The sequence below is a fragment of the Diprion similis genome, chromosome 10 (assembly GCF_021155765.1).
Source record: "Diprion similis isolate iyDipSimi1 chromosome 10, iyDipSimi1.1, whole genome shotgun sequence".
NCBI lineage: Eukaryota > Metazoa > Arthropoda > Insecta > Hymenoptera > Diprionidae > Diprion > Diprion similis.
In genome coordinates, this window is record NC_060114.1 from 6,694,729 (window position 1) to 6,764,625 (window position 69,897).

The 69,897-nt window shown below is 38.7% G+C and overlaps 2 protein-coding genes across 2 annotated transcripts; one reads left to right on the plus strand and one right to left on the minus strand.

Annotated features, from left to right (window-relative positions):
* The first annotated feature begins 12,915 nt into the window (after positions 1-12,915).
* LOC124411478 (pair-rule protein odd-paired-like) lies at positions 12,916-41,249 on the plus strand. Its single transcript, XM_046890591.1, has 3 exons — positions 12,916-13,853; positions 38,171-38,340; positions 40,694-41,249. The coding sequence occupies exons 1-3, from the start codon at positions 12,971-12,973 to the stop codon at positions 41,003-41,005; spliced, it is 1,365 nt and encodes a 454-aa protein (XP_046746547.1). The 5' UTR covers positions 12,916-12,970; the 3' UTR covers positions 41,006-41,249.
* Positions 41,250-44,809: 3,560 nt separating this feature from the next.
* LOC124411404 (glucose dehydrogenase [FAD, quinone]-like) lies at positions 44,810-46,946 on the minus strand. Its single transcript, XM_046890497.1, has 5 exons — positions 46,913-46,946; positions 46,615-46,739; positions 46,047-46,509; positions 45,219-45,589; positions 44,810-44,912 (listed from the first exon to the last, which is right to left on the minus strand). The coding sequence occupies exons 1-5, from the start codon at positions 46,944-46,946 to the stop codon at positions 44,832-44,834; spliced, it is 1,074 nt and encodes a 357-aa protein (XP_046746453.1). The 3' UTR covers positions 44,810-44,831.
* Positions 46,947-69,897: the final 22,951 nt, after the last annotated feature.

The following is a 69,897-nucleotide window of genomic DNA, read 5'->3' on the forward strand; positions in this document are numbered from 1 at the left end:
TCAACTCCCGTCGCGTTTTGCCATAAAATCTTGTCAAGGTTAATTATTTCACGGTGCCCAATTACGCGTGTGACTAACACAGAATGAACAGCGAATAGAAACTGGCAGAAACAAAAAATAATGACGAGCTAATTCGGAATATAAAAAAAAACAAAGTAAAGAAAATCGCAATTGATGAAATTTTTATGTGACATCGTTACAAAATGACCAAACAACTTAATATCTTATAAATAGAATAACTAAAAAAATACTATTTAAATAAATAATCCTGAATAATGGATATCAATTGAAAAATCTAGCAAGGTGAACAAATTTTTAGCTAATTTCTATGCGATTACGATTGAAACGGAAAATTCAATAATGTGAAAAAATCAACAAATTTTATAAAACATTGTACGTGAACAGAATATTTGCCTTGATTTCGATTTCCAAATTAGCATCTTGGATATTATAATACAAGCCCGCAACCCATTGACCTACCTATTATAATATAAAGATATGTAAATACGTCCACAAGTGAGAAGCGCGTGCGATTATAAACGTTTGTGGTGACAGGTAGGGGCGACAGAAGGCACGATCGGTATTCCGATTTGAATTTAGATCCCCAAGAGTGACTAATGCGTCGTAAAGCATCCGTGGAACACATATCTGTGACCACCGAACAGCATAGCCTTACAGCCTCGAAGCCTTTTTATAGCTGTAAAATCCGTCGTAAAAATTTCGCTGACCCGCAGGGTGCGCGAAACAATAAATATTAACGGTTTGAGAATACTAAAAAGAGGAAGGAAAGAAAAAACGTGAACTACAAAAAGGATAGAAGAGGAAAAAAAAAAAGAAAAAGAAAAACACTGCCGAGAGAAGAAAAAAATAAACAAGGAAACGCCGTTTCTCTACCAACTCGTAAATCACAACGTGACTCGGTCCTGCCGCAGTTTGGAAATATATATAATGCCAAGGGTATAAAGAGGCGAAGTGCGTATTGGCACTGCGGCCGCGCCTATTATTATACACAACCTGACGTGTCTTTTATATTCGGCCTCGAATTTCACCTCCGAGTTCAGAAGAGTGTGGAAAATAAACAAACAGACAACACAGCTGTGCAGAAAGAAAAAAGACATTGAAAGATTCCTTGAGAATTTGAATATAAAATATGTAATACTACCTAAGATCGGCGTAGATTTATCTCACCGATCACACTCCCAAAACGATCAGTGATTCCTTTTTGATATTAATATGGATAATACTGATCGTGAAAATTTTACAGAGGGCATAGAAATTTTATCCGACCAATATTCTTTCCGACCTTACCCGGACGAACCGCGAGTCTCGAAAAATGAAGAGGTTATGGTTGTGACTCACCTCACAAACGCGAAGAAACATGTCCGCTCGGCATTAATGACGTAATCTGCGACCTGCGAGCGACGCCGTCCAGTTGCGCTCGTCTTTGGCTGAAGAGATCATCGAACTCTAGGGGATTCTAATCACTTTTTAAAGCAATAAGCAAGCACAATAAACCGTTAAGCAGTGCAGACGATTTTGTTGACAACACTTAACACTTCTGCACAATCACTCGTTACACGCGGTGCCTTAACCTGTTTCCGACAGATCGCTCTGATAAGAACTGAACGATCTGCTTGAGAGTTCGATTCTCGATCTCGCCGTTCCGCTTCTAGCGCATGCGCAAACTCCGCAAATATTAATTCACCGTTCAATTCGGTTGCATAACTGCTACCGAGCTAACCTCAATCACAGCGTCGCACAGAGCGGATTTTTTTACAGAATACGAGTCTGTAGGTGTTTGAAAGAATGTGAGATGCTTTTTTGCACTTTTCAGCCGAACTTTCGCTATCAGTTTGTACCGTAACTGGGTAAACATCATGAGAAATATAGGGGAAAAGAATTAGAAGCGTAGATACACGTTAAAGAAAAAGTGGGTCGAAGTTCATGAAAAAAATCACTGCCGGCGTCGATTTTTCGTACCTTAACGATGTTTTCTCTAACTCTTTCAAATTTTAAAATGTTTACACGTAATTTTCTTCAAACTTGTTATTCGCAATATCTCGCAAGCTACGAAAAATAAAATATGAAAATTGTAGCTTGTTGGATTTGCCTTGCCCTTAGTTATGGGTTCAAAAATGAAAAAAATAGGTTAGATTATCAATAATATTGTGACACGGTGAAAATGTTGTAGGAGACCTCTTTCCGCGAACTTTTCTAGTTTCATAAGTATTCAGTTAACAGTTTTGTAAAAAACAACATAAATGACCATAAATGTAGTACCAACCTTATTCCTACATGTGTCTGTACGAAGAAAAATCACGCGTACATCTAAAACATACGAATCACACATCGTTTATAAGATTATACGCTTTTATACTATGTTATAAACTGCATATAATAGACAGTATAATTCTGACATTAGTAATTAAACAGGCACGTAACCTATAAGTCGCGTGATAGCTGACGATGTTTTACGCGATGGAGGTTAGGGGGGAAAATTTTGTCGGTCGTGGCGCAGGTCCGGCACAATAATAAAGTAAGATGCGTGTACGACGTGCATATACCTGTATACACAGTCTGCTACACGTGTATATATAATAATAAAGTATGCGGTGTACAAAACCATACACACACACACACACATACGCGCGGATAAACACAGAGATAGATTCATATACCCTAACCTAACGTTCGAGGCAATATGCTGAGGTGGGTTTCTAGGTGGCATAAATCAAGACGCGTAGCATATTTTCCTTGGCTAGCTGTATTTTTTATCCCTGTCCGTAGAACACGAGCTGTTCATATTTCATTGTCCCCGCGGGTTTTGGTGCCGGTGGAGGAGGCAGAACGAGGAGCGCGCCATCCAGGGTCCGGCAGGCGAAGCAGCTCGCTCCTTCGACTATTCAAATCGAATGACCGCTCCTCCGGAGCGCGGGGCCGAAAATTTTATTATCATATTCCGGGGATTTTTCATTCCATCCCGACTCGCTTCTACGGCCGCGTGCCTCCACTTTTCCTGGCTGAGGGGGCGCTGAAGGTCCATCGACGCGCGGCTTATACCTGCGTGTATTTTCACCCCTCACCCCTCACCGCTCCGGATGATGCATCTTCAACCCTCGACCCCCTCGGTCAACCCCCCTTGGTCACTGTGGTCGTATTTTGTCGGCGGCTTTCTTCAGCCTTCGATTATTATCTTATACAACTGATCTCTCGTGTACCGGCAATCTTATCTCTTAGGCCAACACCGCAGCTGGGCTCGATCGTCTCTCCATCCCCCAACCCTTCGCAATTGATCTCTTTCTCTCAGCCAATGCACAGAAAAATGGGGGAAAGAGAGGACAGACTCATTTTTTACACTCTTGATCAGTATACTTGACGTTACACCAAAAAGGATTTGTTTTTCTTACTGATTTTATTACCCTTTTTATACGGAAATCAATTTCGGTTTGCACGGTTCTTAGAAAGTCTTCATTTTCATTCTTGCTTCATTACGTATTTTTGTTTATCCCTTTTCACTTCCTAATTTATTAAAAACACACGAGTACTAAGCCTTGCCACAATATGCATCGTTTTTCTTACTGGTTTTTTGGTAGGGAAATCAACTTTCATTTATGCAATTTTTGTGAGGCTGAGCTTTACAAGAATTATCTCGTTTTCTTTCATGATTTAAAGTTTCCTTTTCGTTTCAATTTATACGAAACAGAAATTATGAACTTTGACTTGACCTTCGTTCATTTGTACCTGGTAGAATAAAAACTTTTTTTGAATTCATTTTCACACTAAGATTACTAATTTTGTAATTTTAACTTTAATTTACGGGTCCCTTCGTCCGATGAGAAATCTGAACTTCAAAATGTCATATCATTAGTTTAACTTTGCCAATAACGTTCGAGATTTTCGTTTTTCTTTTTGGATTCTTCTGACAATAAGCTCCGTTACATCTTGACCAACTCTATTGTTCTCTAATTAGTACAGAGAACAAAGAAGTAATAAAACCTGCGAAAATCTATTTTTTTTTTCATTTTTTTTTAAATGTACATTATACGACAGATACAGCAGAATTAAAGAAACACTTCAGAATATTGATTGTATCGGGGAATATAAATTAAAGATCCTCAAAGACAGTCCAATAATTGAATGAATGTAATAAAAGTCACAACGAAATCCCAACAACCAGTGAAAATTATTTGTCATCATCAAAATTTCAACTTTTTCTAATCGGCAACACGATCTTTCTACAGTAACGAATCGTTATACTTTCATTTCATTTTTCGCTATATAAAAATTTAGAAATAAGAAAAATCAATTCCAACCGATTATCTTCGCCGATATATATCTTACTTTCAAATATTAATTATTATTAACGTATAAGATTTTCTTCTTTCGAAAAAAGAGTCCTGTAATCAGTCCTGCCATCGATTTTCTCTGGATTCGCGGTTCGTATAAAATCGAACAACGACTTACAGAGCAAATGCGATAATCGAGGATGGTCGAAGACGTCTTTGGGGTCCGACGGCCTCCCGGGGCTTCCGGAGCCTCTGGAAAGATCGTCATTTCTCTAATGACTCTGGGAGACAAGATCTCGGTCGAGGCCGCGTGTTTATCGGTCCAAAATCTGAGAACAGATAGTTGAGGCTTCGGGCTTGCATAGCGAGAGATTTTCGCGGCGGTATCCTCTCGACCTTCTGTCGTTTCTTCATCTTCGCCTCCGCCGGATGACAAACGCATTTAGCGAGTCAGTTTCGGGTCGTATAACCGATTTTAGTGTGCCGCAGCCGAGGCCGCAACTTCTGCTTGCGGATCAGACGCGGTGAGGGGTCGTAAAGCCTCGAAACATTCGTAATTATGTCGGGTTTCGCGGTGATTATCAGTCCCAGAGATCCAGGGATCGGCCAGAGATCCCCAATCCTAGGATCGGCCAACTTCGTCCGCCGGTTTTTTGTTTCAGGCGTGTCGTCAACTTTGTTTTCGGACCCGGGGGGCCTCACCGATCCTCCTTCATCTCTCCGGCTCGCCACCTGGTCACTTCTGTCGCCAATATTTTTCTACTTCAATGTCAAAGCGACGCCGATTTCTCGCTGATTATTTCCGCGGATCCATTTTTTAGACCAAAGGAATTGAATTTTCACGAGATCAAAACGCGTTGGTATCATTTGTAATATTGTCACTTCAGAATCCACACGATACCTCTTTAACCAATTGTTATTGTTCAACTGGGTTTAAGAGTTTAAAATCGATTGGAGATCGACAAGTAGAATGACCACATTATGAAAGGATCGGCTAAAAATTTTATTCCTAGAAATTCGAAATCTAAATATGCAACATAAGTCTATCAGACTTAACCTTCTTTTATTTAGGTATTATTTATACTTTTTCCACTTCATAAGCTACATGGTGACAATTTTATTCCGACTTTCTATACTTTTGCATACGTTTCTACATTTTCATTTTTCTATATTTCACTTCTCTACATTTAAAAATCTGTGAAATGGATTTTCGAGTCTATAAAAATTTGATATTGTAACGATTCTATCACGCCCTTGAAGTCAATGATTTTAATGATTTTCTTCACGACGCAAGAATACAAAATACCAAAATCGTTAACAACAGCTTACAGATACTAATTCTTCGCTTCAAATCGCATAGATGGTGAAAAATATCCAGATAATTCGATTTACTAAATTTTCAACGATTAGAAATCGATCCGAAAAGCACAAAAATTAACCTTACAATTTTCGTTCTTTCAAAAAAAAAGTTCATCCGGATTCCAAAACTCTCCAAAACAAGTGCCAACAGTAGCCAACAGACAAACCTACTTCGAAATGTGAAGAACCAACGTCAGGATTCCGAAAAAAGTTGCATCGTGTGTAAAGTCGACATGAATTAATTACACGACGGGCCACCATCTTTTGTGACGAGGAAGAAACAAAAGGGAAAAGAAAAATGATAATAATAAAAAGCATAGAGAAACGAAACGTTAGAATTAGCATAATATTTTGTCCCGGACATAAGAACCGGGTATACCTATAAATTAATGTAAGGCATTTAGTAGTGAATGCGATATGGCATTAAGGAGAATAACAAAGTGCATTGTCGTGACGAAAATGACAATCATTACCAATAATGGGCAAGGATATCACGTGTCTCACGTGGTTTCGGTGCAGAGTGTTTTCACTCAGCGTCTGCCTCATGGCGCTTGATCGCTGTGATCGACTGGACCACGTGTGCGTGTGTATTTTTTCATTCCAGCAACGATGACGATGATCAACGTCGGGACACACAGACGGATATTTATACGTCCATTTAATAACGTTTCGAGAACACAGAGTCGGTCATTGTCTCGGCTGGGTCATCGCTCAAACTCGATGCGCTTCAGTCAGTCCACTGTCTTCCATTTCGACCCACGTTCGGGTCATTATATTTAATTAATCATCCAGCGATGCTCGACCGTTCGATTTATAACCTCCCGGCCTGTGAACCTCGAGTCCAGCTGATGCACTGCTCGATGCTTTTTGCATTCGAAGAACAAAATTTCACTTTTTATACTTTTGTAGAGTAAACGTGAAAGTCGTTGAAAACGTGTTTAAGGGCATGTAACAATCCTACCTTTACCGACCGAGCAAACTCACACTTTTTGTTCCTGTATTGAATAAACAAACAAACGAAAAGGGTTCAAATTTCCACCAAGCGTTGCTTTTTTATATCGGAATTTAGGAAAGTTACTTGTAATCGGAAAATCGTTAAAAAAAAAATGTCGCTTTTCTGACGAAAAGTGCATAGATGGGATACTTTCCGCAATTCCGGAATGAACAAGGAGTAAGATGAGCCATCGTGAGACTGTTTTCATGCAATATTGAGGTCACTAGACGAAAACTAGGAATTAGAATAACTTGGTAAATAAAATATGCTTTTTGGTTGAGATTTAGAAAAATTGATTTTTAATCTTCACGTTACTCTTGAAGTTGTATTTTTTTGGAAGATTTTGAGCCCTAACTCGTCCCGAGATTCTTAAATTCGTCATCAGTTAGATATCATTCTGATGACTTTCAGTTGTTTGCTGTACGGATTTTGTGCTGGATAAATGTTCTGTACTTGAATATAATTTTAAACCACATTTGCGAAATAATATGCGGAGGGAAAATAATTCAAATGCAATTGAGTAAAATTTTTTTTTGATTTCGATCTAATTTCAATTGATTAATTCATTCGATTGTACAATATCATAATTGACGGTTATTAGTAAATATAATCTTGTCTTGTTAGAAACATGCCACAAAATTCAATAATTTCCGTTCATTCGACCCAATTCATGATTATTCAGGATTTTATTAGTATGCATTTATTTGAAAACGCGCATTTCACCAAGTTACTCACCCTAATACGCAGAATTGCAATTTTACGATCCAAAATGTCTGTTTAGCTTGTCCCAAAATGTCTGACAAAGCGAACGAAAGCATTTAATTTTGAGAGGGTCGAAATCGTTGCGGGTTCGTCTATTCACTTGGTCAATACAGGTGCATTTCTAGTAGGGAAATTCCCTGGACAGGTAAAAGGTGTCCAATATTCGCCAAACCTTCAGGTATAACGAATTGAAATTCCGTGACTCGCTTCAGCGGGTGCGATAATATTTGTAATTAGCCCAGAAATTAATAGCCGGCACGTCACCGTGTAAGCCTTTAAACTACAAGGAGAATCGGGTTTAACGTATTCATTACCACTGCATTATCTGAGCGTTAATCCCTCTCCGTTCACTGTCAAATCGACACCTCACGAACAGTCCAATCGGAGAGCAGCTGTTCACCAGGGTGACCAACTGTCTCTAACCTCAAAATCGTCGACAGTCGTTGGTCACAATTGTCAAAATTTTTGAGGTTACGGACAGTTGGTCACCATAGCAAACAGCGAAATTTAATTTAGCGAAGAACGGATTAAACAGTTGATAAAAATTCACTTCGTATATTTCTTGTACTTGATAGCCTCTTCGATTTGATAATTATTTCAGACGATTCTGTAGCGTTTTCTTTTTTCTTTTTTTCTTTTCCCCATTTTCCTACCCCTGATATGTTCGAGAATAACAACTTTTTTAACATCGTTGACTGTTTATGTTCTTCAAACTATTTTAAAACTATGAACAAGTTTGAACAATTTTTTGAAGTTACAAAATTCGTTTCAACAAATTATTTCTATCGGTTTACGAGAATAACGAGCAAAAAGTTAAGAGCATAAAATTTTCTCATGTCCTCGAATGAAATGATGAGTATGAATATTATGGAAAAAAAAAAAATTTTTAAGATGTAATTAGACAAAGTGGCAAGTATTTTCAGACTTAATTCTGCTTCTCGTTAACTGTTGTTATTATTTTGCATGCAAAAAATAAAATAACGGAAAAATCAAATGGACATTTATAATTCTGTTATACAGCTGTTTTTTGATCAAATAAATTAAATTTGTCTAAAAGCAATGTTTTTTTTTTTTTTTTTTTTTTTTTTTTTTTTTTTTTTTTTTTTTTTTTTTTTTTTTTTAATATAAAACATGCAAGACTGTAAGAGAATAAATAACTATTTTTTCATTTATTCAATTTTCTCTAACTTTGGTTCAAATTTTCTCGCAACGTGTAAATTTAGAGAAAAGAATTGCAAACGGAAAACTCTTTATTCTGAGTCTATAATAACGATTCTACGCGTAGCTCGAAGATAATGAGACCTACGGACAAGCCCTGAAATGTAAAACTGACCACACAAGGAAAAAGGTATAAGCATAAATCCCTGTTAATTCGATATTATTATCCGTGTGATACCCACAAACGCGTGTTCGAATACACCCGACAGGTATTTGGCAGTTCTTACCTGACCTTTAACCGTTATTATTATTATACCTGCCTACCTGCCTACGACGAATGCGAAAATTTCCTTTATACCTCTTTCCTATTGTTTTCTTATTGTCTTTCACCTGTTCGCAATAATCCGGTCCCAGAATTTATACGAACAAAATTTTTCCACTTTTATGCATAAATCTTTAGCTGTGACTGTGTGACGCATATTCACCGTGTATGGTAATTGCATACATTGTGAATCACGGGTTTATAGAGCAATTAACAAACCAAAAGATTATCCATTCGTACCTGTATTTATAATTGGTATATAAATATTTTAGTAGAACCGAAAACTCGATCCCGAAGTATAATTTGGATCATTAAATTTGAAATATTGTAGGTTTATTGTCTCTTTCGCACAATAAGGTGCTGATGTAGCTTCCGAAAATATTGTAAATTGCAAATTCTGTTCAATTATTCGTTAAGAAAATCCTTTCGAAATATCATTGCTTAAAACGATTTTGGCTTAACGAAAAGCTCAAAAGTTTAAATTCAAACATTCATGGAAAATAGAAAAACAATTACGAGAATAAAATATAGTGAAGTTTATTCAGATGATCTTTTTTCATTTTAGGTCAATAATTTGATAAACCATTTTTGATTTCTGTTTTCTTTCGGTATGTCGAGATGTGTATTCAGTATTAAATCTCCAGTAGACAGATAATAACATCACATATGTGTACATACATGTAATATATTATAGATCCAGTATGTACAACAAATAATTACTGATATCTAAGCGAGATAGGGATCCAGTGATCGTGAGTTTTGATTCGAATCCCGGGCGCCAAGCTGCTTCTTAGACTTTTCAAAGACTACGTTTATATATATATATATATTATACGTGTAATAATTAGATGTATAGAATATTTATGCATCAAGCCCGAGGCGAGGAGACTGCATATCCGGCAATTAACGAAGAGTATCTATCTACGGATGAAGTCGCCGGTGATCAGTGAAGTACTGAAGTGCCCTAAGTGAGTTGTTCCTTGATGACGAGGAGTAAACACGCGGCTAATCGTAAGACTCGGTGACTCTCGAGAGCTCATGGAGACTCGGCTAATTAGTCGCTCGCTTACCGAGCTTCAACAGTTCAAAGAAAAATTTTCTCTCTCTCTCTCTTTCATATGTATTGAATTTCCTTAGCTTCCATTAAGCACGAAGTAGTTTTATTACGTTATACTTTACTGCGTTTCAATATTCTGATTGGTTTGCTTTTATTACGATATTCTATTTTATTCTTCATAATTTTATTGCGATACGAATGACCCAACTAGTTGAATTACATTCGTTGTTTTTATTATTATTATTTGTTACACTATGGAAACGGAATTATTCGAATTTGAAGTATTATTTGTATAGATAAATGTTTATGTATAAAAAAATAAATTATAGAGAGACAGAGGGAGAGAGCAAGAGTACGAAAGCGAAGGAGAGAAAAATGAAGTTAGAAAGCGAGTGACATTTTTTTTCTCAAGAAATTCTTTCTGATGTTATGTTGCCATAAATTCGTATTCAAAAATAGAGAGAAAAATAATTTAGAAAATCATATCAATGATGAATACGAATCGGTTTGAAAATAGATCGACGATAATTGGCTGATTTTCTTTTTAAGACAAAATATTACAGCTATTTTCTTCTGATAATTAATTTCTCGAATATATCTTCATTTTTATTCATTTTATATTCATATAAATAACTTGACGACATCGTTAAGAATTTCTCTTAAGATCGGACTTTTACTCATATCTATACTCACACTTTCACAGCAAATTTTCTCAAGGAATCTCCTCAACTTCAAGAATCATTTTTCTAACAAATTATCAAGAGTTCGGAGTTCACATTAACTAGTAAAAACACTCTCGATTGAATTGCCAATAACACTAAATTCTCATATAGGTATCAACTAATTCTAGAATACTCTCGATCGAAATTTCAATACTGCCCCAAAATTATATCCTCTTATACTTCATCAACTGTTATCAACAAATTTTCATCAGTTCCAAGAATACTTTCATGAACATATATTCTAGCAGATAAATTTTCAACCGTTTCAAAAATGTCTTCGCACAATTAATTACTATTAATATTCACTTCAAGAATATTTCAATTATACTCAGCATTCGTACTCGCATATACTTGTAAAAAAATTTTCACCAATTTTTACTTATAAATAAATATACTATCAAATACAAAATCCTCGTTCAATTCTCACCAACATTAATGTCTATCGTAAAATTTATCAACTGTTATACAACGAACAGTGATGGAGAAATAATCCCTAACAACTAAAATGAAAACCATAAGATAAAACGTGGAAGCTGATCAATCCCGAAAATTTATTTTTGCCGAAAAGCATAAATTCATCTCTGTCATGAATTCTGAGAAAACCTATCAAATTCTACATATTCGACATCAACATCGTCAAATCAATACTCATCGTCCCAAAAATTGCGATACAAAAACCCTCACAATCCAAAACCAGACTCCAAAAAAAAACCAAAAACTTCCAAAACCCCATCACCCGTTCTTTCCAAAAACTGTAAATCCATTCAAGTTTCCTTATAAAAAAAATCGGATAAACTCATCCCCTAACCTCTCACGATCTTCATCTCTTCAGCAGCCTGCACAGTCTCCAAAATCTATCCATCAGCGAGCTGCGGAGTGATCCTAAAGGCGGTCCAGAAGGCGGCTCCGTGTCATGCGCGGAGCGTCCCAATTTCCATCTCGCTCCCGGATTGGCGGTCCCAATTCCACCGGCCCCCAATGGCGAGGCGTCTCTGGCCTCCAATGGGACTCTGGTATCCGGGGAAACCGGCCCGCCGTTGGAACTCTTCGTCCTCCGCGCATCAGGGCGAGGCGACGAGGGAAAACGGGCGTCTCCGAACCGCCCGCGGGACAGAAGCTTGAATTTGAACGGTCGCCCCGTCGGGAACGGCGACTCAGTCCCGCTGTGAACGCAGCAAGGAACGCACCAGACTCCTTCTGCCTTCCTCGTCCGCTTGGCCCGCTCGACCTCAGCAGGACCTGCCACCCCCGTTCGGTTATTTATTTTTGTTTATTTTATCCCAGTTGTTGTGCGCCTGTCGTCAGTGTCGTGAAGCCCCCTCTGTGATTGTGCGTAATTCGAACACCGCTGTTTTGGTTCCGAAGATTTTCAACCCCGAAGAACACTGTTTCCACTCAATTTCAGGGATAAAGTTAAATCTGTCAAAAATTTATGCAATATACCCTCGAGTGAATTGAACAACATAGTCGATAATCAGATCCGTAGTCTTTCGACGATGACTCGATCTTGAAGAACTCGGTGAATCGGTTTTAATCTCAGCTCGATCGCATAATACTGAGTAAATCTTCACCCTGAAGCTGAGCGACAGTGAACTGACATCGTGTTTGGCTATTGACACGTTTATTAGTGTCAGGTTGTTGGAATTCCGAGCTAATAAGTTTGTCCCGAAGAACAGTGACGGTAATTGCTGAAGAGGCTTTCGTAGCGTTATGTATTAGTGAATAAACATCGTGTTCGGTAATTGACACGACTTTCAGTGTCAGGGTGATCGAATACTGTTACAAGTCGACTTTTACCCTGAAGATCGGTATTGATAATTGCCGAAGAAGCTTCCGCAGCGCGATACAGTGAATAAACATATCGTGTTTGGTAATTCACAAGCCGATTTTTACTGTGAGGAATAGACGGTGATTCTCAAAGAGTTATAAAAACACCGTGTGGAGTATAATTTCGAGAAGATTCAGACCCCGAATAGGAAGCTGTGTGAGGAGTGAAGAGAAGTGAACAACCAGATGAAAGTGCGCTGTTGATGAAATACAGAGTAAATTCTAACCCCGAAGAAGATTGAGGACAACTCCTGGACAAACATCGTCTCCGAAAAAAAATCTGTAAACATTAAAGACAAGTGAATAGACAGTAGCAAAGTGCGGTATTAAAAATGTGCGTCTAACTAACTAACTAAATGCCGAGGAGTGAAATCCCACACCTCGAATAACAGGAACACATTCTCATTCGACAACGATGCTAATTACTCCGATAATTTAGTGTTCTCAAGGACCGAGCGAGGTTGAAAAAACCAAATCCCGAAGATGATGAACGCGTTCCTGGAGGGTGTGCCGTCGCACCCTCACCACCTCGCAAATCTCGGTATAAAACTCTCACCAGGTGGAACGTCGGATGGTTCGGGGGTCCAACCGGCGGCGGGTGAGGCCCCGCAGCAGCAGCACTTCCACCCCCAGAGCTACGGTCACCACGGTCACGGGGGGCCTGGTCACATGGGTCCGCACATGGGGCATCACATGGGTCATGCGGGGTACGCGGCTCGGGACTTCCTCCTGCGACGGGAGCACGACGCCTTCGGGGGTGCGACGAACCCAACGACGCCGGAAAGTGCGGGTTTGGGCCTCTTTCCGCCGCTGCATCACGACGCCGGGGCCCCAGCGATGCAGCAGTTCCCCCACCCTCACTCCCAGCACCCCTTGGCCGGTGGTCACTACGCCTCGCACTACCCCCAGGACTCGCGGCTGGCCCCGCACCACCAATATCTTGGTGGGCCTCACCTGCCCCCCGCGATCCACCACCAACAACATCCGGTCGCGCACGCCGTCCACCCCCACGGTGCCTTCCTGAGGTACATGCGTGGTGGCGCCGCCCAGCGGCAGGAGATGTCCTGCATGTGGGTAGACCAGGACGCTCCTGGGCCCCGGAAGCTTTGTGGCAAGCTCTTCAACTCCCTCCACGACATCGTCACTCACCTTACCGTCGAACACGTTGGAGGACCAGAGTGCACCACCCACGCCTGCTTCTGGCAGGGATGCTCCCGCAATGGAAGGGCCTTCAAGGCTAAGTACAAGCTCGTCAACCACATCAGGGTTCACACTGGAGAGAAACCGTTTTCTTGTCCTTTTCCTGGATGTGGGAAGGTATTCGCTAGGTCCGAGAATCTCAAGATTCACAAACGCACGCATACCGGTGAGTTGGCAACTCGGTTGCAGATTAAGTTTTTACGAAATGGCTATATCGTCGGGGTAAATTTTTCAACACTGTTTCAGAATCATTTCGATTTAGCTTCATAATTATACGTCTGTTTAACGCTGACATACGTTACGACCACCTGTATCTCGTAACCAAATTTCTTTGACTTGATCTATAAAGAAAGAAAATTTATCACAGTTTTTGTAGAGTAACGTGTTAGTCCAAAAGTTACTAGGTCGAAGATCGTGCAACGATCAGTTTTCAAGGATAACTTTCATCCATCGACGTTACGATGTACCTACTGGTCAAAGTCCAGTACACCGTTATCAAAATCGAAATTCGTTGAGTCACTCGAAGTTTTCATAGATGTTTCGTTACCTTACTGTTTATACTGACTTCAGTCTAGAGTTGAAAATTGATGTAACCAAACGGTGAGAAAATAAATCGCTATTTTTCAACTCGGTAATAACTTTGAAGAGCTGGGCAGAGTTTACGAAATGTGAATATGTGAGTGCTGTGTTTTGTGGGTTACTGAATAAACAAATGAGGTTAACAATTCTTGTGATCATACATCAAAATGTCTGGAGAATCATGAGGACAAAGTTTTGATTCGTTACCTTTGATGAAAAACTCTTGAGTCGTCTGCAGCTTTTGCTAAAACTTGAGTTTTTGATCAAGACTTTGGTTCATTAAAATTTGGCACGCCTTCAGCGCCTTCGGGATAATTTTGAACTTTCAGAAACTTCGCCAATGTTAACACGGGCACCTTAAAAATCGTTGTTTTTGTCCTTCTTCGGTTCGAAATTCAAACGATCCGCCGCCTTCGGGTCCGTCCAGCCCATTCTCGCTTTACGATGACAAGAATTTTTGGACGTTTTTTGATCGCGGCTAGCTTTTCGTTCGTCACGATGCTCGCCTCTTTTGGTCGGCAATTAAGAAATTACGTCGCCGTATATCCTCACGTTTTATGTCCTCCAAACTACTACAAACTACACGTCGCGTCTTCTTCTGGACATTGTATTTACATATTTAAGCCACGTCAAAGATACATACAACTTATCCAAGCTATTTCTTAGCTCTTTCTTAAATCAAAAATCGAAAAACTTCGATACTACGATACAATTTGATTATATAGTCCTTCGATTTTTATTTCAATTTTGCGCTCTCACATAAACGTTTGGTAAGTCTTAATCACTTTTGTTCGACCTCATGTGTGTTCGGTGTTGTGTAACAGATTATCATAAGTGAAGGCTCACTGAAAACATATCTATATACCTACATATAAACGATGAACGTGATATTCTGGTTCTTTTTATCAATAGCGAACCTTAAAAAAACGCGCAATATAATTATCAAACGCCATAAGTGATGTAGCATTCAATTTCTCAGCACGTGTCTGAAAATTCCAATGTTTATTAACGATCAAAAGTGATTGAAACAAAAAAGGCTGAAGAATTGATATTCATAATAGGTACCTAACCTATATGCGAAAGGCTTATGCAGTTGCTCACGTTGATCTGCGATTAATTAATATTCATATTTAATCATTAAATATCTCTCTCTCAAAAAAAAAAAAAAAGACAAAATGACAATCATAGTACTAATTTGTTTATCAATTAAAGAATGCTAAATATCAGCCAGTATTATGACAAAAAACATAATCTTTTATCGCTAGAATGAAACAGATGTTAATGTTTTAATCATGGAAAATGTGAACACCGATTTTAAACTACGTGAGTCACTACTTCAAGATAATTAATGTCGAAACAAAAATCACGGGGATCTTTATTTATTTTTCTAACCGAAAAACTAACGTCGTCATGCGTGGATATCTCGACTCTCCTTTTCTCGGTTCCGTCGGGTGACTAGCGACGTTGTTCAGGTAGCCGCTTCGCGGTGATACTTCACAATATTTTAGCATCAAGTTGCTCTTCATTGCAGTTGAACGTTTGTGTTGAAGAAATAAAATGATACAGGATATTTGAAATCATTCTTTATGTCTCTTTTCGAATTTTTCGTAAAGCCATCGAGTCCCAGGAAATGTTTTAAGACTAGTATAAAAAATTTGGTTAATATAATGTACAAAAATCTATAAAAAAATTTGCACAATGAAATTGTCTGGTTATAATTCAAACGAATGTTGATTTATATTTACCAATTCAAATTGTTTTTTTTTTTTTTTTTTTTTTTTTTTATCACTTCGATGCTGATTTACTTGATTAACATTTCCTTAAAATTAATTCCATTTTTCTTCACTTTCTCATATTGATTCTGATCGACTTGCGATTTGGATCGAATATTCTTGGCACTATTAGCTTAATATATCCACTGTTGACTGAAAGGTTGAACGCTTCAACAGACTTGTTGTTCAAAAGAAAACTGCCAGCATGACTATTGTATACATCAGTCGATGACCGCGTAATAATTCGAAAGTCAGTTTACAATGGTGATAAAAATCTGTACCGATTATTTATTGATGTGATTGTATTAATCATGCTGATCCGGATTTATATGGATGAGTAAACGCTGTGAGAAACATATTACGCGGAACTTTTTTCAGGTATTAACATTAGAGACTTTTCGGCGATTAACTCGACAGAGGAAATAATTAAAACTCGACAATTATAAGCTCTTGAATTCAAAATGCGAAGTATAATTAATCGTATGGCCTAGAATCAAAAACATTTTTTCCAAAAATGTTAGGTGTTGTTGTCTTTTTTCTCTAGAAGTTATTACAATATATATATATATATATTGAGCCGGATGTTTACAAAAATTTCAATACCGTCGCTCGTATATATTTATTTTGTAATTCAAATCTTGCTTCGAAGTCGACGAATTTCTCTCTAAAAATGATACCATTTGATATTGTATATTTTTTTTCTCGTCAGTTAGATTATGAATTTCGTTATTGGGTTATGTAACTCAATAGTTCATTTAAATTGTAGAATTAAAAAAAAAAAATACACACACATCGTTAGACAGCACATGATAATGGGTAAAATATTGTGAAAAAGAGATCGACCAAATCGATCCGAAACGATTTAGTTGGTTTAAAAAATTTGAAAACAATTCTTTGTTTACATATGCTAATCAAAGTTTGAAATCAAAAATTCCACTAATCGATTTGAAACATGCAGACGTTTGAGCCCTTAATATATCGTGATTTGTTTGAAAACACAAGAAGTATTTACATATCGTGTGTGTACAATTTCTACTCGCTTGAGTGATCGGCTGTCTACCTCGAAAATAAATAAACAAGAAAGTAGGCACAGCATACGCACACAAATAACGGGTTTTTGGGGAGTGGCTAATCGCCGAGCACAGAGTCTTGCAGCGCGGAACAAGGGGTGAATCGATTCGTGAGGATCGAGGGTTGTTTATGAATCTCAATTCGGGTGTACGTACATACATACATATACCTGCACATATTCATTTCCTTCGTTGTCCTGCGTGTTCTTCCTCCTCCTTTTTCACCGCCCCGTCGCATGATGTTGCGCAGCTTTCGATGATCCGTGCACCCCCTGCATAAATCCACCCCCTGAATTCTCGATCATGAAGCATCGAATAGGGTGAGGTTATAAACACCCGCCGAAGGTGTAGGTACTGTGCGTGACCCAGGAAAGGAAGATGCAGAGGCTCAGGAATAGTATATATATTGTGTAACAAGGAGACAAACTCGGTCTTTTCGAGCCGAGTGTTTGTTGCAATATGTATTCTGAGTCGTAGGTGAGCACGCATACGAGCCGAAGCCAAATAAAGTTAGGCGTTAGGCGTTTTTTTTTTACGAAGCACGAAATTGAGGTTAGGATCGCGTAATATCGGATTTGTTTGCACCGCGCATGCGCGCAGTACTGAAAAGGCCTCTTTTAACAAGCATGAGAGTGGAAAGTGGTATTTTCTCCACTCCGTGCATGCGCATTCACAGAATCACTCTACCGTCATAGAAACGGATACTTTGAGTACGAAAAACGCGTAAAACATGCCACGTTATATAAACAAAATTTTATCGACTATCTACGTGTATGGGCGATGCCTAATGGTTCATTATTGTAATTACACACCGATGTACCGTTAGACGCAATGTATTATTTATCTTTTTCTGTTTGTTTTTTTTCTTCTTTTTTCTTTTGCATAGCCCTATTTCCGCTTCTCATTTTTCTGTGACGGATGCGGTTGTGATTAAATATGATTAATTGTTATATTGTCAAGGCTTTCTTTCTTCTAGTGCTTTTTGTTAGTTGTTTGTTCTTATTTTTGAGGTTGAAGGAAAAGGCGGATGTGTTAAACTGGGTTTATTGTTTTATTTCCTCATTTTCTTCCTCTTCACCTTCTCGTCATTCTCTTCTGTACAATTGATCATTAGAAATTGTATACTGATTACAATCACCGCAATGCTCAATAAGACTTAATAATGTAATTCTGTATAAATTGAAGCGGCTTGAACAACCTTCTGCTTTTTCTATATACTGCATTGTCAAATTTGAATTTTCAAGACAGACCTTTATGCTATGTCAAAAAAATCGAAATTGCTATTTTCATTCAAATGGAAGGTGTTCTATGACGTTCCGGAACGTCTCGACAAATAAGATGAGTGAAAAAGTTATTTTGTAGATGTTTATTGCCAATTTTTAATCCAAGTCACATATACCGTCATTACAATTCGCTGCTTCTAACGCTTAGAGTAAAATAATGAAGATGAAACTAGCAGCCAGAGCTAGCAGCCAAACGTGTCAAACTGTTTGGAAATAGAAAAATGTAGTTCAGTTTTATTCTCGTAATTCTACAAAATTTTTCAAATTCAAGTAAGTGGGTTCAAAGTATGTCACAAAATTTTGATTTTCGGACTTGACTACGTCATTCGAATGAACATTAAAACGTTTGTTGCTAATTCTGGCTATTGGAGTCTCAGCCTTGTAATAAAATACTTGCAATTATCATTCATTTTATTAAATTCTTTTTTTATTCCCTATCCCATGCAACTATTCAAAATATCCATTTACTCTGCCTTCCGATAAAAAAGTTTACCACCATGCCTAAAATTCCGTGAACAATAAGAAGAAAGGAAAAATCTATCTCTTCGTCTCACTTTTTTTATTCAAAATGAATCCTCCCTCTCCCTCTCCAGTGTTTAGAAGGGCACAGAATTCTGGTGCTAGCGAAGCTGCACGCGCCCCTAAACGAATCTAATCCCCATAGATGGAGCAAGCGCGAGAACTAGCAACCCATTAAAGCAAAGTGATACTCGGGCTCTTACACACATGTGAGCACATAAATTCATAAACACACACACATGCGTACGAAAGAAACACAGGCGCAAATAAAAAAAGGCAACAAAAAACTACGAGGACGACGACATAGTTTCCTTCGCCCCATTTCGGCGCCGAATCGGGGGTTGGGTGCCGCCGCAACACGTCATCCGCTGCATATGTCGAACGAAGGGGGGAAAGGAGGGGTGGGATTGGTCGATTTGACAATGGGATTCACCCCAGCGTGTCTCCCATTGGTCCCAGGGATTCTTCGCTCGGGGTGCCGGAGCGAATACTGCGCTGGAGATGATCCTGATAGGGGATGAGCGGCCCCTTAGACCGGCCACCCTTACGACGGACCGACGGCCACGGGGGTGTGAGAATGAGCGTTAACCGGAGGCTCGGCTATACTGTTTTGCCCCGTCAACGGGCACGCCGATCCCGGATCATCCTTAAAGAGGGAGCCAAAGAGAGGGACGATTTTTATGCTTCATTCTACGTGCGGACACAGAGTGTTCCGTTTTCATTGAAATGGTGCGAGAGCGTTCATTGATTATATAGCATTGATATTCCGCGCATGTAGCGGTGTTGATGTATCAATTTTTGTCCTTCTTTTTTCTTGTAATATCAGCGGATTGCATAAATTGACGGAAAAAAGTTTCTTTATAATTGCCAAACGCTGAGTGTAAGAATATTTATCCAATTTTTCAACGCAAAGTTCTAATCTCACTGTGAAGTATGTCTAGCATGGCTGGTGTTCTTCGCGAATGAATCTATCCGAGGCTTTGTAACTGAGGAAAAAAAATTTTCCTTCACTTGAAACGAGAGTTCAAATGAAGTGTAAGTCGCATCCTTTATTTTAAGCTTTGTTCAAAGTCTCTAGCTCACGCCGTTCCCGAGTTACAGTCTATCAAAAAATGCTAGATATTTGAACCCGAAATATATTTCAAGCATCTCCTGATTGTTCGTAACTTACAATTTAGCGTAAAATGAATCCTTCATTCCGAGCATGGTTTTGAATCTCCAGCTCATTCCGTTCAGGAATTATGATCGATCAAAACATGCTAGTTAAATACATTTTCGCTGTAATTATCCAGCATTTTTTGTTGAACGATAACTCGTGAACGGAGTATGCTAGACACTCAAAACAAAGCGGAAAATGTAGCTTGAGATTCCCGCTACATTTTTTCCCCATAGCGAATACCTATAACCTTTAACCTGACCGAAGTGCCATTACCGTCGCGTACGTCGTAACCGGTACATATATGTATAGGTACAGTATGCACCTAAGATATTTGAACGCGCAATATCCTGAGGCTGAGTGGAGGCTTGTGTTCACCGCGGGGTGCCAAGTGCGCGGTTTTTACTCTCAAGACGGGTTTCAGGGGGTTGAGAAAAGGGAAAATATAACAATAACAACAGTGCTAATCACACACTTTACGCAGATTATAAAAAAATTCGTTCAAAAATTTCAGTGTCGAGCTAATCAATGAGTGCATATAGAATTCTGGATTCCATTTTTCTTTTTAACAACAAAGGATCGGAAAACTGGGAAACAGTTATTTTTATCCGATCATGCTAGCCGAGGATTCTCATTTTGGAATCTGTTGAATGAGAATTGAGGTTAAAATGCGCTTAATACTCCGAGTATCGAAGAGATGTGCAGGGTAGGCGGATATATAAAATACATGTAGGTGGAGCTACAATCGATGCGTACATTTTTATAACCACGTTATAGGTTTATAACCTCTTCGCGCTACCAGATCGTTTTCGCGCTGCATTTTTGCTCCGCTGCGCGCTCTGATGCACTTCCAGTAGGCATTAAAAATCGGCGTCGCACTGCCGTCGTAAATTATTTTTCATGTACAACCAACTCCTACGCAAATACTGCCAGCATATCCGTATTCGTGTGGCCGCAGTAAGAAGGATAAAAAATCAACTATTCGTTATAAAGTAGTGAAGTAAGAAAGAAAGAATAGATTCAAACTCCGTTAATGAGTGGGTCATTTTAATCTAAGTAGTTAGTAGTTTATTCTTATTCTTTATATTTCCGTTCGACATTCCATCGAGTATATTTTCAACTTTCGTATATACTTTGGAAATGAAATGAAAATAAAAATTCTAATAGGTACATATATTACGGAATCTTTCCTGCAGAATTATGTACATACAATATACATACATCTACATATGTATTCATGTGAGTATATCTGGTAGGCGTCAGGCTGTCTACTAAAATGGTGCCTGAGGCGAAATACTAACGCAAACTCGTTGTGGGACGGGAAGCCCCAGTCTAATGTTGAGGCCCTTGAATATAAGGTTGCAGCATTTCTACTCGGGTTAAAAGAGACTGCGAGCCGAGATACTGTGCTACACTGACCCCGCAGGGCTTCGACATCTTCATCGAGATCCCAATTAGGACCGCAGTCGAAGTCCAATTTAATTACATCATGATACTCGCTCACTCCCTTAGCTAGAAAAACCCCGGAAGGGTTTCAACTAATTTCTCGGCTTTAAGACGGGAGAGGAAAAAGTAATGAGGAGAAAATTATTGGGGAGAGGAAACTAGACTATGGAGTAAAGAGAGAATAATGAACTGTAATGGCTGATTTTTTACCCTTTTTGGTTGAAAATACTTAATTATTATATTAGTACTCAATTTTTCTATTTATTGATTTTCTCAAGATGTTAAAGATTTTCAGACCTTCGTAATGATCGTGTTAATTGTGATTCAGGTATAGAAAAATTCTCTGTTGTTTTCAAGTATCGAAGCATTCGAGTATTTAGTATATCTGAATACATTAACCCGAGCATATTTTCTCCCTTCCTAGTATCAAAGTATAAAAATATTTAGTATCAGCAGGTCTGTTATAGTATTTGAAGATTTAGTATCACTAAAGTATTTTCTAGTATCCAAACTCGAAAAATCTAGTATTGTAACGATAAATTTGATTAAAAAAAATCTTACCTCTTTTCAGATCAAAATATTTCACCTGAAGAATTTAGTATTATAATTCCGTGTGATACTTCGATCCTGAAAAAATGTTCCAAGTTTATACTTCACCGTAATAAGTAGTAAAAGTAAAAGTATCACGTGTCGTACCTACTCTAATTATGCCGTAAATGCGCTGTCAGTCCGAAGACGTGAGTGAAAAAACGTACCTAAGATCAAGATGAAAAAAATAAACAAACGAGACGAGGGTGAAATAGCTGCGGGAATATAAATAAAACGTGATAAAAAATAAATATGAGAAAATAAAAACATGGTAATTATAGTTTTATTCGAGTAGTAAGATATTTTCAAATGATAATTCGAATAGAAGCAAAAAGAAAAGAAAAAAGAAAACGAAGTTGCTACAAAGCGGCTTTTTATCACGCATGTATGTACCTTGCACACACATACCTATACACAGCATACGCGTGCATATAGGGTTCCGGAAATGAGGTGTTGATACAGTTAATGGCGCGTCACGTTTACCGTCAATGAACTGACAGTTTGTGACAGCTGGGTTGTTGGCTGACTGCACAATCGCGTTGACGCAACAACGCGGCGATGCGGTATAAAATCGGTTGGGAACCGTCTTAATGCTGAAACGTGAGACTGTGATAACAGCCGAAAGTCAAACTTCTTCTCTGGTAAATAAAATGAAAAAATCAAGTGTATATAGGAAGGGTTGAAATGCAGCAAAATAAGCGCTGGCAAATTTGAACACCGATTTTCAGTTACCATTTTCAATTTTATCGAAACAATATGCGTTCTTTAACCATCGAATTTTCCAAAAATTTAACTCACTTTGCGATTATAGTTGCAACCGTTTGAAAAATGTTTTTTATACTTTTTTCTTTTTTTTTGAATAGACGTTAGAAAATCTTGTTGACACGAAAAAACTATTTTTATTTCCTAAAATTATTTTCCGAAAGATTATCAGAGAATTTTTTAAACCAGTGTTATAAACAGGTGAATATTTGAAAAAATAATTCAACAAACATGTATCGAAGATTCCAGCGAATAATTTTTGGATCTTAACTGTGTTAAGGTGCGGCACTTAGGGTCTTAGAAGTAGCAGTATCTATAGGTTTTTGTATGTGTACTTGAAACGTAACTTGCGGTAACTACGTAGAGACGTAAACTGCCAGAAGAGATAGTTTACTTGAAAGTGACGAGCTGTACCCAGCGTAGCATGGATATTATAAGCGGTCGTGGTTTCAACCGCGGCGATATCTCGTTCACCGGATAATAACCAGAAATGTTTGGTTTTTTAGTTGCCAGTATTTTTCCGAGCTTTTCCGACCGGCTAAGAGCTCTGTAGATATTTATATACCCTACCTACACCCGGACCAAACCCGCGTCACCCGTGATTCGTTGAAAAAAAATCTTGCTCAACATCTTCATTAGCTTACTTTTTACACCAATTGATGTAGTTATAGATATTTTCAAAGTATAAACACACAGCGCAAGACGAAGCGCTAACATTTTTCTTAAACACTTTTACTAATTGACTCTGAAAAGTTTTTTTTTTCACATTTGATATTCATATCTTTATTTATTAGGAAAGATATTATTTAAGTACATTTGTTACTGCTTTTCACTTACAAAAGCTTTCCATGAGTCATTTAATGTCTCGAAAGTTCCGCGTTGAAATTTTATTAACTTTCAGAATAAAAATATAGTTTTCATTTGATACAGGCGCGTTACTGAAACAGACGAAGAATAGATGAAACAGTGATAATTCGAATCGAATTATTCTCATGTTCTTGCCTTTGAGAAGGAATCCATTTTGTTTGTGGACGAGTATCTAATTTAGCAATCTCACAGCCACGCCTCCGGTAGATCATTAGATGATCGGAGGTTGCGAGGAGTGATTAATAAGCTGGAACTGACCACACAGGAGAAAACCGTACAATAATTATCATAGACATATTCTGTGTGTGTGTGTGCGTGTGTGTCTGAGTCAAAGGTACGAGGAAAACAGAGTGGAGACAGTGACGCCGAGTCCCGCAGACACCGGGTTGCTTTTCTCTATTTTTCGTCCTCTTTTGGGTGGGGGGTGGAATTTTTGGTCGACCCAAGATGCCGAGTCACGCGGGCTCAATAAATACCAATCGATTCGAACCCCGTCTCCAGGCTATTAACGGCTAAACGTCGACTAACCAAATTAACCGTGACTAAAACGCGTTTAAAGCTTCGATCATTGTTTGGACTTTTTTGTGTGTATACATGATTCCTTGTCCCTATATTTCTCTCCCAGTTTGAGGAATCTTTTAGTTCCATTTTTTACTCGTATTCTGAATAAATGAACAAAAAATTTTCTCTAAGGTTATTTACAAGTTCTGTCAACCATGGATGAAGAAATAGCAAGCTATTAGTGATATCGAGTTTTGTCTTTTCAAGATTTCATCGGTTTGTTGAGTCGTAAAAAAAAAATCGAAAAGGAAATCGATTAGAATATATTGCCTAGGGCATGAACTACAGTTTCGTGAAAATTTTGCGAGACTGGCTAACAATGATAGAAGAAAGAAGATCGAGTGAGAACATTAGAAATCGAGTAAAACCGGTTAAAAAAAATTAATAGTTGTAAAATCGGCGCTAATCGATAGCTCTGCGGAATTTCGTTAGTCTCATAACTGAGAAAAGAAAAAAAGGCGGTTGCGGATACTCGAAATCGGTGAAAACCGGTTACGATTAAATCGGTATTATAAATTACAATCCCTCAAAAATTCACGTTTCCTGATTATGAGGAGAAAGAAACGCGATTGAAAACTGTCGAACTCATGTCAGTGAGAAAAATCGGTTACTATATTGAACCGGTATTAATTATGCAAATTCTGCTTGACGAAACAAGAGCGGAAAGAAATTTGAAGACTTTCAGAAAAAGGGTGAAGAGAAGGAAAATTCACGCAGTAAAATCAGAAGTAATGGGAATTGAAAAATTTGAAACCGTAAATGTATATATATACCCAACACCTAAGCACACGTTTATTACCATGGGGTAAACATTTTCCATGGTGCACAATGGCTGTGGCGGTGGTGAGGTAATTTGATATATCTAGACGGGGGTAAATCATACCCACTTGAAGTTGCAGAGGGGTAGAGGAATTCGCTGGGAGCCTGCGGAGAACGGTAGCTTGTCGGTAGCTGTCGTCCTGTGCGAGGAGTCGTGGCACAATGACGATCATTGAGAAAATATCAAGTGTCCTGAAACATTATACTTTTATGCTATTTAAACGCGCGTTTATACATGTACAATCTACATACACATCCGAGTCCTCGCACACCACGTTTTTCGAGCTTCTCCGTTGAATGAATTCCCAGATTTTCCAATCTCTCAGATGGCTTGGTAGCCTCCACAGAGTTAGAAATTTTTCACTGCTGTATCGTATAATTTTCGTAACCTAACCTAACCTAACCTGATTCTTATCTCCCACTTTAACCACACTCGAAAATAGGAATTGATTAACGCAATTCGTAGTGATGACTGACAATATCTGCGATTACTGTAACACTAAATGCCAAAGTCTGTAGAATATTCGTTTGGTTATTTTTCTCCTCATTCTTCTCTTTTGATGAAAAAAACGTTGACAAGTTAGGTTATGATCCAAGTAGCGTGGGACATGTTCAACTTTGGTAAATTGAGAATACGAATTTTGCATAATATTCCTAAAAGGAGCGGCAATACGGCAGCAAAAAGGACAAAAATATGACAATACGGTCTTGGTCGTGAATTTCAATTTGTAGACATGATTGATCCGATTCTTTTACGAAACATGAATAAAATGGCGGGGAAATAGCATCGGAACGAACACCTCAGTCAGTGAAATGTTCCCAAAAATGATTCTTTCAGTCTATTGGGAAAAAAGTGAATGAGGATATGTTAGGTTAGGTTTTTTAGGGAAACATGAATAAAATGGCGAAGAAATAGCATCGGAACGAACATCTCAGTCAGTGAAATGTTCCCAAAAATGATTCTTTCAGTCTATTGAGAAAAAAGTGAATGAGGATATGTTAGGTTAGGTTTTTTCCTCGTCTCCTTCTTCTCTTTCGACAGACACGAAGATGAAATGGTGGGTTGTAGGCCGAGTAGCGAGGGACATGTTTATAATCTTTGGCAAATCGACAATACGATCTCGAAGGGGGTATTTTGAAAGTGTGGATATGACGCGGAGAGAAGGCGGCGCATGCACGTACATTCGGATAAGGGTTCCCACAGAGGCGGTCGTGCGGAGTTTTATATATTTTACGATATACCGAGCAATTTGACATCTCGCATGAAGCATAATTCACGCGAGCTCCAACCTCCGAGAGCTCGATCCTCGAGCCTCTCTCGACCAGCGAGCGTGCGAGCGTGCGAGCGCATCGAAACCATTAGAGAAACAGTCTTCATAAATATAGCGGACAGCGAATCCTCCGGACCGCTCGTTCGTTTTATCGTTTTTCTTATTCCTCCTCATCCCTTTTCCCCCACTTCATCCGACCGAACCTAACTGCCAACGATTTTTTATCCTCGATCACGACGCTCAATTGCTCTACAGATTCTTACTCACTTATTCATATTATCATGCCCCGATTTTTCTCACCCTTTACTTATGCTCTGTGCGTGACATTTTTTTTTTTACCGTTAAAAAAATCTCACAAACTGTGTAAATCGAGAAGTTTTTCATGATCTAAAATTGTTGACATTATATTGTAATGAATTAACGAAGTTCTGGAAAAATTTGTCCAATAAACTGTCAAAAGCAAAACATACTCATATTTTGAGAATCTGACTATATACTTTAAAGTCACTATAAAATTGCAAGATAGCGATTTTTTCATCCAATGTTTCGTTACGTTAACGTTACTAACTTCAATCTCGTAGAATCTAAATGTTTCGCTAACGAGCAATGATGTCAAACAACAACAATAACAACATTGGTGTTTGTTCAAAAAACTTCAAGAACTGTACTGTACGATTCTAATCCAAAACTAAAAAAATCCAGAATTCAAACTTGTGAAACCCAGCCCGAAAAAACTGTTGATAAACGAATTTCGTGAAAAGTCACGGAGAACTTTTTGACACGGTGTGATTTCGGTGTACACGGGCGCGTTTTTTATTTCCAACGAGGTACCTACGTTGGATCATTTGAGGGAAAAGTACGACGCTGATGCCGTGAGATCGCGGAATCGTTGGAGCTTCTGAATGAGGCAAAAGAATCTCTTTCTCAAGACAAGGATGATCGCTGTATTATATACATATATATCAGGCAGCCTAGTGCCGTGAATTCCGTAAGAAAATTATAACGTCCTACGGGTCTTAATAACCACACGACGGTACGCACAAAAGCCCGGTATCAGGTTACGAAATTAAATTACGATGCGAGTCCTGGTGCCCTCGGCGTCAAACCTGCAAGACATCCAATGAATTTGACGCGGTGCTGCGTCCCCCGAGATTCGTGCATTTCACTTCTCTCTCTCTCTCTCTCTTTCTTCCTCTCTCTCTTTCATTTTCATGCTTTCTCATCGTTAACGTAGAGGCCGCAACCGTAGCAGCACCCCTCAAGTCAATCTTTTGTCCAGTTTCAAGCACAGTTTTGCGACATTTGACCCGAGGACCAGGAATTATTCTTTTGTCTTCCCGACTGACAGTTGAGCCAAGGTTCTTATTTTCTTCTAAAAAAAAATATATTCCCAAGATTGACAAACTTATGCACCAATTGTGACAAACTTCGTAATGCTCTGTACTCATCGACTTGACTTCCAATCTCTTGAACTACTCAATTCATGACTAAAATCCGACTTCCAGTAAGTTTCGGACAGAAGCTTTTCATAAACTAGCTAAACTGTATGGCTAGCTAAAATTATTTCTCACCTAGGTACGGCAAAACACCAATCTACACCACGTTGTGGCCATAACCTCTGACTACACGTGTCAAATAAATATGACCACAATTGGATCAAACGATCACCACGATCGATACTAAAGTGACCATATAAAAGGTACACTGTAAAAAATAATGGTATAGAACAATTTATTTGGTAAATTCCGGAATCCAAAAACAGCTGCAGATAGTGTTAGATCGATACCAAATATTACAGTCTATAAAAGTCCACACTGAGTTTTTTCTCCAAATTTTATACATTTTCGAAAAGTCAATTTTCGATCAGACCTTCCGAGTATGGGGATAAAAATTTTGTTTCCACATTTCTCTCTCTCTCTCTCTCTCCGCGAGTCTCTTTTTTCCTTCTTCCTCTCCTCCTGGCTGGTTGTGAAAACGGGGATTCGGCGGTACCTCCGTACGGTTCGCCTCGTTCTGGTTCTCGGAGACTGAAGCACCGGCCTGGCACAGGCTGAACTGCATAAGCAGTGGGCCATACTAACGACCTATGTAAATGTTCTATGCGTTTGTCCTTCTCTCTTATCATTTTATCCTACTCCCACAAGAGGTATACGGGGAACGAGAGGAGAGAGCGTGACAGAGGAGGAACGAGAGAGAGGGACTCTTCGGGCCCTGCAGCATTCCTGCTCCAGGCCCGACCCGCGACCCGCGACCCCGACCTGCGCCCCCTAAATCATCCACCGTGGCTAGCTGCGATATTGTTTTTTGTCTCTTATTATTTCTTGTTTCACTCATTTTTTTCTCCTTTTCCTTTCTTTTCTTCTCTTGAATTTTTTTTTTCTTTTTTTTTTTCCATTTCATATACACCGTTTATTTATTTCCCAGACTCGCGCGAAGACAACCGAGCTCGTCTTGATAGCGCGCGCCGTTTTTAACTGTGTAAAAAAATTCACTACGATTTTATCTCTGAAAACAATTTTATCTTTCGAATAATTTTCTGTTTTTTTTTTTTTTTTTTTCTCTTTGAACGGTGCCGGAATACAGAGACAACCGAAAAATTTGGAACAATTGTGAAATGTTCAGGTCTTCATGGGAAATAACTACGGCTTCCAAAATGATGGAATACAACTTCCATGTATCTGTTTGCATGATTAGTTGAATTTTGAAAAAGGTAGATACGTCGCAGACTTTTTTTTTTGATTTTCGGTTGATTCAGTTCTCTATAAATATCAATGCTGATTTTTCAGCGGCCAGAAAAAAAAGAAACTAGACAAAAAACAACCCTGACAACATATATGAAAGATACTCTAATCGATAAGAGCTGTAATCGAGATTTCCTGGGGCCTTATTCAGGCCTTGACTGAATTATGTAAAAAATGAAAAAAAAAATAATTTTATTCATCGTTTTGGTGAAAAAATTTGTTCGAGCTACCAGAACTCGTCACTGAATGAAAGAGACATGTGATATTCGGTAGTGTCAGGTATACTTTTGGTCTGAGGTATACATTTATTTTCCCCGGGTGGGTTAATCTCGGATGATCACTCGACCAAATTCTGACCAGCTACTGTGGCTGACGGCGCCGTAAGGTACAGAGTAAATCTTTTCTAAATACCTAGCTCAGTCCGGAGCTTCACAATGGCTGCTAACAAGCAGGAAGCTTCTTTCCCTCGTCGGCCTCTTAACGTTTGGCAGGACATGAAAAGGGGAAGGTGCGTGCAGCGGGTACCAAGCAAACGTTCTTTTCTCTACGTACACGGTTATAATACTCGCAAAATACTTTATGCAGCACCGATGCAGACACTCTCTTGAATGATCCGGGGTGTGCGAAAACCTGGTGCTTAGACGCTCCTCAAGAGGCGGTAGGTATAGTGCATGGATCGCCGTGCAAACTCCGCATCTCAAGGACTTCGGGTATTAGCTTATATCCCGGCCGACGAAGCTCACTCTATGTCGAGGACCGCCGCGTGCGCCAAGGACCCTACCGAAAATTAGCCCATTCAATACTATTTGCAAACATTTACCCTCGCCCCGAACCGCGTGCTCTGGCCTCATTCCTTGCATCAAGGGTCCTTCTCGGCTTCGTTTATTATTACACTCCTCGCTCTCGATTATTTTGACTTGGGAAATCACATCCGTCAAAGTGATTTGCTCGAGGTGTAATTTTCTTTCCTTCTTCTTTTTCGGTCTATTAAGGATCTTTAATGTTTGAAAAAATTTTAACCTATCCTAACCTAACCTGATCTGATGTTTTGAAGATTCTTGAGGCGAAAATATAAGTCTTCTCCTAACTTAACCTAACCTTGAAGACTGTAAGAATTCTTAACCCAAGAAAGCAGGTTTCTTCCTAATCCAACCTAACCTAAAACAAAGTTTAACCTAATCTGAAGTAATATTTTAAACATTAATGAGCTTGAAGCGGCAGTTTTTTCCTGACCTAACCTATCATATTCTAAAAAACCCCTGGTCTTGAAAAAAGAGCTTTCTCCTAACCTAACTTAAAATTTGGGATTCGTTTCTTTCCTTCTTCTTTTTCGGTCTATTAGGGATCTTTAATATATGAAAAAATTTTAGCCTATCCTAAACTAACCTGATCTGTTGTTTTGAAAATTCTTGAGGCGAAAATATAAGTCTTCTCCTAACTTAACCTAACCTTGAAGACTGTAAGAATTCTTAACCCAAGAAAGCAGGTTTCTTCCTAATCCAACCTAACCTAAAACAAAGTTTAACCTAACCTGAAGTAATATTTTAAACGTTCATGAGCTTGAAGCGGAATTTTTTTCCTGACCTAACCTATCATATTCTCAAAAACCCCTAGTCTTGAAACAAGAGCTTTCTCCTAACCTAACTTAAAATTTAGGATTAGTTTTGCTGAAAATTAGTGTAACGATGTTTTTTAGAATCTCTGTGAGAATTTCCTGATGAAGGAATGAAAGCTTGAAGAGCTGACTCAAAAAATTCGTTTCTGCTTAAGAGATATACAATAATATCTGATTCCTCGACGGATACACGAGACACCGTGACAACTATATACACTTGGACAAGTAGCGAAGGGAGGAAGAAATCTCGACACCGCATACGTGTTTAAATTTATAGCTACACCAGCTTCGCTTTGCGTGTCAGTTGTGCAGCAGCGGTGCGGTGTGTGCTTCAGGGAGCAAGTTGGCAATGCGAGAAGACGAGGCGTCGCGTCGTTGTTAAGTCGTAAAAGGTGATCCGCTTGTCGCCTCTGTTGAGCAGATTTACGAGAATTTTTTAATGCGAGGGTGGAGGAGGGGGACCACGAAGACCAACTACAGCGAGGTCAAGATTTTCCGGAAATCGACGGTGACTCGTTTGAACCGTTCGACATCCAAGAACCTGGACTTTCACGGCCCGTTTTCAGCAGTGGGTCACGTTCTTGACGCTCTCACAGCTTTACCAGAATTTTTCCAACTGGCCCTGATCCCGGCCCTGGTAACTCGAGATACGCGGTCCGCATACCGTTCCGGTGGCACCCCCATCTTTTATGGAGGTAGTTTCAAAAATCTCAAACTCTGATCTCGGCCCGGTGGCACTCGGTCTGGATCCAGAAGACCGAAAGCTCGCGCGAACGCTGAAAGAGAAAAACTGACTGATTGTCGGTGGATCCTTGTGTAAGCATTTACATGCGTCCGTGCCCCTCAAAGTCAGGCCTGTTCTACGGTAGCAGGGACTCGTTTCACGGACAAACTCATCCTGCGTTGACCCGATGCTACCGGCTTTCCGGAATTGAGATGGAACCCGATTTCCGACGAATCGTCACAACCGGGATTCAGATCGGGTCGCTGTTTCAGTCCTGCGTTCTTCAAAGAATATCAAGAGCAGGATGTGAAAGACCTTCGAATTTCAAGAAACACTAGATCAAGAAAATACTGAACATCGTTGCGAATTTGTGCTGGGACCCTTTTTTTGGAAATTTGAACAATATTACTAACATTCCTAATCTTAATGCGAAAGTCCTGAACCAAAATGAAACTGGTCTCTGAAATGACACTGTGATTATGGTTGATTAAACTCGGAACACCAGATAAAGCAAACCAATTGAACACCCTTATCGAATTTCTGAGACATTTTTCCACTCCTCGGAATGTTTCAATACGTCTTAACCCCAGTTTGAGATATAAGCGAGGAGTTTAATCGATCGCGAATGCAGATTGACCTTGAGCTTTGGCTAGTCGATGTAAGGTCGGGACTGAGACTGTATATAGTAGGAGAGGATTGAAAATGACGGTATGAGGTGGAGAGCCACGTGGTTGAAACTAATACTCGTAAGTGCGTCCCGTCAGAGAGACGAAGAGAGAATCCGCGGTAATCGCAACGGATTACAAACCACCCGGGATACTTTCATTGAATTCAATTGCTCGCCACTGCGCGAGGCGTCGCGAAGCAAACAACCGTTGACCTTCATTTGAGGTATCATTTGTTCGAAGGATTCCAAGAGAATGATTTCATCGGACATGATCAGGACCAGTGATTTTAGAGGTTATTTAAAAACCGGGTACTTGATTTTCGGTAAAGCGCTTGGTTTGCGGCTTGAGGAAGTGAGAAAAAGGGAGAAACGGTAATAGGGAGGAAGAAAACGGGGATGAAAAAAAAAACCGCAATGCAACTAGGTGTATAGTATGTGTGTTTTGTGGACTACCTTCGCTCTTCGTGCCCCGATCATTCCGCCATGTTGGCTATGAATGGAAGTGCGCGATCGGCAGATGGTTTCTGGTGTGGTAATTCGAGTGTTTGTCTGTTCCTTCCAATGCGATGAACTCGCCGCCCCTCCAGTCTCGCTCTCTCGCTCTCTCAGAGCTATTCAAGGTGTATACCTGCCTGTATACAAACATACACATTCGATTCGTATCAACACATGCGTGTACGCATCAAGGGAATGTCAGGGAAAGAAAGATAGAGACAATCCAAGTGAGAGAACTGCTTATTTTCGGTTGTTTTTAATTTTTATGTTGTCCATCGAGCCTACTGAAGACTTTTAAATCTTCACTTCTGAAGCTTTGTTGTAATCGATATCGGCTCTGTTGAAATCTTATTCGACTAGATTCGGAACGATTTATTCAAAATTGAACCCCAAGGTGTTAATCTGCTGTTCTGCGCTTCGTTTCGACACTCTGAATGTAGAATTTTTTGACACGAACGTCTGGCCTCTAACAGAAACTAGACTGAGCCAGATGCGCCGGTGTTTCTGAGAGATGTAAAAAGTGGCTTCTCAGCATCACGGTTTGTAATCTGGAGTCAATATCTGGACAATTTACAAATAGTCAATTTATCTTGATCCAATATCTCTGGTGGGTAAAAATCCGTGGACTGCGCCGCCGGATATCGGCAAAGATCTTGAACTTCCAGGTTATCTAAAACCGATCTAAACTCGAGCCTCGCGTCACTGGAGGTGTCGGAACTGGCGCAAGTAGTCAGTCAGCCGGGATTAGGGGTCCTGGAAGAATTAGCCGTGTGTCTGTGTTTACAATTTTATCTTAGACGGCTCGAGAGACGCGATGAGGATCTAGGATAGCTAATGCTGAACGAATAACGGGAAGATTATCCACTCGAGAACCTCTGTGAATGGGGGAAGGGGGCTGGACTAGCGTGGCTGCAAGGTTGGCAACAATGTTTCCGTGGCCCTGCAGTGTCCTCGGTGCACAATAGTTGCGAAAATCATCCATTATGCAGGGTCGGTACGCTGCAACCCGCCGGACAATGCCCAACGCCCATATATCACTCGGCGCGGGTTTCCAAAAATCCTCTTCTTCAACGAGCCGAGAGAGCCACTCGCCTTCTCACTGGCAAGAAAATACCCTCAGCACATTGGCAGCGGTGTCTCGACCTTCTCTATTTTCCTTCAAGCTGTAGCCCAACTATCCGCTTCTTCTCTTCAGAAGATTTCTCAGAAAAGGAGAAAACCCTGCCCGAGAATTACTGTCCCTGCATTCTCTTCGCAAAAACTACACGAAGTCAGACGGTACGAGCTCTATTACAATTAGGTACTTGGAACCAGCTCGTCTCGAAGTTGGACCTTCGAACCATCCGGCAAAAAACGCAAAGACGACTTCGGGTGAACTACACCGTCAATCTATGAGTCCAGAGTTGAGTCAGGTCAAGCTTTCGAATCAAATACCACTTTGGTCGATTTTAAAATCAAACCGTGACTTTAGTCGGTTTTTATTACACCAGCAACTCATATGGTACCTTTATTCAAATCAAATCAAGTTCGTAGTAAGCAGAAGACAACGAAACAAAGTTCAATATCATACAATTTATCATAATTTTCACGCTCAAAGGCGTTTTTGACTTGTGACGTATTTCTTGGCTACGGTAGTCTATTTTCATTCAAATTCAATTAGACACTCAAGTCGTTACTTAGATTTCGTTCAATTCAAAATACTACTTCCATCAACCGAAGCTCTGTTCAGATTTCTTTTAAACCTTTCTGGCTAATAATATTCGCTGACATCACTCGGCGAAGCAGGCTACTCTTATCTTCTTTATCGAACTTCGCAGCCATATTATACTTTTGAGGTCATGAGTTCGGGAACGCTGGATTTCGATTCTCACAGAGAGAAAAAAAAAGTTTGTTGATGTACCGAGAAATACTCTCTTCCTACTGTCTGCAAGGAAATAGAAGAGTATTAATCACGAGAATCATTAATAATCTCGAGTTCTTCCGTAGCTGAAGATCATGCCATCTTGCAATAGGCCAGGTATTTGGTTCTTCACAGTCAGTGTTTCAAGTGTCTGAATATCTTGAATGACAGTCAAAAGTCTGTAGTCACTTGGTTTTGAAAGCACCCTTTTTAAAAGATCCGAAAAAATTGTAGGAAAAAAAAAAAAAAAAAAAAAAAACTTGAAATATCAGAGTCACGCGATAATCATCGATAGACTCCAAAACCAATTCCGAAAACAACAAGGCGTTATTCGATCACTCATTAAGAAAATTCGCGGTGTATATACACGCCATCATTACCGAACAACACGAACAACACAAGTCATAAAAGAATCGGGCCCATTAAGAATCGACGATCGGACGGATCAGGAACGAGCAAACGGAACAAACTGAGCGACCTTTTCTTATTCTGTCTGCCAAACGAGATACTGATCTACATTTTTCTAATCCAGTCATTTGTGCCCGGTATATAAGCACCCATACACGCATCGTGGTCCTCATATTCAGCCCGGGAACCTCTGATTCATACGGTCCAATCCGACGGCGGGCTGCGCGCTTCGCTGCGAGGAACGGCACGCCAGGCCGGGGCTAAAACGATTATAATAACTATTTTATCCCGCGCTGATCTGGGCCATTGTGTTCCCCATTCTGAGAGTCATAACACTGCAGCGCATTGCTCGAGGCACGCGGGGCCCAAGACTCCGGGTAAACCTTAACCTATGGGTTACACACCCGGTGTGCCAGAATCCGAATTTGACAAATCTCGAATTTCGTTTATAGCACGCGGGGATGCAACGTTATGCCGAACCCGAAAATTTCAAGTGATTATAATAATAAGTGTAATACTTTGACATTCGAGTCACTTACTTCTCAAGTTGTGTCTCGATACCGGAACGACGATGTCGTCGCACTAATTGTAAGTCTATACACGAAAACTGATGTCTCCTTCGTTATGTTCTCAGATTCAATCACAGCTGTTTGTGAAAAATTTATATCGATACTGTATTATTCTACAAGGAATCGTTGATGACTTACGAAAAATTGTCCTGCGTTATAGAAAGATTATTATTCTACACGGATTATTACATAGATTCATAATTTTTTTAATCAATTTTACGTAGAATTTACTTACACGAAATTATCCATCAAACGTAATTTATTGTTTTGTGAATAAAACTCACGGTAAATCTAACAAAGACAAAATACTTTCTTTCTTACTTATGTATTACGTCGTATTACGTATCATTCTACAATACCTATTATATGAATTCTATTCAGCGCATTATCTCACTCCACACGATACTGTTCTACAGAAAATCATACTTTGCATTATTTTTACGCTAACATTTTGTACATAACGATAATTACGTTAATAGTTTCATCCAGCATAAAAACCACTGAATGAATAATAACACTAATCCATATTTTGAACAGCTTTCTTCTAGATAAACAATCGATTGTTTATAATAATTCGATCTAACAACTGTAAAAAATCATGTAGAATATTAATTCCGTTCATAATTATTCTACGATGATTGGCAACAGTCGAGACTCGGCCACATCCGCTTAGATATCACAATTTTGACAATTCTAGCGCGATTGCTCTGACAAGACAACCGAGATCAGGGTGCTTAAGTAGATTTGATTCGACTAGTTCAGGTAGCAAACGTCAGGGAGCAGCAGAGGCGCGGGTTGCAGGCGGTCGTCGTAGAACGAAACGCCAGGTCGTTCGGTGGTCGTTGCCGTCGGCTGCAATATTTCACGGCATATTGTTGCCATCTGCACACACAATCGACCCTGCCTACCCAACCCCCCCCCCCCCCCCCCCCTCCCCCCAAACAGTGCAGTGCCATCCTCGACCGACAGAGAATAGACGCAAAGCAGCTAAGGATAGACACACTTTTATTTACGAACTATTTATTTGCCAAACACTGTATGTGTAAATATATTTTACACGCACACATGCATCGCCGCTTCCTCGAGTTAAGAGAGAGGGAGAGAGGGTTGGAGAGGGGGTTGGGGGGGGGGGGATCCCTCTCTACACACACCCTATATAGCCGATTATTCTCTGCCCCGGACAGATTTGAGAAAAGTTATTAATTGTCTCGTTAAATCGGTGACACCCTTTGTCCGACTGTATACACACGCATGTGTATACGTATATGTGGATATGGTATATACTGTTGTGTGTACCCATGGATATGTATACCGTATTGTATACTCGTGGATATATGAATATTTTGTCGATCGCTCATCGGATTACAACTTCAAGTCAACCCTCGACTTAATTCCAATCTCTTATTGCTGAATGATCATAATGTGTATCGAAACATTGAAAATTTGCTATTCGCACGAAAAAGAATCCAATTTTTATATACGTGTATAAAACAATGCGGATAATTATTATGTAGTATTTGTTTTTCTAGAGGAAAAGTAGTTCCGGATGTTACAAGTAATTCGATTTCACTAATTTTCACAAAGATATATATTTGTTTTAATTTTTGCTGGATTGATAAAATAAAAGGAAGAATTACTTTATCGTTTCTATGTTTTCTGTGTATATAAATTTTTTCAGTCAAAGACTTTATTGAGTGAAATACTTATTAAATAACTAATCAATAATTCGATTGTTTTGTTTGGTGGCTAAATTTTGTCTCAAGATCTTTTGACTTGTGTCTGGATTCATAAATTATAAAAATAGGTCCCAGCTGCGGAATTAGTTAACAAATTCCTGAAACTTTGTAGAGCTCATTTGAATGCACGCAATATTAAATGTATCTCTTGGGGAACACAGACAGCGGATAGTTGATAGCAACTCGGACAATAGCCGACTGAATAAACGTGAGGTGAATACAAGTGAAAAAACCTAATGATAGGCACGTCGCTGTTCAATTCTGACTTCATATTCTTAGAGTGTAAATCCGAGAAATTAGCATGCAAAAACAGAACCGAGAAAATTGTTGGAAAAGAAAACTTGACGGATCCTTAATCGATGTGAAGAAAACGCGTGAAACATATTTAAGTGTGCATATTTTTTGCTGTATAAAGAAAGAAAAAAAAAAATATTCGCGAAGCTTGCGCGGTTGTACCAAGTGAAATATATTTTCCACTCAACTTCCGGTGAAAATAAATAAAGTCCCGCTCTACCCGAGACTCTGACCCTCTCCCAGTTTCTTCCACTTGCCGCTTCAATCTCGATATTTTTTACCCTACAGTTTTCTTTTTTCAACTTCCTTCCTTTTCTCACTTTCACTCTTATATCCTTCGGGCCGTTTTATATTTCCCGCCCTTTACTCAGGGGAAAATTCAGTCCATACTCACAGTGTCGTGGGGGAATCCCCGAGAGTAATATTTATGATTCCGCAAGCTTAGGAGTAGGCGTGCAGTTATAAATCCTTGCTGAAAGATTTTTTTTCCTTCGGGTTATTGTGGAAACTCGAAATACACTCGGCGGAGGATTCTGTACCAGCTGTCAGACCTCGGACTAATATCTTGTTTGAAAAAGGCAACGGCTTCTGGCAGTCTTCGACAATTAATTAAAATTTTCCACACTCTTGTTTATTTGCAGGGGAGAAGCCGTTCAAGTGTGAATACACCGGTTGCGAGAGGAGATTCGCGAACAGCAGTGACCGGAAAAAGCACAGCCATGTTCACACCTCGGACAAGCCTTACAACTGCCGGGTATCCGGATGCGACAAGTCATATACCCACCCAAGCTCTCTGCGCAAACACATGAAGGTAAGTGCAGGAGTGTCAATCGTTCCTTAAGCTGCGAGAATAAAAATTTGAAGCGAAATGTTCGCTGCGAGATTTATACCGAGAGAAAACGATGAGACTTGCGCATGCGCGAAATAATTGAAGTCTATTGGTCGGTGTTGCAGTACTTTCGTCTGCACGGCAGGGGTGCCAACGTATTCGACATGGGAAATGAGCAGTCAAATTCTCCCGTATCGAGTGGCGAATTGAAATGATATTTTTACGATGACTGATTGCAGTCATTAGCCATGAATTTGTTGAAAATAAGTTTTTCTAGACCACCGAATCACAACGTCAACTATTTAAGATCCACGTAACCTAAAAGGAAAATTCGCATCGTTTACATAACCTTGTTAAACCGAGTCTGATATATGAAGCTTGAGGAGACCAGTCTGCATGAAGAGACGAAACAGCCGCGCATGCGTAGTCAGACACTTAATCTGCTAAGTTTCACAGTTTTCTCTTGATGTAGGCGCGTCTCTCCACCGTGGAGAAGGAGATGAACGACGGTGGTACACCTTGATTTTGGCCGACCGCTCCGGGGTAATTTCCTATTAAGATTCCGTGGCCATTCGCGCGTGAACCACAGACAGCATCGAAAACGCCTCTCATCCTCGATCCGAAGAATCTCCAGAGGGCCGAGATCCGGAGATCGAGATCGCGGGAAAAAAAGAATACAAAGAGAAAAAGAGAGAGAGAGAGAGAGAGAGAGAGTTGTATGCGCAAGCTACGACTGTACAAGGAGTCACAAATCCTAGGACAAGTGTGACGCACATGATGAATTCGAGTCGCGTGATTTAAACGTCGACTAAGTCCAAAATATTATGGTTCTATCTTTTTTCACTTTTTTTCGTGTTTCTGGTTTTTTTTTCTTCCTCCTCCGATCTTGACTAGTCTTATAACTGATATTTAAAACCCCTTGAACGAGTGGCCGAACTATAAGAAGACACGGACGAAGTACGTTTATTTGATCGGAACCATTTATTTGACTTAACGGTCAAGAAATCTTAGTTTATTCAGGGTTGATTAGTCCAGATATTAACCTGAGCATTTTTAGTAATTTATTTCTGCTCCTAATTCCGAAGAAAATTGTTCATTTTCAAATTCGCTGTATGCAATTGTTGGACCACATATTTTTCAACTGTTATAAAAATAATGTAGAACACAGATTTCAGATTTATCATGTGTTTCTAAATTTGAAAACCGGTTTCAAAATATAACTTAGTCTGAAAATTTTATCATAAGGCTGTAAATTGTCGATCATCTTCACGTCACATTAATGTAACCTCTGCATTTGATGAAGAAATATTACATTGCAATTTTAGAATTGTCCAAAGTTCATATTACAATTATAAATCAAACCGTATGAATTATATTTTGCACAGTTAACTCCTTTAAAATCATCTTGAAGTTAAAAAACAGCAATTTGTTTTGCATGTAACGTTACATTGACATTACTAACTTCAACCCAATATTTTTTAGGTTTCACATGGTCGAAAACGGTGTATTCGATTCATCTTTATAGAAAAAAACCTTTGACTTGGGGGTGAATTTTTACACCCTAATAATAAATAATGCTAAGTTCCCATAAGAAAAAAGTTGCGGAGTTTTTTCCTTAAGGTAGTTGGGCAGTAATTTCGGAAATGTTTAATTCGCACGAGTCTTAATTATATAATTTTTTTGAGTAATTTCAAACAATCCTGTCAAATTTCATACTTATGACTAATATATCAAATTTTCGTGAACTTTGTCCGTCATTTAATAATCGAGAAAATAATCTAAAAACAAAATCCGATTGTTATTTTGGTTAGGTCGAATCTCCTCTTACATCGTAACTGATCTGACATTTTGATTCACAAAAATAAAGGTTATAGCGAGGTAAACATCGAAGATTCAAGAAAATCGCGCGACGTTATCAAGTTTATTTTCTGATTATCTGCCGAATACAGTGTTGAAGATTATACCGTCACTACCCAACTACTTGAATAACACAACGAAAGTTTTCTGTGAATCTAGCCGCTCAACGCTACCAAATAAACACCCGAAGCTGCGCTTTTAATACCTCTCAATACAAAGGATGCGTTCGGTGATTAGCTCTGAATGCTGTCAACAATCGTTTATCTCTTTCGCGCTGCCGAGTTGGTAACTAACTCTGCGTCCTAGAGAATTTTCAGTGCTGCTAATTAGATTCTGAATGTACCATCAAACTGTACCATCGATTGTTCAGATCATTGAAATCTACCAAAAGTTGATTTTCGCAAAACATAACCTCTTTGTTCACTCACCCTCACATTGTCGTCCATTTTCTCATCAATCGACGTTTCTGGTTCAACAGGTGCACGGCATGACGCTTGGAGAAGGAAAAATCGGAGGCGGTTACGAGAGCGAGGGTGAAGAGAGCAGCAGCAGCGGTGGCAGCCTCTCGGTCACGGGTCACACGGAGTCGCCGCAACCTCCAGCGGCGGTTCCGACGGCGCCGAGCAACGCGGCGCCTCACGCAGCCTCCAGAGGGCCTGAATTGACGGAATGGTACGTGTGTCAACCGCCGGTGGCGCCACAGCACAGTCCATTGCCAGGGCCACCACCGCCTCACCACCTCAGCCATCACTTTAACCCGCTGATGCACCACCAGACGACTGCGTATTAAAGGTGGCGGGACTGATAGCCGCAAGGCATTCAACGCTATACACTGAGAAACGCTTCATCCCGGCTGAAGAGGATGACCAGAAGCCAAAGATGGATGCCGAATCCTGCAGCCGAGCGGATTTTGGCCCCCGGAAGAATTGTAGCGGGAGTAAGGAATCGAGCGTAGATCGTGTGAGGAGTGGTTTTCAATATTCTGAAACAAACTCTGACTATATGTCAAGGGTTTTCGAATCGAAAGCAACTTCGGCGCTTTCAGAGAGCGTGATGCAGACCAAAAATAAACTTTGTGAAAAATAGATTTTGTTCGAACGATGCACGGGAGACCGAGCTTGGTGAAGATCGAATTTTAACGGTTTTCGATAACATTTTTGAGGTGCCAGAAGTGGCCGAGTTAGCTTTTCAATTTACCGCCTGTTTCGGGTTTTTCGATGCTAAAACCTCTCACGTCACGTTCGAAAATTTTTTGTGAACCTTTACTCCATCAAAAGTCTGACAGATTTTCGTTTTATGAAATACTCTGAGGTCTGGATTGGTTTCAAACATTTGCCGAAGGTTCGAGAAACTTCAGTTGAAAACACTGTCAGAGCTTCAGTTATCAGCATTGAGTTCGGTCTTCTGTCTCTAGTCTTTTTCAGCCCTAGCTTTGACGATGTTTGTGCGCAGATAATGTGATATGATGCTGTTTGTGGTTTTACCCTCATTTTAAACAACCATGAAAGAACAGAGCGTCTGACCGAATTAGATATTAAATCTTACTCAATCGTATGGGAACGACGGGATTTGAAGAGAAGGGGATCTTAAGATTACATGATTAATAAAAAAACCCGTTGAAGTTCAAGCGAAAAATAAAATTCAAAAATCCCCCGCTTTTTATTCTCTACCTGTCTTTATAATGCTCTTGCTCTTTTTAACTCAAATGTAATACGCTATTAATCCCCGTCTATACCTGTAACGGATGTACAATTTCAGCCATGTTTGTGCCTCAATTTGCTAACTAAAAACAAAAAAAAAAAGTAAATAAAATAAAAACACAATTAACTCATAAATGAATCGATTTAACAACAAAAATATCTAGCTGCAATTTTCCGTATAAAATATATAGTATATATATATATATATATATATATATATATATATATATATATATATATATAGTATATATATATATACACAATACAGTAGAACCTCGTTTATCCGAGGTAATATAGGAAGTGCGTACCTTGTATAAGTGAAGTACTATTTGATTAATCAGAGATCGGATAAGCGAAGATCTACTGTATATATTAGGGCGATTTTTTTTGAACGACTATTTTTTTTTCAGTCCCCATCGAAAATTTTGTTCTATATGTCGAACAAATAATTCCCTAAAAGTTATAGCTCTTAATATTAATATTAAGTACTCGCCCAGGGCGTGAAAAGATTTCTCATATAAAATACACGTGAATCGAAGCGTTTTTTTTTCAAATCTCTACAACTCAGTGGAATTCTATGACATCACATTGGTCTTGGTCGCAAATTACGCAGAATTGAACGATCTTCAAAATTGTTTCGGACGGCGTAAGTGCAACTTACATTTGTGCGGTGGTACAGGGCGCTAAAGTTGATTTTTACCCAAGATTCTCCTTTTTTCGCTGTTATCTCCAAAATGATTAACTGTACCAAAAAAATGTGAAGAATAACTTTGTTAGAAATTTGATTTCCTACAAGAAAAGTCCTTTAGACCAAAATGCTCAGATTGATATTTCTTGAGATATCGAATATCAACTTACTTGACATATAAAATTTTTATGTTCTATTGACTTAAACGTTTTAATCTAATATAACCAATAAACATTATGGTTTATTGAATCAAACGTTTTGAATCACTGATATTCCAATGGAATAGATCGAATGGATCGAATCGAATCGAAAAAAATCAAATTCCAATGCAATATTAATAATTTAGAACGTTTGATTCGATAAACCATAAAAAATTTTAACGACAAAAATTTAAAGTTCGATATCTCAAGAAATATCAATCTGAGCAATCAGGTCTACAGGACCTTTTTTTGTAGAAAATTAAATTTCCAACAAAGTTTTTATTCACATTTTTTTGGTAAAGTTGGTCATTTCGGAGATAACAGCGAAAAATAGAGAATTTTGGGTAAAAATCAACTTTAGTGACCTGTACCATCTCACCAGTGTAGGTTGCACTCACGACGTTTCAGACACTTTTAAAGATCGTTCAATTCTGCGTAAATTGCGACCAAGACCAATGTGATATCATAAAATTCCACTGAGTTGTAGAGATTTGAAAAAAAAACGCTTCGATTTACGTGTATTTTATATGGGAAATCTTTTCACGCCCTGGGCGAGTACTTAATATTAATATTAAGAGCTATAACTTTTAGGGAATTTTTTGTTCGACATATAGAACAAAATTTTCGATGGGGACCGAAAAAAAAAAATAGTCGTTAAAAAAAAATCGCCCTAGTATATATACAAACAAAAGGAAAAATAAATATTACATAAATTATACACAAATAAACACACACACACACACACATCGTTATAATATGTTGAACGCTGCTTGCACGCATCAGGGGAAAAAAAACAGCAAATTCACAAACTAAAAAATTGTAAATAACGATTATATAAATTATGTACATATTTATCTATGAATAAAAATACACGCACACGCTATTATGTTACAAAAAACACACAATATTATTTCAGATCCGATTACCAGAATATAATACTGAAAAATCAACAAAACGAATAATATTATTAGTAAATTACAAACGTTAATAGTAACAAAAATAGTCACAAAAATAAGAGAAAGTATTTTCCAATCACGTGCGCATAATGGTATATGAACTATATAACAATGTAAATAGCATTAAATATGTTATACATATACATATAATTATATTATACAGATACCTAAATAAGTTTGATCAGCTAAGTGTTCAATGTAAAATATTATTGTACGACTGCTGTATGTGTGATATCCTGTAAATAGGAGCCCTATCATTTACGATTGAAATAATATTATATTTTAGGTATTATTATAATTATCGACATCATTATTATCATCATTATTAATATTATGAATTATCATTATTATTATTATTATTATTATTATTATTATTGCCCTTATTTTATGTTGTGCATAATATTATGTATGCTAAGAAAGTGAAATTTGAAGCCAGCGAAACTGTACCATACGTTATTAATATTATTATAATTATTAGCAGAAAACAAAATATATTTGTTTTTTTTTTTTGAAGACCTGATAAATATATTGATGATTCGAAGTATATATATATATATATCCATATATATATATGGACTATTTATAAACACAGTTATTATGCATCGTTGAATACCTTCTATACTATCTAAACGAGAAACAAATGAATCAGTTTTTCGCCATACTTCCATAAGAATTTTCTGAAAAGCTTACAAACTTCATCTTGTTTCAAGGTCTATTCCGGAAATAAGGCCTCATCAAGGTAGACGGAATTAATGGAATACTTTTTTTCATCGGTACAGAGCTGGGTATTAGTTGATGTTCGACCTACGATAATTTGAATTTCTCTTTTTTGAAAAATATTTGTTGGGCGCAAACAATAAACTTCTCATTCTCTTTTATGCGTATGTTGAATATAGTGAATATTTCTCATTTTGAAAATTACACTCTCTCGAGGAAACCAAATGTAAAAGAAACAGTAAAGTTCGTAGACATGCAACTCAAAAAAATATTTATTTGAAATCTTAGTTTTATAAAAATTTTTTATTACAGTTAATCTATATTCACAAGAATCTCTATGCCATGGCGAATATTATCAGGCCCAGGCTTTCTTGATGAAATCGGCAGCTCGCTCTCCAACCATCATTACCGGTACCGCAATGTTGTTTGATGTAACCTAGATAGATGGACGTGAAAAATTTGAGACTATAATAAGGATTTGGAATCAACTATGATAAAAATATACAAATTTGTTTTCATCGAAATCAATATTTGTTAATTATGTTAGAACACTGATACCGTCATTTTCAATTCAACGGTATTCGAACTCCAAATGCGGAATTCAAAATTGAATTCCACGCAAGTTCGATGTACGGAAACTGTAATTGAAAACTCGAAAATCGAAATGACAGGCTTTAAGAACTGCAGAATCAATTTTTCACTAGAAACGTGCAAGCTTGACAAGCTATGACGTAAAACTTACTTGTGGAAAGACTGATGCGTCGGCAACGCGAAGTCCGCTGATTCCAAAAACGCGTAGCTGAGGGTCGACGACTGCCATGGAATCTGAAGAATTGCCCATCTTGGCGGTACCACAGTAATGATGACCGAAAGCAGTGTCGTACTTGACAGCGCAAGCCCAATAGTCGTCACTAGGGTAATCGTAGTCTGCGCACCCAGAAAGTGTCGTGGTGGACAAAGTCAGATTCCAGGCCTTCATGGCGTCAGTGTCAGCCAACTTCAAAGCCAAGTTGATACCACTGACCAAACCATCAACATCTTCCTGCTCACCGAGGAAATTTCCCCAGAAGATGGGCTTTTCAGTGACATTACCCGAAGCCAGGGTAATGTTTCCTGAAAAAGGTAATTTACCGTAGATAAACCCGTTTCCTCGAGTCCCTAGATAACTTGAACAATTTCATATCACACTAGACTCTCCATAATTTTCTGCCCTCAGAGTACTGAGCATGGATTTTGATCCAGAATAACAAGGCTGGAGAGTTTCTTTCAGCTGTTAAAAATTTCCCCAAGCGAGAAGTTGGAGTGCAAAAAGTCATGGAGAGTTAAACCGCATTTAAATTTTCTAGTGGAACATTGAGATAGCTCAAAATTTGAATCAGTGATCGATAGAAGCCCATGAAATACTTGGAACTTTGAAAAGGACAAGACATTTCTGACATTCTATCTTTTGAACATCTGTCTTAAACTCTAACCGACGGATTGAGTCGTCCATTCTTAATTTTGCAATTTCCGATAGTGTCCGAAAAAAACTCCTCAAGAAACGGTACAGTGGTTTAAAAAATGAACGAACCTCTGCTGACAGGGTGCTGCCACGCAACGGATATGCTCACGCTACGTTGTCCTGAGCTTTTAAGGGCGTCGACTTCACCGGGAGCGCAGCCTGACTGGTAACCAGCAGGATTAAGCTGTACATTCGGCCATTCATCGGTGGTATCGTTGTTCGCCAAGACACCGACAACCTGAGTCAGTCCAGTGGACGACAAAGGTCCGGTCCGGAACGTGAGGTACTCAGCAGCAGCAGCCCAGCTGTTGTCGAACTCGTCGGGGTCGTTCAAGGTGAAGGTTACAGGGAAGGTCGGATGATCATGGAAGTTTTCACCAACACCAGGCAAGTCCTTAACAACCGAGATGTTGTATTTCTCCAGCTCCTCCTTGGGCCCGAGTCCGGAGTGCTTTAGGATGAAGGGAGTATTGAGGGCGCCTGCGGAGAGAACTCCCTTCCTTGATATATTGACAGTCTGCAACGTGCCATCCTGCGGAGAGTATTCAAATATTAATTTGCCGGTTGACGCTCACAATCAGAACGAGTATGCAATGGCAGAAAATAAATGGTCGCTGATTAATAGTTTCAGCTACACCAAATCGCATCGGAAGCTGCTCTTTCGAGATATCAGCATCTGAGTAGTACAAGCATTTTTCTTACGGTGTATCGAATATTGAACGTCTATCTCAGTATTGGGTACTACAGTCAATGTAAGAATGGCTGAAGAACAATTGGATTCTGTGCTCAAGTTGTGACTCTAAACTCGTGTTTCAGCAGAAGCAAAGATCTAGGCAATAAAAAATGTCTACCGAATCCTTGGCTGATATATGCATCATGTTAGAAACCATTGATGACCAAAAACAAAAGACGAAATGAGTTTCATTTCTACACACTGGTGACCAATTTTTGGCATCGTCCGCTTGTCATTCCTAAAACACGTTCTCTAGTGCCACGGATTTCCCGATTCTAGAGTAAGGATGAAGGTCAGCATTACCTTTAAGTACTCGACTCCGTACGTTGCGTTATTTTCGATCAACATCCTGGTGGCGGTGGAGTTTAGTGAGATATTAAGATTCAACCTGTCTCTAACTGGACGCAGATACGCGGCAGCACTACTGCGTCTCACACCTTTCTTGTTGGAAGCTGACCGATAGTGAAACCAGTGAAGTGGGCTCCGTTGAGAGGACCTGAGTTCAAATCCTCAACGCATTGATGAGAACCTGATCGACAAGTCACAAAAATTGTAAGACGGCTTACGATGTTCAGGAGCCGAATCGGCAAGCTAAGACTTGCACTGAGATCTACCAACTTCTTGGTACACTTACTGCCGATCACAGCGAATACGAAATCAGGAACTTGCGCGGATATTGGCTCCTCGGGACCAGCTTCCAGCAGCAATACTGTCACATCGGAATCCTCACTGAGCTTTGAAGCTACCATAGCACCAGCGGCACCACCTGAAACGAAAGAGGTTTGAATCGCATCACCGAACCACTTTCCTCGCTCGTCTTTCGTTGCCCGTTCCACTTCACTCAAGATTCAAAAATAGTCATGAAGGTTTTCAGGAAACTTAACTAACCACCGATAACAATGTAGTCGTAGGTATCGTTCAGAGTTTCGATTGACGAGACACGACCACATGCGTCGCCTATTTCTGGAGAACTTCTGAAGAACGCATTCAGGATCGTCGTATTTTAACAGCTGATTCAAATTTCATAGCCTCGTCGGTTACGTGCTCTTCTTTCTCTTGTCTGATGTGGATATTTTCTGTATTATCCGAGGACGATTTATCGAAACTAAAATTTTCCCTCTTCTCAGAAGTTAAGTCAACAGGAACTACACTCTGGACACCTTCCAAAATCATTCCTTACGTTTCGGGCTCACAATGACTCAATTTTCGGGACAGTCAAATCGGGGGATGAATGGCTGTGAGCCTAACCCTGCAGTTCAATCATCCTGAAGCCGTGGAGCATAGCTGAGATAAGATCTGGATCAGCTGGGAGTATTTTATTGCTATCCTGATATCCGAGTGCAGATGGACTCGTCAGATAACCGATCCGGATCCTAGACTAGCTATAAAACGCTTAACCCTTGGGACGATTTGATTAGCTGGAGGACGCGGCCGGGTCCTCAGGAATTTTGGGAGGGGTTGAATTGAGACGAGACCAAGTAATGGCCTCGAAGGATCGCTCAACGGTCACTTACACGTGTAGTCATCTAAAGAATTGCGAGTGACTGAAGGCGTGACCGCAGCAAACGATTGCAATCGGCAAGTTACTATCGATGCCTAGACTGTTGACTGCCAGTGACCTTATTCTTGACTTTGAGCCGACTTTAACTCGCAATACCGCAACTATTAACACCGTTTCGAATTACTGAAAGCAATGACCAATGTCACGGGAAAAATGTTTTCATGTAAAGCGTAATTATAGTCAGATATTAAAATTCCATGACGATATGGGATGATTGAGAAATGCATGCATTGCATTTTACACTTTAAAACATTTTTTTTTTTCTTTCAATACAATATATCAACGTAAAAGCAATACTCAATTGAATATAAATAACGTTTTATATTCTATAGAACTCGCATCTACATGCAATCAACTTTATATATCATGCTATAGGTACTATTATAATTATATACAAATATTGCTTTTTAGAACAGGACCACGCATCAGTTACCGTCGGGCTTGAAATAGTTACGAGATCCCTTCGGATACCGGCCTCGGGGTGTCCTAGATTCCTTGATTACGTGATTGATGACATTTTCCATTACTGTCAGTACTGTATTTCATTTCGTTTTCGTTTATTTTCACGGAATCAAACCGTACTCATCCCTTTTTCATGTGGTTTGCCGGTTTTTTTTTTTTGCTTTGCAGATTTATTTTATGCTCCATTCTACCGATCGATTCGGTGTATCACCTTTCGTTCGCTTCGTAACTTTATTGAACGCAGGAGTTGAAACTATTTCTACTAAACTAATAGATGATAAAAATAGTAAAACGATATGAGTAAAAATTGGAATAGTTAACATCCTGTTTATTAAATTGCTTAAAATTTCAATAAAATGTAATCAAATATTTTCCTCACGTATTCAGTGCAACTGTTTCCTCTTTGGAATTATCGCACTTGAATTTTGTGTCAGCAATAAGTTGAAAGAAGAATGTCATTGCCTCTGTTTGATAATCCACTTATTAAAATGCCACATGTTATTGGCAACGAAACACCAGAACTTCCGGTACCAATAAAGAAGGCAGGTGTTACTATTTATCGTGCAATCCTGTGCCGAATTCATATTTCAACTTCGTATAATACTTAGTATTATATAGAATATACGTATATATTTAGCTATTATTTACATGATGAATTTAGACACCGTTCATCGTGCAAATACGACGTTTTTTCTCTCTTTTTTCACACGTGTTCGTATTCATGCGGTCACTCGTTTCGTACATTCGTTCCGTATTTTTCTCGTTATTATTCAGATGAAGGATAAGAGTTATTGATAACGCCATGTCACGATTCTAAAGGCGAACGCGATAACTCGCAAAATACGTTTCCTCACGCACACATAATGAAAGCATGCACGCACTCGATTAACGAAATCACAATAACGTCCACTTCGATTGTATATCTGCGTTGAATAATTTTTTAAATCTGCAGACGGCTTCTAAAACATTTATTCATAATATACTTCCGAAAAAAAATATTCATATTGGGCGTATTATTGTCATATTGGGCCAAAAACTGTCAAATCAACGCAGATGAAATCAGTGCTTTCAAATATACACAAATATAGAAAATAAAAATAACTGACCATTTTTTCTATCTGTCAAAGTTCATGTACCGTTAATTGAACAAGTACACGCAAATTATAATTAGTTAAAAAAATTAGACACTGATCCACCTGAAGTGAAAATATTTTTGAACAGCTTCAGGCAGTTTCGGAATGGCTACCAACTGTAGCAGTATATAATTCAGCATAGAGTATACACCAAAACGAACCCAACGAGTCCAAGCTCGCTAAAATTGGACGAACCGTTCCAGAGATATCGCAGTTTGATTGAAGCTAGTCGCGCGCGAATAGCCAGACTTGTGTTGCTCACGCTGCACAACACCTCGTTGCAGCTGCCGATCCAAAATTTCTAAGTGCGATATCTCACGGACGGTTCGTCCGATTTCAATGATCATGGGCTCGTTGGATTCGTCTTAAAAACCGCTGCAAGCGAAAAGCTTAACACTTGTGAAAAAAAATTCTCTAAAACTACGTGTGTGGTAAAAAAAAAATGCTTGTGCAAAGTTTAACATCTCGTGCACTGGATTTCTGTGTACTTTATTTGACGTGTCTGACGAGACTTTATTCCAGACAAACCACGTGTGTGCCTATGGAATACGGTTATGTTGTACAAGGTGGAGCCAGTAGGCAGGGAAACGACGGGTTACCCATACCCACGTACCGTAATAAACGTCTGTGTAAATTCCGAGCTAGTTAAGAGGGTATAAAATCATAGAGACGCCTGTAGAGCTCGCGCCCAAGACGATTACCCCGTCTTGGGAAACGTAAGATTCATAAAGTCAGGCATTAAAGCTGTTGGGTTCCAAAAACCGACGAGTGATCGACTATCATCCCCACTTTTGACGATCGACAAAAAAATCGGGAATGCGTTTATTTTACACTTTGCTTGTTCCTCAGTTACATGAAAATTTTATCGCGAGTGAAAAATACTCAGGAAACGAGAACGTACGTATGAAAAATCCTGATGATGATTTTCTTGATTCACAATTTATGAACGAAGTAGACTGAAGCCTTGTGATTTATACACGAGAGGAGCAAAAATCTGTAACGATTAGCGCAGAAGAAAAAATTGAAAAGAAAAATATCCTCTGGAGGTGGATAATTGATGTATTAAAAGGAAAAAAGGAAAGAATTATCCTCTTAAAACTAATATTCAAATCGTCTGCCACATCATATACCCGTGCTTGTGGGTACATGTATGGAGAGTGAACGCTCTCTAGCACTCTGCGGCTCTTATAATATTATTATAAATTATTTATTTGCATTTCTAAATGATCCTTGAAAAATCACCCGGTATTATGCTAATCCAATGATTAACATAGAGAGACCCTGCCATAATATTTCACCTTGCTTATACCGTTGAAGCTCGCTCGCTTATAGCTGTCCTGCAGCTTATGCTCTAGCTCGCTTGTGAGTCCTACAGTAAATGGGCCGGGAGTTTTGGATCCTGGAAGTAGAGTCCGCAGCCTTGATCAAATCGGTAAAAAAATTTAGTATCGGTTCGGTTTTTAATCTCGTGTCATCACAGGTTGAGGAATAATCGTTTCCAAAATCTGCGGAATTTAAAACTGAATTGTTTTTTCTTGATAAACATAAGCAAACTTTGTAACAGAAATAAGTTTGAGCAATTGAAAATTTGGATATATGAGGTTGATTAAATTGACAGTTCTATGAGAGCAGAAGATTTGACTTTGCTGTTACGAGAATTCGAAGAATCGTCTTTGAAGAAAAAGTGATGGTTTTTTTTTTTGATAATTCTCGTTTTTCTCCACGTTCGAATGACGAATTTTTGATTTTTCAAAACGTGCTGCGAAGTTTCACAGGATTTCAATCACATTAATAGGTTATGATTTTAAAAATAATCCACAATACGAATGCACAATAATAACAATGAATTTGGTATTGAAATTGCGAAAAAATAATTACAAAGATGAATAACGTTTTTTCTAAATTAGGAAAACAAATTTCATCTGCAAGTCACTGAAAACTTATCTGCAAATTAACGCAATTTTTATAAGGCAAATCTAAGACAGATCTGAAACACAGGTATGAGAAAAAATATGTCTGAAGTTTAAAGTTTCCTTATGCCAGTGCTTTCTGTTGCAAGAACATCGTAATATCGAGTTTCTGGTTGCTAAAACCTGCGGTCATATATCTCATCGACATTTTGTATTTCTGAACTATTGTGATCTTTTTAAAACAACTACTGAAAATCAAAGAAGATAAAAGATGATAATATATCAAAAATTGCTGAATATGAAAATAAAGGCTCAAAAGGATTGCTCAAATTGAATTTACACTCGATTTCTTGGTTTTTCGAAACCTTTGACATCGTTGAAAAAAAAAAAAAAAAAAAAAAAAAAAAAACCAACGTTTTCAAAGAAGCCAGCAAATTCCTGATTTCAAGAATTTCGTCAAGCGTGAAGCCAAAGCAAACGAATCCTACAAGGTATGACGTAAAATGTGAAAATGTAGGTAGGTATCGTAGAAAAAAGCAACAAAGAAGGATATAAGTATGAATGAAGTAAAAAAAAATAATTAATATTCACCTCGTGTTTGTTCAGCATTCGTGGTGATATTCGTGTATACATATATATATATATACATATATACCCGCTATTTATTAACGATTAAGAAAAGACAGAGATTACGATCACGGGCATTTAATTATCCACGGTCAGTCCCTTGGGACCCCGGCTGATGCATGGACCGGAGCTCGCCGGTTTGGAGCTCGGACTCGAGTCGGACACCCGATTAAAAATATGACAAGCATTCATTTCCCTGGTCATAAAATCATTAGCATAAGAATTCCTCTACCTGGGGTTCCCGCCCCTCCTCCTTTTCCTTTTCCTTTTCCTTTTCCCTTTTTCTTTTTCCTTTTCGTTTCGTTTTCTCCTGTTTTATTATCACTCCGGCTAGGGCTTGGTTAGCCGCGGTTCGAACTGATTTATAAACATATAATTTGACGTGGGAGGGGCTTGGCTACCATATAATGATACCTCCGAGAACTAATTATGTTTATGCCGTTTACTCTGCCCCGTCATACTAGCCGACCTCTGACCCTCAACGAATCCCCAAAGGATCGGGGAATATTTCTTTCCCAATTTCTCTCAACGCCAATCAAGCGTTTGGGAAAATTGCAAAATATGAAAAAAAAAAGACTTTTTTGCGTATAGCTCAATTAGTGCAAATACTAACACAGTAAAGCTATCGAAACTTTGATTGTTACACGGTAGCAAGCTTCTCAATTCAAGCAAAATTTCAGCAACGCCTTGTGTCGTATAAAAAAATATGTCTACAGTCCCACCGTGGCCAACTTCTTTGATTATTGCAAAACTTTTAAAACATTTTCACAAGCGCCAAAGTCGATTAATTCATTCGCAATATATCGACATTATTTTGCGAGAGACGCGAATTCGATTGCTGCAATTGATACTTCGTAAACGACGACAGCAGAAACGTGACAAAATTGTGTTCCATTTTCTCGTCACGTTTTGGTTATGTTTTTTTATTTTCTTGGGTCTCGATTAGTCGAAAAGGAATCCCAGTAATCAATTCTTGACCAAAAATCTTTGGGCTTCAAAAATGGTGCAGGATTTCGATAAGCGTATATTTTTTACAGAATATTGGGAAACAAGTGCCTTACAATAACCGAGTTAGACAAATTTGGATATAAAAAATTGACCTTCCTTCTTTTCGCAAACATTAACCAACGGTGTTCAGAAGTCCTTTTAAGGGTTTGTGTGAAAAGGGATTTTTTCAGAATTACGGGTTATGAATCTCGAATTATCGACATCATCTATAAACAAGAAATCTGCAAGTTTACCAGAAAAGGATTAACACGTGGATATTTGCAACTTTTGTGGGATAACAAACTTTTGGCGAATTTTACAGATGAATGAGAACTCGACTCGCTCAATCTGCTAAGTTTCAACGTTTCCTCTCGGTCTCATAAACTGTCTTTCCAAAGAATTTTTCGTTCATCTACAATCGTATGTTGTTTAAAATTCGAAAATTCTCTCACGACACTATTTTTGAGCAGAATTTAAAAAGTGAAAGAGATTTCACAAAGTCCATTGAACCACTGCAATGGCTCCATCGTGACAAATTTTGGAAGTCTGACTTTGGATTCGTTATTGGTGACCCAAAAAACTCCTACCTACCAATTTCTACCAAAATCGGAACATTTTAAAACTTTTTTCCACCATTTTGAATGTTGCAATCCGATTTCAGACTCGTGATCAGCCACCCAACAAACTTTTGAGTACCAATTTTCATAAAAATCCAAATACTTTTAGTTTTTTTCAGCTTATTAAATACACCAAATTTAAATTTCGCAAATCTGAGTTTATATTCGTGATTAGCGATCCAAAAAAACTCAAGATACAAAATTTTCATTCAAATCCATTCATCCATTCTCAAAATATCATAATTTTCATTTGATGTTTCAGTTAGAATTTCTTTATTTGAGCAATTGAAAAAGTACTAAACCGACCAAAGCCAAAATCGAATCAGTCCTAAGTTCGGAAAAACCTTATCATTGGTCAAAAAAATTGATCCCATACACACATAAGTACACACATACATTTACCAGACGTCCATACGAAACTGACTAAAGGTGACTCTGTAAACCTAAAAACGCTGAGATCTAGTAAAAACTCAACCTTTCATTTTAGGTCCGATAACAACGACTTCCTTTTTTCTCTGAAAAAAAATGTCATCAATTTGTTCAAGTCGTCAGATAAAAAATCCCGCACCTTCGCGCAACGAGCATGGAAGCTCGTATGCAAAGCGCAGGCTGAGCATAAGGAGTTCGTGCGCCGTCTGAGGAGGAAGTTGAAGTGTTGGTGAGCAGGTGTACGAACAGCTGAGCCACCCACACGGGAGTAACTGACTAAGCCTGCTTGACTGGGAACTTGGGCAGAGGCTGAACTTGACGTATACAAACTGAGCCCTCCGCGCTCCTCCGGTATCAACGCAAGGTGCGTGTGCCAGGTATGGTCTTATGGACTACGCGAAGGTACAAGACGCCGCAATTGGAAGGTCGAAAAGAACCGAGTAAACGCGCCTGAGCCATGCTTTTTGGAATATGATTTTTTACCTCGATGAGTAACTTATTTTCGATTTTTTCAAAATAATCATTGTCTCCTAGAATTATTAAATACACTTGTGTTCGATAGTTTGAAGAAATTTCTCATCGACTGAAAAGCGATTGCCAATTTTTTCGCATCTCGTCCAAGCAATTCTTTATACCTAAATAATCTAGTGAATCGAATATTCATTGGCTGAGAAATATTTTTCTTACATTCATTGCGGATTAAATTGAATTACCGTCAATTTTTTGATTTTGTGATTGTGATACTGAATGGTTTAATTTTTTCGAACATCTTATTTGGACAATGTTTTACTTCGAATCTTCATACTTTTCGAATTTTTGTATTAAAACTTTTGGGACCAGAGTTTCGTCATTGTAATTTGAATCTCAAACGTGCACATCGGTTACGCGTTTTGTTTTTTTGTTTCTCAAATATAGTTTTAAATTTATGAAATCAAAATTTGAATCGTTTCTCGGGCTGATATCAAAATCAATTCCCTTTTTCTTATTCTACTTGTGCGATGATTTTTTTTTTTTTACGAAAGTCCAATGAAAATTAACCTTTTACTTAGATATTAAAAATGCCTATTCATAGCTATCGATAAGGATAAAAGGAACATTTTTTCTCCTAAGAAATAGTTCCAGACATAAAAAGTGAGATAATAAATAAAGAAAAGAATTCAAATACGTGCGCCGTTTCAAAAACCATGTTCACACCGATTACCGATTTTCTTTCTCGCCTTTCATTGGTAGCAAAACAAACGGGTGGTCAATCAAGTTATCCTAATTGTAAAAAAATTTTCTTCCCAAAATCGTCAACTTTTTCCATCGTATGAATGCAAGTTTCAGGTTCAATTTCCGTGCACGTTTATACATAGATAATATTTCCTGTTTCTTTTATCTTGTAAAATAGTGAAGAAAAAAGAAAAGAAAACAAAGGAAAAAAAAAACGAGCATACATCGCGGAAACAGCAAGTATAAAACTACACGAGGAATCGGCTTATCGCCATTTCCGCGCGCGTTTTGTGCGTACGAAATTGAGGCGGTTGAAGGTGGCGTCTTTCACCTGCCGGTTCGCTCGGAACCAAACGATTCTTCGGCGCACATGTTTATCCGACATTTTTACAGAGTATATGGGTCGAAATTTGCATCGCGTACATCGCTAATTGCGAGTATTCCTCGTGCGGGACGAGCAACTAACTTGTACTTACCTCGACGTGTTCGCAACGACGTAATAAAACCTGAGAGCACGGATGTAACTGCATTCGCACCTGGAACAAACTAGCGCAGGCTGGTTAATTGAACCCGAAGGCACTGCACCCACGTCAACGATTTTTTCTGTTTTTGTATTCAGAGAGAAAGGGAAGTTGAACTGTGAAACAAGAAACACAAATGTGCTTGATCGAAATTCAAATCCGAAACACAAATTTTTTTATACCTAGAGATTTTTAGAGAAAATTTTAATATTCATTTATATAACAATAAAATTTATATTCGATGCAGTGAGAATAGAATTTTTTTCCGATTTTTCTGCATGCAAAATATTGGTATCAACCTCAAAGTTTTCATACAACTTGACAGAAATTCAAACTTACTTCAACAGCGGATTGAAAGTACGGATTTTTAATAAAACGTGAAAAGAAACTTGAATTTCAATTTAGACAGATCTTGAGACCAAACTCCAACTCCTTTACTACTAATTAAAAAATTAAAACTAATTATTAAATTTTATATTATTGAATAGATTTATGAGCATTGCAAATTTTAGAGGGAAATTTCGATCTCAGCAATTGTTTTCTAACACCACCATCGAACGTGAAGCTGATAAAGGAATTCAAAAAAGAAATCTTTATTTATTATGGGAATTACAGTGTAGACTTCAGGGCGAATCGATATAGTTTATTCCTCAAGTTCTCGACTAAAAATTTTCTAACAAAATCTGTAACTGAAGAATTCATTATCTCAAAATTCATGGCGATAAAACGACAACCCAGTTAAATTGAAGAAAAGTACCATTCGATGGAATTGATGTAAAATAAACAAGTCCAAAATCTGACCATACCAAACCACAGAACTACAATTAGACTCGCAGATACAGGATCCCGATAAACAATGAAAAAAGAAGCAAGAATCACCCCTTCAAATCGTTTCATCTCTCTTTTCTCGTCGAAGGTGCAATTAGTTTACCACCGGAGTTAATTCTGTGGGTAGGAGCGATTAATCCAGGGAACGAAGCGGGACGGGATGATACCAGAACGGTGTTGGTGAGAGGTTCGATACAGAACCGAGAGGCGGACAATACAGAGACAGGAGAGTACGCAGTAGTATCACGAATCGGTGGCGGCGTTGAAGGCTCCAGGAGGATGTCTAATCGCGCGAGTGGCGCCATTTTGTTTCTGCCTACCGGAGCAGTAGTTGATATATGATCCCATTGGCTACCAGACCTTTCTCAGGAGAGGCCAGCCAGCAGCTCTTCGTGTTGCTCCTGCACAGCCCATCCACGAGAAAGGCAAGGGCAATTAAAATTCCTTTAGTCCAGTATTATCGCTGCACTCCGTTCCGAGCTTCTTCATTTCTTCCACGAGGTTACGTCTGGGTTATGCTAGGCCACATGGTCTCGTATGGGAAGTAATCATCGTCATCATTATTAGTAGCCCTAAGTCACGCGGAACTTGCAGGTTTCATCGTGTCTGCGCAAAACAGTGAACGGATTCTAAAATGGAATGAGAATTTTTAGTGAATGGCGCAAATTAACAAAATTCATCATCGCAGTCCAAGAGTATCGGTTCAACGAAATCGTCGAGGTCATTTCTATGTTCTTCTAGTCAAAAGATCAGATTCGACTCCCAGCCAGTTCATTTTTGTAGAGAACAGTGGATTAACAAGGTGATTTCTGAACCACTGAAAAAAGTAACATATCATAAAAATTTTCTTTTCACGATCAATGTTTTCGTGTTTTGTTTACGATTCAATGGATGAGAATTGACGATGATGAAATATTTGTATGATCGGCTAATAGACGTGACCAGATGCCCCCAACTTATGTCAGAAGGAATCCAGCAGACAAGCATTCCAATCGCATTGTTAGCAGTCCGCTGGAATCGTGACCAGATGAGTATAGGTGAACGGTCAGCAACGGCATCGGGATTCCCCCAAGTCATGGCACAAGGAGACAGATGAGCCCAAGCGAGCAGACGACAAATTGCACGTCCCGCGAAGCCACCCTCCAACAAATCATAACCTCCATGATGTTATTTTTTTCATCGTATTTTGGAGGTTTTACTCGGAGAAGATGTCGAATTTCTGGAAGCATAACCCCGGGTGTCTTGAATTGAGGAAAAATCTGATTCGCAATTATGAGAACAAGCTCGGTCGAGGCTGTCTTAGTTCGCGAAGAAGAGAACAGACGCAGACTTCACGGTTAAGCCGAAGACGGTGAGAAGGAGGCTGTGTACGGCTAACAGCTAAACACGTACCCTCCAACCAACGAAGCCGAACGAACGAACGAACAAACTGCAGTTCCGAGCAGGTATAGGTAAAGGTACGGAGTTATTTCTGAGTGAGCATAAATAAGAAGCGTAGTTCAGCGGGTATTAAATCACGCTGGGCTGCCGGAGGATCGCGTGCTGCAGTTCAAGAGAAGAAGAATAAGAAGAAGAAGAAGAAGAAGAAGTAGAAGATGTCGAGGGGGAGGAGGAAGAGGAGGGGGAGGAGAGGCCATGAGGTACTGTGCCAAGGGTCTCAGTCTGCACTGACTGCTCATGAGAGTGAATAAGAAAAGGGGGGGCCAGCCGAGAGAGACGGAGAGTCCGAGACTCAGTGAAGGCAGAATTAGGGGCACCGGCCAGAGTATCCCGCGGAGCCAATATGCCGACGCATCAGCGCACCTTCCTTCTTGAGTAGTCAGTCGGCCGATTATGCATCATGTGCCGTCCGCGGCGTTACGGGGAATAAAGGATATACTGGAAAGGAGTGATCCTGACGAAGGACCTGAGGAAGAATAACCGATTGTCGATGAGACGGTGTCTCCATCATCATTGTCGATTCTCCAAAGTTACGCGGAGAGCCTCCAGGTATTATTGTCATTGGTCTTCGCGAAAAGGTTCAGAGATTGGAAGTTTGAAATGGTACAATATTGAAATGTTAATCACGCATTGAAGCAAATCGACTAAATGACCACATTGAGGTCAAGCCTACGATCCTCTAGTCTGAAGATCAAGGAATTTGGAATTGCATGAACACTCGGAAACAAGATCACCATAGTTTGAAATCAAGAAAAATGCTCGTGACAGTTGAAGACGATGGACTTATAATTAATGAAAACATCGATATCGTTCCTATGTTTCTGTAGTCAAAAGATCGAAGGATTTAGAATTGCATGGAACACTTCCAATGGTAAAGGTGAACCAGAGAAAATTTGACCGACTGTCAATGCGTCGGTGTCATCGGACTTGATAACTGGTTCTGTTGTAAATGAGACTATAAGACCACGTGGTCTATCACCCAAAATATATAAAGTTCACCAGAAACGCGTTGTAGGGTTAGGAATGTTAATGTGCCGAGTGTAGGCTCTGCACATGCGCGTTGCCCCCCGCGGAGCCAATCACCAACCGAGAAATGGTAGCGCTGCTGAGTCTGGAGAAGATGAAGAGGAAGGAGCAGAAGGCGAGGGGCAGAAATGACAGAACAAGGAACCCGAAGATGAAGAAGAAGAAGAAGAAGAAGAAGGAGAAGGAGAGGAACAGGATAGGGTTGCTGTTCTGATTGCGTCCGCGGTGCGTAAATCTCCCCGCTCTCATCGTCAGGAAATATTGTCTCGAGTACTTTCAGTTTGTCCGGCGATTACATCCTGCAGTGAGCGCGTTCAACGGTAGCCTTGGACCAGCGAGGCTTCCACCGTTCTGAAAAGATTAACGAGGAGCCACTGGCACCGTGTCCCAGGATTGTTAATTCCTTCGTCCAGCCGCAAATACCGTACCCATCCATCTTGGTCCCCAATTACACCACCGTGCACGCCACTCTCTGAAGGGGCGAAAAAAATTCTCTTGTTTTTCACGCGGTATACAAGCTCGCGAGTCCTTCGCAAAGGCAAGTGCACGCCGAAGGATCTAAGATTATGCGGGATTCTTCTTTCTCGCTTTCACAAAAAGTTAACGCTCCCGCGGCGTTCTTTAATATATCCTTCACTTCAAAGAGTCACTTTCGTTTCTAACTCTCTGGTCTAGAAGATTTTAGTTCGAGTGAAACTATTAGGCTAGGTTACGTCAAGGTGAGGTAGGTTTGGTTAGGTTCTTCGTTTTTCTGTTCTTCAAGAACTTTTAGACTTGTTTAATGTCGATTTTTATTCTTTTTCAGGTTCTTCTCGAATCTTTGTACTTCCACTGTCAGCTTTTCTAGAATTTCCTTAATTTTTGGCAAAATTCTGCAATTTGTATCTTCCTTTTCTCCTTTCTTACGTGTTTCTTAAAGTTCAAAATTTTCTGTTTTTCCTGTTTCTTTTCAAGTTCTTCTCGTACTGGGTAAAACTGACGTATATTTCTTTGTATTCCTCTTCTTCATCGTGTTCTTCAAAACTGAAACTTCCCAATCTAATTAAACTTCAATTCTTCTATCTCTGCAAGATCTTCTTCTTCATGTTTTGAAAGTTTCTTTTTTCTTGATTCGTCTTCATCAGGTTCCCAAGTACAATCTGGTTCAATTTCAAATCTTCTTCATCTTCAAGTTCTTTACAATCAGATTAATCTTCAATTCTTTTTTTTCTTCAAGGTCTGCTCACCTAACTCAGCTTTAATTTCTCTTCTTCTTCTTCTTCTTCTTCTTCGTCATCTTTATGTTTTGAAAATTCATTCATTCTCAATCGGTCTTCACCAAGTTCCCTACAAACTATTCCAACTTCAAATCTTGTTTATCTTCAAGTTCTTCCGCAACTCTGTAGGCTTCGATTCTTACTTCTATTCTTCGAGTCCTTCCCAACTTAATTCAACTCGAATTCTTATTCCTTTTCTACTCGAAGTTCGTGGGAAACTGATTGAACCTCGCTCTTCTTCTGTTTCACTTCCACCTTCGTCTCAAACTCCAAAAAAATTTTCTGATCCATTATTTTTCGTTTCTACTTCATCCCCCTCTTCACGAAACGTCCATCAGATACTTTACTGAAGTCATGAGGATGAAAAGTAAGGTGGGAGTGGGAATTCGACTGCGTGGGCCAAAGTTACAGCGTATATAGGTGGGTACCTACTAGGCCGCGATACCAAATTAGAGGAATGTCTGATTTACATTTCAAGATCTCGAATGAAGCGATAAATAATTTTCTCGGTGGTGGAATGTTAATGTGGTCCTCCCTGCAGCCCCGGTTCACCAGCGAACAAATGTTCGGCCTGGACCCCCCGCCAACCTTTACCCACCAACACACGCCTGCCATAAGATACACGCGCGTGTATACACGCCAGCTGAAATACTGCCCGCCGGTTCCCCGCGCGGCGCCCCCGTCTTGAGAAATATATTCATCAGGTCCGAATAATAATTGTCATCTTAATTTCCTGATCCCCGATACAGTCCGTATATTATTTAAAAAACGCTGCTCCGTATCCTAATTCTATGAGTATTATTCTTTACACTTCCTATTATACTAAAAAAAAAATCGTCTACAAGTTCAGACCAAATTACTCTAGACTTATTTTTTCCTGTAACATTTTTCGAAAAAAAAAAAATTATCAACGATTTTCAACTAGCTTTTAATGCACTGAAATTCTACATCTTCAATTTTGAAGTTTTTGAAAAAGCTTAAATCGACTTCGATGTACTTGTACTTCAAATTTCGTCAAGAAATATACTAAATGTTATTAACCAATTTACAACCATTTGCAGATATTAGTTCTGATTTTGAAAAAGCTTATGATTTGAATTCAAGGTAGTCAAAATTTTTTACGTAACATGAACTTGAGCAAGTTACATACTCAAAGAATTGTTACGTAGAACTCAGTGGTCTTATTTTATCAATTCTAATTTATCCAACACAGAACAATATTTATTGGAAGAATTGTAAAAAAATTATCTAATTTAACCTTTTTGAAATGTTTCATGCGAACTAAAAATCCTAGACGTAAAGACGATCTTAGAAAATTTGCTAAAAATTGAAGAAAAACCGATTTCAACTACCAGCAAGTTAAATACGTAAATGAAAAATTTGCTCTACTGTTTCCAAAAATTTTTGTGAATCTCGGTAAGATCACAAATACTTTGATTTTGCATCGCTGAAATAAAAAAAAAAAAAAATCAACAACATAGGAGAGAATTTTCTCTATCTGGAAATTCAAGGGTCCAAGATTGAAAAAAAAAAAAAAAAAAATCAAAATGTATCGTGTTCATGGAAAATTTGCCTTTATCGAGTGAAGAGAAAGGATGAAGCGAATGCCAAGAGCCGACTTTCTTCCATTTTCAGACATCGAAGCCTCTGCACCCTCGAAACGAAAACGACTGCAGTGATGCTCAGGGTAGGATACACATATAAGTAAGGTGAGGAGCTGTCAGATGCAGAGACGGTCGGATGTCCCCAGCCCCATCCGCTACCCTGTAATCGTGAGGGCGGCACCGCGCTGTCCTCGACAGAATCGCGTCACGGTCGACCTCCGTGCACATCCACTGTATCCATCCCCAAACCTCGTCGGCGGCCCCTTTCGGCCGAAACACAAGATAATGGCGACACCAGAATTTATACTCGCCCTTGAGGATCACGGTAACCGACTGAAACTGCATCTTGATAAGAAAAGAAAAAAATAAGTATCGACATGAATTGAAGCAAATGACTGGATAGAATTTTTCTCTGTAAGAAATTCAAGCTTCAAGTCGACGCGATAAAAAGATACGGCCATTTATGTGACAATGTTCGATAATCGCAATTTCACAAATTAAAATCTATCGGAAAATGTGCTCATAACCTCAGAGCCTGGTTGTCGCCGCCATTTTATCACTACATAACCTAAGTTTTTCATTCTAATGGAGGCAAATGGTAATTCTTTGGGTTTCAAATTACTTATGTCACATAAATTAATGAAGTGTAATCAATGATGTATCTGTTCTACTATCCACACGTGAAATAATACGGCCAGCTGTTAGCCGGGTTGTATTAGTTTGTTTTTTTTCCACGAGGTGACGCACTGCAAAGTGATATTCTAATTAGGATACTTCCCGTCAAACGGCTCTCTGATGTCAGAGGTAGAAAACGAAAAACATTTGGGAAATTGTGGATTTCCTTAATTTTTTCGAAAAGAAACGCAAGTTTTTGTTTCGTTTTCTTTTTTTTTCACAAATCAAGTCAACTCGAACCCAATAAATTTATTCTAATCGACGCTTCTGTGATCTGATTTGGTTAAGTATCATAATCCATAACCTGATAAAGTTCACAAAAGACAATTAAAATAATTTCAGTTTGACCCTGGTGGAAAAACAATCTCAATAAAGCCCTGAAAGTTGCTTTATAAAATTCCATCTCTTCTAACATTTGACTGAAAAACTATCCAAAGTGGAATCTGAGCCTTACACCGAAGATTATGCATGAATTTTCTATATAATACCAAATCTAACAATACGAAAAAATTCAGAGAATTTTCTCCGTTCAAGACTCGTTAAATTGCAATGCACTTTTCTGCAAAGGTTTTCGGATGACTTTTCTTCAGCTGAGCATTAAATCAAGTAATAATCTTCCTCAAGCAATTTAACAGCCAATATAATTGTGTAAATATTCTATGAATTGAAAAAATATTGGCATCGCGTATCAGGCGATAATAATCATTCAGATAATTAATCAGTAAACATTTGGCTCAACTTGATATATAATATCTTGTCGAGTCAATATTTACAGATTTATTGCTGTGCGAGAACATTTTCCAAATTCAAGTAAAGCCAAAATTAAGCCAAATATTCTGCAATCTATTTGAATAAATCGAGATATTATTTGATTACTTTGAAAAAAAAAAAAACGATTCGAAGTGCACAGCATTTTATACACTTGCAACCTAATTTTTTGCTTATATAATAAACAGAAGTTGATTTGATAATAAAACAAATGTTGTATTTCGATAATATTTGCGACGTTTTTGAGTACATATACGGAAATTCCGACCGGCCACGTGACATCATCGATGTAGTAAAATTCACGACGATTGTTCAGTTCTCATAAAAACAAGATGGTAAAAGTAACTGTTCAGAAACGAATGTCAATCCTGTGAAGGGTAGAGAAAAGGAGGCTGAATTCGGTGCTTCTTACATGAAGCTAGCTGCGGCCGAAATTTCTGTAAATAATAGTTCTAATTCCTGTCAATGGCGGCGCTAGCGCAGATTATTCCCGAATTTGTAATTCGAATTGCGGATAAAATTGTTTTCGTTCATATAGGCCTACTCTTCATATCGAAAAATAGCGTTGTGGGCGCCACCTAGTGGCGAAACGAAGTGTTACTATTTCCTTGAGTTTTGGCATTACGCACAGCGCCGTGTTAAGCCTCCTTCTCTCTACTCTCCACAGTCAATCACGTGTGTGGTGTGAGTACACACGGTGTGCCTAAAATTCCTGTGACACGTCCCTTTTTTTGAGGTTAAGGCCTTTAAGTGAGATATGTACCAACCGTCTAAAAAAATCCCTATATTGCTAGGGAATTATTTTTCTGGCGAACACTACTCTGCTCGGTAATGCCACCTTGTATAGTTGTGGCGTGAGTTGTTTAAAGTTTCGCTCATATTTTCCCCACGCAGATTCAACGTCATAAAAATTAATCACCACTAATCTAGGGTATTTTGGCGCCGTTGATACACTTCTTACTTAAGCCGAGTCCAGCGCGAGAGAGAAACTTTTTTTGGAGAAAGAAGCCGCACTCCTAGGCACATTATGTAGGTATACCTACTCACATGTATACTCACACCACGATCCCGTTGTGTTGACAAACAGTGCGGTGCTACAAATCTGCGCGTTTCTTGCTTCCACGGCAGTTTACGATTTCAGGTTCGTACAACCAGACGAGAATTTATTCGGAGTGAAGCTTCGGTGACAATTTAACTGAATACTAAATACCTGCGGAATCGTTGAAATAAAAGAAACGTTTTTAATGTTTTGTGAAAGTGTCAGTTTTGCACTCGTAAATTGCAATCTTTGTGTCATTGTTTGTTGTATTTAAAGTGTACACTGTGATCTTAACGACTTACTTCGATCTCAGTCAAAATCAGTGAAGAGTTTTAACATGTGACTTCTCGTTTTGATTATTTATCTTAAAAATTTCGAAAGTTCTCTTCATCGAATTCAACCTCTCAAAATTAAAAATTTGATTTCTCCTGAAGTTCGTCACAAATTTCATCCATTTTTTTCACTATAAAAACCTTCAAAGGTTATCTTTTACCCAAAATATTAGTGGGGAAAAAATATCTAGCTATCTTAATTATTGTTTAAAAATCAAAATCGATATACGCATTTGCTTTCTCTGTCGACAATTATCAAATTACGAATAACATTAAATTTGCTGTGAAAAAAAAAAAAAAAAAAAAAAAAAAAATACCCGTTTGACAAGTTCTAGGAAAAAATGTAGAAATATTTTTGTAACTTTTTATACCCCGTGAGTTTCGAAATTTTCACAAATAACTAACTAGTGATCAATAGTCCACAGTATTTATTTATGTTCTATTTGCATCGACTTTGGTTTCGGTTATTTTTTTTTTTTTTTTTTTTTTTTTTGAAAAATTTTTCTTCCTTCTCTTTACTTCCTGTCACATCTGAGTTCTTCCGAGGTGAATCGTGGGTGAAAAATAATAACAACTAAGATGCAGCCTGAGTTAGGCGTTATAAAGATTCGGAAGACAATGGAGTGGGTGCCGTTGATCCTGGTATTCGAAGAATGTTCCCATGTCTACGATGCGAGCTGTTCGGAAGACGCGGACTGGACGAGGAAAATCCACCCAGCTCAACCACGGCAAGCCAACTTGGTCGGAGGACCAAATTAATTATCCTGCAGGATGTAACGTCGCCCCCATCCAGCTCCTCCAGGCATGCGCACCTTTCATCGCCCAAAACGCCCGATCCCGCCGGTCCCGGAATATTAATAGTATGGAAGCCTTCGTCCAGGACCCGAATTTCCAGTAAGTCGATTTTTACAAATACAAGCTCGATTTATTTTTTATACATTTTTTCATCTCACTTCCAATTGCTATGAATGACTAACGAAATAAAATAGAAAACGAATTTCGTTCTGTGCTATTCCTGAAAAAGAAAGAAACTAAAAAAAAAAAAAAAAAAAAAAAAACACTAAACAGTGTGGTCTCAAAATTTTTAATATGTTTTATATAAAAATTGTGCCAAAAAAATCGATTACAGTCGCTCAATTTTTACATATTGTTTACTGTTCATTTTTTCACCGGTGAAAAATTTTTAACGCATTTAATTTGTTTATTTGTATAAGAGAAAAAAAATTTCATTACTTGCAAGTTTCCGTTAAAGTTACGCGTAATTCTCTTACAATTGTTGTAAAATTGGCGAAAAATCTACGTCAAGCGCATTTGGTGTTAAGATTGTTGATAAAGATTTCTTCAAATCAATTAAGCATTTTGTAACTTTTTTAAATACGCAATTGGAATATTTCACAACGATTTTCGAATTTTGGTTCACTCGTCACTGATGACCATGGTGTGAATATTCATGGCGTGCCTGGGAGTGCAGCTTCTTTCTCCAAAAAAAGTTTCTCCTTCACGCTGGACTTGACTTAAGTAAGACGTGTACCAACAGTGCCAAAACACCCTAGATCAGCGGTGATTAATTGTTGCGATGTTCAATCTGCGTGGGGAAAAATGAGCGGGACTTCGAGCAGGGTAGCGTTCGCCAGAAAAATAATTCCCTAGCAATATAGGGATTTCTTTAGACAGTTGATACACATCTCACTTCAAGGCCTTAACCTCGAAAAAAGGGGGGTTTCATAGGAATTTTAGGTACACCATGCTGATGATCACAAGATTCATAAAGTTTAATACTTATACTTTGGCAATATTTCGCACTATCAGAGCTGATAAACGGACATCTTTTTTTTTGATTTTCGAATTATGTTTTTTGGAATACGTCATCGTAATGGCGGCTAAATGGTCGGGGAATCCCTCAGAGAAGGGTCTCAAATTATGTCTGGGCTGGTGCCTGCTCGCTGCGAAGAGGGGCTACTTGATTAACCTCGTATACGGTTCGTAAACTTCGGTACTCGGCTGTAACAAAAATATATACGCCCCGCAAAACTCACGATGCAGAAAATATTTTACGCAAACGAACAAGTTCCGAAAAAAAAAAAATTTTATCCTAAGACATGGAACTTTTTGGAAATTTTTTTCAATGAACATTCATCCAATTTCATGTCTCATTCCTCGAGGTAATTATCAAACTTCTTACATAATTTGCACGAAATTTCGTATCATTATAACCGTTTCGAACAAAATTTTTCCACAACTCTAGTCACGTTTGATATGGATTTATCGGAACTTCAAGTAAATTAACAAAGATTTTCAGCAAATCGAACTTGGTTTTAATTACATATTTCCGTAGATTTCAAAGTGTTCGTTTTATTTAAATTTAAATAATTGAAAAAGATTTAGTATCGTTTTCGAAAATATGAAAATGTACTTTTTATAAAATTGTAACATCATATAAACATTTTTTAAGTCATTATTACCGAAATGTGCAAATTGTGACGTGATTTTACATCGTTTCAATGATTTTCTTGTATCTTAAAGTTTTCGAAAAGATACGGAAAAAGTGTCACGTTTATTTATAAAGATGTTAGTAATTTTTTTCCTCAGATTTTAAATGCTCGTGAATTATGTTACACACAAAGTAAAAAATTTCCCTCAATAGGTACTACAGAATAATTTATTTGAATTCCAAAAATGATTGGTATTAAAATATCCATGAAAATTGATGATATTTTCGAAAGATTATATCGAAGATCTTCTTTTGTTAAATTTCGACGGATTATGCTGAAAAATAATTCTCGAAAGATGATGAGAATATAAAAAGTATTATCCTGAGGTAGAATAACGCGTATAATATATTAATTTATGAATGCGGAAAGGGAAAAGTTTCCCGGATGCGGTATGGGGTCAAATTTTGCAAGCTCCTTCCTCCAGCTTCTTCTTCTTGCACACTTTTTCTGTATCATATTTTGTCAGGAAGCAGTTTAGCCTTTCAGGATGGGGAAAAGAAGTGTCCAACTTTTCTTTAACCCCAGTTTCGTCGAGCTTATAGAGAGATGGGGGGGCCGTATAACGGACTAGTAGATAAATTAATGATCCCTAGGTCCGAGCGAAGGGCACATAACTTTGGCACATAATAATATCCCCGAGGATCCGGACCTCCGCCGTTTTTGGCTGGTATAGAGAGTGAAAGAGAAGGAAGAAGGGAGATCGAGGAGGAGGGGAAGGAGAAGGGGAAGGGAAAAAGTTACACTTTGGTAAAAGTATAATAAACCGCGAGAGCAAACTCTGTCATAATTCTGCCGTTAGTCATTCGAAAACTATAAAGAAGAAGACGGAGAGACGAGAGAGGCTGCATTATATAGTCACTCGCGGATTTGACGGTCCCGGATCCGCGTACGTACGCAGCGATCCTTGGCGGATGGCGCAAAAACGGCAAAATACTTAATACATGCGAGGAAGAGGGAATCATGTTTTAGCTCCGGTGTATAGAGATGCCAATAAATATGTCCCGGCCGCCATGCAATATGTATAACAGCGTCTGCCAATCCGCGGATACCCTGGATCAACGCGAGTCGATCGGGGATAAAATCTGCCCTCGAAAGTTCAAAGTAAAAGGAAAGTAGTAAAATAAACATATTTCCGGGATGAATTTGGATTTTGGAAAAAATTAGCACAACGATACGTCGAAGTGTAGGATTTTTTAATTGAAAAACAGAATTTTTTTATTCAAAAACCTGAAAGCAGTTTTCTGGAGACTTATTCTAGATCACAAATATCAGTGATCGGGCAAAAAAGTGAATCGGAAGATGTTTTACGTTTTCTGAATGTCCTACGAAACAGACATTAACGTGTGATGGATATTTTGCAATTTAAAATATGTTGTGCAGTGTATTGTGATATGAAATGATCAAAATATTAAATTATGCAATTACTAAACAAAAGTAATTAGTGTCAATTTTACATTCGACAACAGAAAAAAGCGAAAATTTAGCATTAAATATTTTCCTGGAAATTTGTTTTTTGGTATGAAAATGTTTAGTCCAGGTAAAGTGTCCTTTCAAAAGACAATTACTTGTCCTGAAATATCATTCAGGATGTGTGAATTATGGATTGAAAAACTTGCGCCGAAATCAAAAATCTTGTACAACGTACTCAGAATGATTCACATCAAAATTTAGCCAAATTTTTCCTCACCAATAAATTTTCGTTTTGATTGTTTTCAACTCAACCTGTATAATATTTCGTTTAGCTAATTATTTGCGCCTAAAAACAGTTTTTCTCGATATCATTGACACCAATTTTAAAATTATAATAATCTTACTTCATTGATGGATCAGAAGCCAAGAATTGCACGATAAAGTTCGCTTCAAAGGAATCTTCATTTTCTCTCTGAATCATTGGTGGTTGATGGTCACCACTTTTTGATCCAAGAATCTGGTATCAATGGATCAATTTTATCACAAAATACGATCTCTTATCCTTGTTCGATCTTTTTGATTGACTCGAGCTCTGTTTTCAGTCTCAATTGACTGAAATAATGCTTCTTTACGGTTCCGGAACCGGATTCTTAAAATTTTTTTGTAACTAAATTTGATCCATGATTATTTTACTGTAAAAAAAACTCACGCAGAGTTTTAATTCGCACGACAAAAGTTAGTTTTCGAGTCATGAGATGCGCTACAACGTCCACGAATCAATAATCTTTCTAAGATCGGTTGTTAGACCGATTTTTTATGCCCAATACAATCGATCGCCGAAATATGATCACCTCTATG

Coding starts and splice junctions, on each gene's coding strand:
- LOC124411478 (XM_046890591.1), top strand. CDS start 12,971: ATGATGAACGCGTTCCTGGAGGGTGTGCCGTCGCACCCTCACCACCTC. Junction 13,854..38,170: donor TCACAAACGCACGCATACCG/GTGAGTTGGCAA, acceptor GTTTATTTGCAG/GGGAGAAGCCGTTCAAGTGT. Junction 38,341..40,693: donor CTCTGCGCAAACACATGAAG/GTAAGTGCAGGA, acceptor CTGGTTCAACAG/GTGCACGGCATGACGCTTGG.
- LOC124411404 (XM_046890497.1), bottom strand. CDS start 46,946: ATGACAAGCGGACGATGCCAAAAATTGGTCACCA. Junction 46,510..46,614: donor GCAGCTTCCGATGCGATTTG/GTGTAGCTGAAA, acceptor TACTCTCCGCAG/GATGGCACGTTGCAGACTGT. Junction 44,913..45,218: donor ACGCATCAGTCTTTCCACAA/GTAAGTTTTACG, acceptor CCATCTATCTAG/GTTACATCAAACAACATTGC.